Here is a 72,089-nt window from a genome sequence, read left to right on the forward strand (position 1 = left end):
ATAAACTTATTTTCAAATTCTGATATGATAGTGTTGACTCCAACTCACAGATTAGCGCGAGAAATAAAACAACGCGGCGTTAGTTCTTGTACTTATCACAGCTATTTCAAGTACAGCGGTGGATTGTGGAATCCAGCTCGAATGGGAAACAAATATATCAACAAGATTATAATATTTGATGAAATTTGCACAGTAAATTTAGTTGTGTTAAAATCGTTCCTGAGTTGGCTAGAAGAAAAAAATACCGCAGTAATAATGTGCGGCGATCATGGACAACCTGATCCTATTGATGGTGAATCTCCACATAGATGGCTTAGAAACTTTGTAGATTATTATGAAGAAATTGATGCTGATTATAGATCTAATGATAATTTATTGACTGAGTTTAAAAAACTGATTCGATTGCAACCTAATAAATTTCAATGTGATGTGATGAGAAAAATAATCGACGAAACTTCGATGGATAATTTTCTAAATTTGTGGCGTCCAGATCATTTGATCGTTGCTAGCAGAAAAATTATTCGCGATGCTATTCAGGAAATGCTATTCAAGCTTCACTGTGAGAAATTTCCAACGCTGCAGGTGCCGTTGTGTTATAGGCCAACTGATACTAGGAAACAAAATATCAATGTTATTTTGCCATGTGGAGAAGAAAAAATATTAGTTTTGAATGATATTATTTTCGTTGATATTAATCTTGTCAATGATGCAATAAACGCAGAAAGATCGCCATGGAAACTCGGATACGCAGCAACGATTCACTCGTCACAGGGATTAACAGTAGATGGTCAAGTCTGGATCGTCGATGATAGAATTTCTTGGTCAAATTTAGTTTATCTAGCCGTGTCTCGAGTAAGAAAATTATCTCAGTTAGGTAGAATTAGATTTCACATTAACGAAGATGGCGGTAATTGAGTATCCTTTGGAATTACTTGTAATTCTTCTTTGGTAAATCCGCGTTGTGGTGCTAATGAATCTAGAAAATAAATTGCTGGCCTTCCTGATGATCTTGTTACGGCTGATATTTTATGTGTCGTAACGCTCCAAGTTGGATCAGTTGCTCTTTTTCTGCCACCCTCGGATTCTCCTTCCTTGTATAAATACCTTACAATAACGCTACCTAGCACAGGTGGAATTGTGGAACTTCGCTTTAGTGGTATATTTGGTTTTGTAATTGCAGTTGCGGGCTTCATTGATATTGTTCGTGTTACTTCGTTATTTAGTGCGTTAATCACGTGAGGTAATCTTGTTACCCAATCGTGAGATCGTTTATCTTGGATAAATTCTCTCGCGTACTGATATCCGAATAATCGTTCTGCAAGAGTTTTATTGAATCTCTCAACGATAGCTTGATTGTGATGAACACCTACAATACCGCGACGGATTTTAACATTATTCTTTTTCATCAGTGAAGTAACCGCGCCAAGAAATTCTCGACCTGGATCAACCTGGAGAAGCTTCGGCCATGTTAATGGAGATCGTGAATAAATTTCGCTAAACGCCTTAGCAATATCTGTTGCTGTTTTATTCGATAACGGTTCCGCTTCCTTGTATCTGCTAGCAATATCAACAACCGTCAACACGTATTTGTATGTAACTCCGTCAACGGTATCGTAAGGAAGAAACATAAGATCAGCCTGATGGACTTCATTAGGGACGCTGACAGAGAAACTCGCATATGATATTTTCTTAGGCGGAGGAAGATAAATTTGCCAGACTGCTTGCCTCGATAGCCACGATTCAGCGACAGATTGCTTTACTTTTGCTGCCTTAGCAAGTTTGGCTATTGCTGATTTTCCTCGCCAAAATCCTCGCGGAGAATAATATATTTGCTCCATTATAAATTACCAGCACCTAGTACTAATTTACCTTTCATTGCTCCTTTTATTAACCAAGTTGCCAATTTCTCTTTGAAATTTTTATCAGGAATAGCATCTATTGCGTGAATTAATTTAATATCAGCGAGATGTCTTTGTTGTAAATCTCCGCTGCGATATGCAAGATCGTGATAGTAGCATGCGTTATCGATAGCGTTTACTGGATCCTCGCCAGGATTTGGTTGATTATTATCGTTAAGTCTTATATCTAGCCTTGTACCAGGTCCGCAGTAATTATATCCTGGTAAATGTTTCTCTCCGGGATATTTCGCCCAAGGAGTTCCAGGCAGATTTGTTAAGGAGGTTGCGATGTCTCCTCCGGTTCTACTTTTTTTTTTACAAATCTAAACTTAATTGTCTTGCAAACTTCACATTCTCCCTTGATTGCATTCCTGTTGTTGCGTGTAACGACTTCGATTGGATTTATCGTAGCAGTTCGAGTGCGACACTTAACACAATATGAATCCATAATATTCTAATAACATGAATGTAATTGATTTTTCAGCCACAAAGAAACGCGAGCAAGTAAAGCACACCGAGGCATTACCAAATTCGATTAGAATGATAATCATTGGACCATCTGGTTCTGGAAAAACACAGTTGTTACTAAATTTGATTATGCGATGGTTAAAATGGGACAAATTGTATTTAGTTGCGCCATCCGTTGATGATCAGCGATGTTATAAAGTACTAAAGGAATTTAGCGATAAAACTGAGGATGGCACAATAGAATTTATAACGGATATTAATGAAACTCCATCAGTGGAAAATTTAGACGGTGATGCTAATAATCTTGTTGTTTTTGATGATGTGATGCTGGATAAGCAAACTAACCCAGCTAGGATATTCTCGCGTGGCCGACACAAGAACACCGATGTGATTTACGTGACGCAACGATATACGCAAATTCCGAAGGTAATTAGAGATAATTGTAATATTTTATCAGTTTTCAATGGCGTTGATACTCACACGCTGAGGAATATTCATCAAACTTGGTGCAATGGCGACATGGATATAAATAAGTTTAAAAATTTTTTCAGTCACGCTCAAGCAACACCGCACGGTTTTGTCACGATTAATCTTCACGATCCGCGTAGTAGATATCGAGTCGGTCTTGATCAGATTTACTCATAAAATTGCAACCGGAATTTGCAATAACAAACAAATTTTACAATACCCCCCCCCAAAAAAATGCTGTTTTTTTTTATGCCTGAAAATGCACTTTGGGTTGAAATTTTGCGGATTAATTTTCGTAGGAGGGTTTATTTTTGAAATCTGAGGGTTGTACGGAGAAATGTTTGGTGGGAGGGTTAAAATTATCTGAGCCACCTGGTCTGTACGACTTCCCTGCTGCTATAGATCCATTCGTAACTTCAGGCCACAAGCGAAACACTGTACTTCATATCCCAATCCTGACTCAGGTCCCAAGTAGACAAATCCTGTTCTAGCTAAAATATGCGGAGAAGGTAATCCTTTCCTATCCGTAGTCCATGCTTGAAACGAGTCGGGTTTCTCACTCGATTCTTGCTGTGGCGAAGTCATCCTTCTCGTGTGTGGGTATCCGCTTACAGCCAAAGTTTTATACCAACATGTCCATACGGCAAAGTGAAATGATTGGGAAGTCGCACTCGCTTCTGGTACACGATTTGACAGACTTTTTCCAAGGGTCGACTGACGATGTGATGAGTGAGTAAACGTACAATCTTGTTCGGTTGATAGGTGGTCACTTTAAAGTGCCCATCCTCTCCGGATTGCAAGGCTTCTTTCAATACCCCAAAGTTGACCACATGACTAGTACGATAATTCAGAGTCAATCCTTTCACTTTGCACTGCGTGTGCACTTCTCATTGTGGGTCTCGGTATTCGTAGCCGTAATTTTTAGGACCGCCACTGACGAAACTTAGAATCTTGTCGTCGGGATGCTCGTCTATCCAGGCTCCTAAACGGTATCCTTCGATGTCAGGGTGCTGTTGACTCGGGTGATGGATGTAAATGCAACTGTCCGTGTCAAAGTACAGGACGCGTTCCCCTAACAGTTCTAAAGCTTCGTACAATTTTAAGCGAGCATGAGCTGTCACGTAAGCCGCAATGATGACATTTCCAAAAGGATCGTCTTGTACAATGTCCAGATCTTCTTCGTAATTGATCAAGATCAAATCCTCGCGAACGACGTCCACGTGTTTCATGTATTTGGTTTTGTCGTGAATCATCTGGAAGTAGCGTGAAGGTTCTGTCAAATATTTCGTCTTGGGTAAACACGGACGTTGTGCCATTTTACCCCACAAGCAATTTAACATCACTTTGGCAAACGATCGCCTGCCTTCGTTTTTCTCGATGTGGTCTAAAGAGATGCCTTCTTGTTCATAGTATTTCTCTTTGAATGTCTTTTCGACTTCGGAAGTGTGACACCAGGAAGGATAGCCGCTGGCTTCTTGCTTCAGTTTCAAAAAGGCATCCACGTAGTCGGCGAAAATGCCTTTCTGAGTGGGGTCACCCTTGTGGTATTATTGTGTCTTGGGAAAGTGACAAATTTCGTACACTTCTAACAGTTGGTATCCCATGTCCAGATTATTGGACAATTCTACGCTGACCCAGGTTCCCGTCAAGGCCCGTTCTTCCTGGGTGTGCTGACAAGGTTGATCTTGGTTGCACATTGCGGCACAAGTACGGCACAAAGGAAACATCAGTTTGCCTTGGCAATGGTGAGGTAACACGGGATGGTACAAGTCCGTGGGAGGCAAAACTTTGCACTTGATCAGACCTTCGTATTGTCGAATGTTTTTCAGGTCGATGTGTTCTGTCAACAATTGTGGGTGCCCTAGAGGAAAGCGACAATATTTGCACACGTAGGGATACAGCGAACACACGTCCAAGTATTTGATTTCTTCTCCTTTCTTTTCGTCGGCTTGGTACAGCAAACAGGTGGCATTGGTCCTTCCTCCGTACAAACTATCCCTCGGGTTCAGCGGGTCCACCCACTGGTAACTTTCTACGAGGCGTTTAAATTCGGGATCGGTTTTCAAACGGTGATCGTACTCGTGTTCCCATATTTCCACCACTTGGTATCCTTGCTGTTCTAACTTTAGGTGTCGCTGACAAGTGTCCTGGTACAAGTCTTCCATGGTTTGCTGTAAAAACTGATTTTTAGTGCCACGGTCAGGGTAACAGACGGGACATCCGTGAAATAAGCAACCGTTAAACTCGTACACGATCTTGGGGTTTTCTAAGTCCCAGCCATCGACCGAATGCGTTCCGATGGTCTTTTCGCCCCCTCCGTTGCGGGCATGCTGAATCCATTTGTCTTCCTTGTCGCACAAGTAATGTAACCAACGTAGGGCTTTGACCGAGTATTGACGTTTGACATAGTGGGTCGTTTGAGGACTGATGACAGCCACGGTGTTTTCAGGCATGAATCGTTGTCGATACACTAAGGAACACGTTTTGGCAATGGTGCAAGCTTCTTTCAAAGGATCGACCCCTCCGTGTTCCATGAACAGTTCTCGAAATTTTCCACAGCAACGCCGTAAAATGTCCACGTCGGAACGACAATATTTTAACATTTCTTCCTGAAAGTCGAAGGGGTCGGAGGCATGAACCTGGTACCAAGCGTAGAAAGCTTCTCGTTGTTCGGTACGCATATTGTCAGGGTCGTAATAGTGAGCCTCAGGTAAATGGGGTAGAACGGCGTATTGATTGGCTTCCATATTGAAAAAGTGTGGAAAGTACCCTTTAGCCATTTCTGTCATTCCAAACGTTTTAGGCATTCGGCTTAAAGGCATGGCCAAGTAACGAGTCGAATCTTTAAACTGCACTTGTCCCACTTGCATGAAAATGATTTTGGCTCCGTTCAAAGTCACTTTAGGACGTTCGATGCCATGTTCCGTATAGTATCTGAGAAGAAACTGTCCATCGTATTCCGGAGAAAATGTGAGCCATCACCGTGGCATGACGATGACAATCTCCGTAACGTTCGATGTCCTCTTGGCTCCACGTCTTGTCGATGGGGTCTAAGACCCATTGGGCAAAATCGGCTAACGTGTTCGGTCCTCGAAAGATTTTTTCACGCCCTCCGGGAATCTTGCTGCAATGAGGGCAATGACTGAAGATAGGTTCTTGAATGCACTTCTCGCACGCTCGATGAGCCACGCAAAAATTAGGAATGTGAATACCGGTCTCTTGCATGCATTCGAAATCAAAAAAGATGAAATTGCCTTTCTTCTTGTGACCGTCCTCTTTCTCTGTTGGGGGCTGGTATTTTTGCACGTAGCATTCGTGTTCCAAGTCCACGATGTGGTGACAAATGTGACATTTTTTCTTTCCCGAACATACGTGTGTCTTGGCATTATTGGTACGTAGGCCTTGTCCACATGTAGGGCACAATATCAGCAGTTGACAAGCACATTTCTGCTGTGAACCTTGTGTTTTCAAATGTTGTTGGTAACAAGCAGGGCTGACAAACGTGCGCAGACAAGCAGGACAATGTACTCTTTCTTGTTCTTCGCTCAGACAGGGTGGAGAGGCCAAACATCCTGAGCATTATCATCCGCAATGTTTGTGTTGCTCTCGATTATTATAACCATAGTCACATTTCTCACAGTAATATTTGTATCCCAGGAATCCAGTGATAGTGGTAATGGTATCGAAATGGTCATCGTGATGATAAAGGTGAATGTATTTTCCATCCTTAAAGTCTTGGCCTCGAAACAACAGAGGCCCTCGCACTTCCTGAGGGTGCACTTTCAAGGTGTAGAATGGAGCTAGGACATCTTGCAATGTTTGCATTTCAGGAATACCGCAGGGTGTGTCTTTGGACAGGCCAGCTTGTTGTAACAGGAGTTCTGCTTCACTTCGTTGTTTGGCTCGGTTCGATTTTCGAATGTTCTCCCAGGCTCTTTTCCATTCTACCGTGTCGTTCTTGTTGGCATAGGTTCGTCCCACCACGATAGCCCTGGCTAAACACATCTGGTCTTGAGGGTTGTGAATTCGGACGAGGCTCGTTTTGGTGATGCGAAGGTCGTTCACCAATAACACCTTATTGCGTTGTCCGGTCCCTTGAGGAGGAGAGACGTGGGTCATGTCCAGTGTGGCTTTTCCATCGGTGATGTCAAACTGGTCATTAGATTGTTGCACGTGTTGAATCTTGTCCATGACTTTGGAAGCAGTCAATTCTGCAGGGGTGCTAAACTCGATCCAAACAGGAGTTTTCAAACCGTCGTGTTGTATGGAAAGTCTCAAGCGACCGTCTTCTTTGGGTTGACATTGTCGCTTGAGTGCAGTGAGCAAAGAATCCCACACCCCAGTGATGAACCCTTCTGCTTTCTCTAACGGTACTTCAGCCTTGAAATCTTTAAACTTCACTGAGTATTTGTAAGCCGTGGTTCTAAATTTTCTAGAGGAGCCCTTTTCCGTCTCTCGAATGGAATAGTACTTTTCAGGGTTGACTAAGAGTGGTGAACTTTGTTTAGAGGGTTCGGATTCTGGTTCACTCATGTCCTCTTCAAAATCACTGGCATGAATTTGTGCCAAGACTTCAGCCCTGGTACGAGGCGATAGATCACGTTTCTGCCTCTTACTTTCTTCTTCTTTCTTCTCGAATGAATAGGATCGTTTCATCTTGAGCGGAAAACGTCAAATGACTCAAGTTTAAACACCATAGACTAATTTATAGTCCTGGCAGACCAGCGTATATAAAAAGGTGTGTGTCTTGTCCTTTCACTATTCATTTCACTCTCAAACCGAGCACAACGATGGAAGAGACTAGCCAAATCGGACGTTTCATCAGAGCTTTGCGAGGGGTCATTAGAAAATTCTCTTCAGACCAGCCAACGGACTACTCTCCTTCCTTTCGAGATAAAAGTCAAGATACTGGCTATATCTGTCAGAAGAAAGGGCATTGGTCTTCAGAGTGTCCAGACCGTCAAAAAAGAAAAAATGGGGCTAGAAAAGACAAAAGTCAAGATACCTGTTATTATTGTCAAGAAAAAGGACATTGGTCTCCAGATTGCCCAAAAAAGAAACAAGAGGAGTCAGAAGAAAAGAGGGATTCTTCAGAAGAAGAGAGGGATTCTTCAGAGGAAGAGAGGGATTCTTCAGAGGAAGAAAGCAGACAGGTGAAGAAAAAGAAACAGGAGAAGAAAAGAAGAAGGGAAGAAAGTGAGGAGGAAAAGACTGTGACGGTGAAGAAATTGAAAAAACAGAGAGACTAAAAAATGAGACAGAAGGAGTGTAAGAACTTTTTAAAGTTTTATGTTGTGAATTGTGAATTGGATTGTAACTATTGATAAAAGAATACATTAATTATATAAGGTAAGTGTCTTTGAGTTTTGATTTTAAATAAGAAGCTACACTCACGCACTCATATACACGTACTATAGGGGTAAAATGGGTTTTTTTGTTGATTTTTGAGTTATTGGCAATTGAAAGTGTATCTCTTTTCGAGAGACGTGAGTGGCCCTGTAAAGGGCCTTTGGTTTTTGGTGTAGGGGTGAGTTTAAGCAATCAACTTTAACTGCCTTAAGCCTTTGCCACGGCCAAGGCCTACTTCTGGACTGCGTACTGTTGATGATGATTGGGTTGAAATCACAAAGGGTGGTACGGTAGGCTTAGTCACAGGGTTGATGTGTTTAGCTCGGGAAGGTCGTATTCTCTTCGGTCGTAATAAAGAAATCTGATACATTTGTTTCAGACTTCTTAACTCCGCTAAAATGTCCAACAGTACCGTGACCGTTTGATTTTCACCCTCTTGTTTCTTTGCTGCTACTTCTTCTTCTTCTTGTTTTTTTCTTACCTCTTCTTCTTGCTGCTGTTGCTGTAGGAGAAAAGCTTGTTCCGCTTCCTTTTGTCGTTGTATAAATTTCTCCAATTCTTCTTTCTGTCTCTGTCTAAAATTCTCCACTTGCGGTAATGAAGGTGACGAAGGTTCCGGAACAAATTCTTGCGAGGTAAGAAAATCCACAAAATCCCAGTTTACCTCTTCTGAAAGTAAGTCCGGGTTCCCTTGGGCGGTCTCCACTGCTGGTGCACCCCAATGGATCGTTTTCTGAGTTTCCGTCATGTTGAATCACTGTCGCATAGATTGACTGCACACAGGCGCTAGCGAATCTATATAGACCACGTGACGTCACAGACTGTTCTCTTGGGATTGGATGCGGACTGACTGAATTTTGTAACGCGTGTTTGGATTGGTCAATGAACTCAATCCGTTTCAATCCTCCCTCTACCTATAAATAAGCGCAGTTCACTGCATTGATTCACCTGTTCTCGTCGCCTCAAGATGTGGACAGCAGTGGAATCATCCACCCTTGTGTCTTCAATGATGTTTAGGACGGACATGCTAATGTATGTCCGATCCAAGTGGACAGTTGTCCACAAGTCAGACACCAGTCTGTGGATACGAAGAGTCTATGTGGAAAGACAAGGTTGCCTCAAGAGGACTCTGATTTATGGCCCTACACTAAGACGCAGCTTGAGGACAAGAAGATGCCGCAGATGCCATTTATGTTAAGGGCATATTAACATAAATCCAAAGGCCCTTTTCAGGGCCACTCATAGGTCTCGAAAAGAGATTGACTTTCCATTGCCAACCCTCTTTTTTTATTTTATTTTTTTAATTTAAAAAAAAATCCCATGTTTCAATTGCCTTTGCCCCTAGAATGGATATTTTTTCTCCCATTGTTCAATTGCCTTTGTCCATAGAATGGATATTTCCTTTCTCCCATGTTAAATTCCCTTGTCCCCAGAGTGGATGCCTTTTTTTCCCATGTTAAATTTATATAGTCCCCAGAGTGGATATTGCTTCCCATGTTAAATTTACGTAGTCCCCAGAGTGGATATTGCCTTTTTAACATGGAACTCCCCTAGTCCCTAGACCGTCCCACCTTACTACTAATAATGTTTTGTCACTTCCAACAACGATCAAGGCCTAACGTCATTAGTTTTATTTTGCTTCAGGTAAACCTGGGATTGCTCCACCTAAAGTCAGACTTAGATTTATCGGATGGCTAGGTTGTATCCTTACGTTCAAATCTAGACTTTACTTCTGTTAGTAATGTCCTTTTCTGAAGTCTTTCTGATGTCTCTTACTGATTGATATACCTAATCAGCTTCATCTTGTTGTGATATGTCTGCAGCTGGGCACTTTTGATGTTGGCGTTAATATTGGCTTTGTCCTCTTATATTTAGAAAGGAAACGTATGTTTTGCCCTCGACTCACCACGGCTTAGTTGGCTTGTCATCCATGGCATATTTGTACACAAACACCTATCCAATGATGTGTATGCCGTAAATCTGGCCAATCCAGCACTAATAGATCTTAATTACTGAAAATGAAGTAAACAGTTTGCGGTGGAGAACTGAGTCAAGTAGCTGACAGAGAGAGCATGTTATTGTATCAATTATATGATCTCTTTATATCTACAATCGCAACACTTAAAGCTCGCAATTTCGAACGAAATCACTACATTTTACGGTCGCTAGGAAAGAAACCGCTGAACGATATATTTATGTTTCAAAAGCTTTTGCTGTTTGTAAAAGCAATTTATTCCTCATTTTGTTTTCCCCTGTTTATTCGAGATAATTTTCCACCCCAAATAATCCTGATAATTGAGCTGCAAATTTTGTGTTTTTGTTCTAGTATATTTATGCTACATGCAGCTTTCTAATAATAATCCTCCAAGAAAAAGCTCGGTACGCAGTTGACGGGAAAATATTTTCTCACTAGTTCCTATTAATCTAACAGACCGCTCCGGTGGCCTAGTGGTTAGAGCGTCCGCCTCGGATGCGGGAGGTCGTGGGTTCGATCCCCGGTTGAGTCATACCAGAGACTTAAAAAAAATGGTACTAACAGCTGCCTCGCTTGGCGTTCAGCATTAAAAGGTTAGTGTTAGGACTGGTCGGCCTGGTGTCAGGATAATGTGACTGGGTGGGACATCATGCTACATGTCCGCGGCATGATGCCCCAGTGCTAGACATCACTATAAACTGCCACACTGCAGACATCGTAGCGATATGACTGAAAAATTCTTAAAGCTACGTTAAAAATCCAAATAACATCACATTAATCTAACACAATTATAACAACAATAAATACACAGTTTGTTGTGTGGTAATCTTCAATGTTCTGAAGGTTTACCTGTACCTTGACTACCTAGGTCAAAATGGTATGGGAGCATTACACCTGGAAACTAACAAGGAAGTATATTTTGAATGAGGTTATTGTAAACCTGCATGTCAAATAGATGCATACAAATGGTGCACATGTTGGTTTCTTAGACTGCACGTTACGGTACAACAGTATTAAAGGTAATCTATTTGTCTGTCTTGATCTCGCTTTCTTTTTCTCTCTCCCTTACACACATAAACAAATACACTTGTATACTCATGTAGTCATGATTATTGTCGCAATCACAGAAAAGAATACACTTTAAGCACCGTGTAAATATCTTGCAATCTGCTGATACCTCCTCGAGTAATATAAATTTTGACAGCTCAATACGGTGTTATCCGTTGTACCAGTGTAGTGTACCCTGACAATTCTAGAGTGTGCTAACTTACCCTGATCACTAAACCAATAATTCTGTTTGAAAACTATCGCTTACGTAGATTAGCCACAAAAATATCCATACATCCGCCCTGCACACACAGACACACATACACACAGACATGTTAGAATCTTACCCAGTGAATTGGCACATGTACTAATTCTATTTTGTAAGTCTTTACATCATAATAGATTAGATTCGGCTCTCGAAGCAATCTCTCTCTCTCTCTCTCTCTCTCTCTCTCTCTCTCTCTCTCACACACACACACACACACACACACACACATCATATATAGTTAAATACACCTAGTATCTGTTATTCGGCCGAGAAATCGCACCCCAGCTGTATCTCAACCCACACCCTTTACTATAGATGTGCAGGAAACATACAGTAGACACGCTTAATAAAAGAAAAGCTATTGATCTCCCAAGGAAACAAGGTGAAATGTACCTATATTTGCTTGGTTGTGTACACACGTTATCGACTTATCGACCATTAGCCTCGATTTGAACAGTATTGCGGGATATTTTAATGCATACAGAAAAGGTTGTATCTAAGACTCTCTCTCTCTCTCTCTCTCTCTCTCTCTCTCTATATATATATATATATATATACATCGATCTGGTTTAAACAAATTTTATTTCCATATTTACATAACATGGAATCGGGCTACAAATTCACACGACTTAGCAACAACTCTTCTCTAAATACAATAGTAGATACATGAAAAGTGGTAAGGACTGACAATACGTATATATACTTACGAGTGGATCAGAAACACGGTGAATTAATACAAACGGAAAATGAAAAATTCATTATACTACTGTGAGGAAAGAATGGAATCAAATTAAACAAACTTAATGCATACTAAGTGTACAACATGTAATTTAAAGAAAAGAAGGGGGGAGAAGAAGGGATAATAAAGTGATTCCTTAGTACGTGCAAAATGGGGATCATGCTAAAAGGAAGTGTTTTCTTGGACGGGAAATGTTGGTCTACGAGATTTCAAAGATGTGGGTATGTAGGTCATTTGATAACTAAGATTATCCAAACAGCAGGACGTTAGTACTAACAATTATCAATAATTGGTTAAGCAAGGCATTAATCTTGGTCTCGGTACTGAATATTTTTTACAATTAGGAATATAATGGCAGGTTGTCGTATAGTGCTCTCCACATGTGCACGATATGCTATAAGTATGAAAAATATTGTTTAAATCACAGGAGCCTTTTTATCTTATTTAACCCTGGTATGAATAAATGAAGATTTCATGTTACCAATGTAATAATATAGCGGAACATAACTGGGTAAAAGTGAAATTTACGTTAAAATGTTAAATAATCTGGATTGATATATGAAAGTTAGGAATGAAGTATGTATGGATGGAAGAATGACTATGTGAATGGATGGATAGATTGCTAATGGATAGACAGATTAATGAGAAGGAATGAGAAGAGTTCTACCTGGTAACGTGTTCGAGAAGCAAGGGCGGTGTATAATTTCAAAGACTGAAAAGTCCCGTTCGTTCTATATCTGGGAAGAAGCGTTCAAATCCTAATTTCATGCCATAAATATGTTGTATGTATGTATATGTATGTATGTAGGTAGGTAGGTAGGTGTGTGTGTGTGTGTGTACGTACACACGACCGTACATACGCACGTACGCTCGTACGTACGTACGTATGTATATATGTATGTATATGTATGCACGTACATATGTATTAACGTGTATATTTTTATGCATGTATCTATGTACGAACGTATGTATGATTCAGAAATCTATAATTCAACTGGAGAATTTATTTGCTCGTTACGAATTTCCTTCAACGTAAGATATGTTATTACTCTCGAAGTTATTAAAGATGTTCAAGCTGTTATGTGTCATTTGTTGAGAAAAACAAAATGTATGAGAATGAGTTCGAAGGTAAATTATGCATAGTGAATGTCTATCATTTCTTTCCTTGACTGATAAATGAATAGGTATAATGATTCTTTGTGATGGTTGCAACATGCTGAAGAAAAGCGAACTAAGTGTCGTTGCCCAAAGAAAAAATACACTCCGAGGCTTACGACCGAAGATGTCCTTGGTGGGAATCGAACTCCGGGTTCTTTGATTTCGAATCTGTCGCTACAACAAATGAGCTACCGTAGCACCTGTACATATATGTGAACAATAAACAATTATTAAAATACCTCAAAACAAAACAATATACGACACAAACATTGGACAATAATATCTACTTTAGATTAAGACATATATCGAATGATACTGATTATCAAAGCTATTTAGATTTAATCTGGATCGTTCTCTACTTTTGACCACACTAAACATATTTGTCTATATTATGTTCAAGCCGTTACTTGATCCAGTAGAGAAGCATTCGTCATTTTCTGCGAATCATTTTAGGATAGGTATTTATATAGGTATTTATATACAGTATCTCGTAATATTACTTACCAAAGACGAATGGTGGGTAGATTAAGGTTGGAAGAACATGAGAAAATTCTAAAGTACAAATTATAATACATTCAAATCAATATACCCATGTCAGAGTATCAATTGTACAGAAAAAAAGAGTCATCTAAAATTAAACTAACAGAAAAAATCAATAATCTGATTGTGTCAGATGAGAACATAATGGAAGGATATGAAGGTAATGTGCATTAGTAAATACTCGACTTTGCATCTGTCTGTCTATTTAGATTATACATTAATATTTTCAAACAGTTTTGTTTCGCCTACAGGCTTTAATAATGATTGAATTCTTATCCATTCGTTCTTTGTTTTCTTGTCATTTGCATTTTGATGCATGATATATCCAACCATAAGTATGATTGAATTCTTATCCATTCGTTCTTTGTTTTCTTGTCATTTGCATTTTGATGCATGATATATCCAACCATAAGTAGGTCGAATTACCTTAAAATTGTTTAGTGAAATTATAAACCAACATGTAAGTTTTTGGAGGTTTCGTTTATGTTTTTCTTTTTGTTTCTGAGAAATGGAAATTTTGGGTTATAGGCTGGCAAATAGTAGTGTCTTCTCTTTTGAATACAAATTGTACTTACGTTTAACAGCCTTTTATATGTCACGTTTTTGCACACAATTATGCCTAATACGGGTGGTTGGGGTGAGTCAATTATTTTAATTTAACACATCTATTTACAAGAAATTTTAACAGGACGAGATACATGCACATATAAATCCATAGCTGAAGTAAAGCAGCTATTAGTTGTTTCAAAGTTTAATTATTTTGGAGCGAAATCTTACCAATGGCACCTTAGAATACAACTAGAGCAGGTTGTGTGTAAAATGAATCTTTCACACGGTGTATCAAAAATGATTTTGTATCGACTCCCTGGCGAAGCTCGTGACATATATTGTTACGGGGTATCGTTGGCCATTAAACTTCCGGTGACCATTCAACGACTCACTATGCTCTCAGTGGCTGATAAACTCTCGTTAGACCTTAACTCCAAGAGGTACCTGATTCTCTGATGAAGTGGGGAATCCTTACAATAAGAATGGGACTAGTGATAAAATGCAGACTTATATTTAAGTTTCATCTGGTTTATTAACTGTCACAAAATTGTAGGGCACTAAAATTTCAAGATTCAATATCAGGTGCATCACTCCCAAATAATACCTCATTGCTTTTATATCAAAATGGTAGTGTGCAGTTGGAAAAATTGATATTAACATTTATCAATGTCAAAGTTTAATGTTTAGATGTTATAGTAAAATTATTGTTTACTTATAGACTTTGAAACATTTGCTAACTTTTCATTAAATTCATATAAACAAAACCTTGAGAAAATGTCAATGGCTCTAACAATAATAACTACCGGTAGGTGCATATGTACGAAGTCTTGAGAAACACTCAGCAGCTTTACAATATAACAAATAACTATAGGAAAGAGCCTTGAGAAACACCCACTTGCTCTATATTCAAACCTGCACTTCTTCTTCTTCTTCTTCTTCTTCTTCTTCTTCTTATTATTATTATTATATTTCCTATTTCTATTAAATTGTATCAAACATTATCTGAAAGGTTATGCAAGAAACACTTGACTTGACCTCATAGAATCATTAACATACTGTCTGAATGCTATTGAACTGATAAGCAGATATTTAAGCTGAAGTTGCTGATTAAAAACTTAACAATAAATATTCAGATTCAGATATTAAATTAAACGAAACAGAAATTATTAAGTTTAAACAGAGTGTAGAAGAGAAACGAGAAAAAGGTTTTCAAAACTTAGCTATAAGAGCTATCCAAAATTTACTTTAAACATTATTTACTCTGCATTTACTTATGTAGATATCGTGCAATAACTAGGAATTCGGATGTGCTGAAAATAATACACAAAAGAGTTACCTTTCTTGGCACACTTCCTTATATGTATTCGTAGTAATAAAAAACAAAAAAAATAGTAAATGATTTTCCCACGCACTGTCTAAACGTAAGGAGGTCTTCATGTGACCCTCGCAAATCCTGAACAGGTTCTTCTACAAAGTAAAGTCATAATGTTTTAGTCAAACTTTACATCCTCGGATGTCTTTTCTCTAATAAATTCAAATTCTCACAAAAGAAATGGACCCATTTTCAAGTTTCGTTGGCCTACATTTCAGTTGGCTGGAATGGGATGAAAGCCGGGAATGCCGAAATCGGATTAAATTGAAATATTATTCTTTAACAAAACGAATAATAATATATTATGCCTACTGGAACTGTAAGCAACGGTCCGTTTCGTTCAAGAAATTTAATCTCAACATGTACCTACTTGAACTTACTTCGGCATACTTCGACTAATGTTGCATTGCAACAAATTCAAATCACAGGTGCTCGACGCCACCTTGATGTTGAGAAGAAAAAAAAATAATCTGAATGAAAAAAAAATCATACAGAATGTCAAAATTACCTTAGATTACCCCATGACCCGTTCTGACATAGGACCCTCTCTCTAGTAATATATTATATATTATATTATGATAGAAAGGATCCTACGTCAGAACGGGTCATGGGGGTATTCTAAGGTAGTTTTGTCACTCTCTATAATTATTTTCCGTCAGATTTTTTTTTCTTTCTTCTCAACATCAAGCTCGCGTCGAGCAGCTGTGGGTCAAAATTTGCAATACAAATAAATGTTTAACTTTAAGAAAAGTGATGTCGTAAGCGACCCATAACCGTTATGCCAGATAACGACGGGAGTGTTCCAAATGTGACAAATTTGGAAACGAGGCCTGGAAAAGTTGTACATGTATTCCCAGCATAATAACACTGTGATATTAAAGAGTTCAAAGGATAATTTATGATCAGTTTATATGAGAATATTAAATATACCTGAGAATAATACTAAACATCATCTGGTATTGAATAACAGTATGTATTAATGAATAAATTAATATTGACTGTCAATGTTGACAACACCCACCCACCTAGTTACGATATTACATGTATTAGTACTCACGCTGTTTTACTATCGAAAGCTTTACGATTATAATAATGAACTTAATTTGATACTGTTTTATGCAAAATTAGAGGCTAGATTTAATTCCCATTACAATATGTTAGCAAACAAAAAGACACAAACTCGTCATCACAAACCGCTAGAATTTAATTTTAAAGACCTATATGAAATAAAGAGGAAAAAGAAAACCTCAGCTATTTTCTTTGGTTTATTACATTTTTAATAAACAATTACTTACGTAAAAAATGATACGCAGTTGTACCAAAGATAATTTTAGTAAATGTATACAATGCATATATGGATAAGCCAATGAAAAGTCAGAGTTGAAGAGAGAGAGAAAACAAAAAAGCAAAATTAGCAGAATAGAGCATTTCGTAAATGCAAACCCCGAGCTCATTTTGGTTTGTCTCATGCATATGCAGAATCTACGTCACCTTGGGTCAAATCCACTGTAGTTCAGTTAGACTTAGATGATCAATTTTAGTTGCATATGAAAAATGCCTCTTAATGAAAAGTAAGTGTATTTCAAGTTATAGGGTTATGAACTACATAGTACTAGGTTGTGACCCAAGGTTTAAACCTCTTTAGCCTGGTTCCTGAGCCAGGGGTCTCAACTCAGCCCTCTTCTTACACGTACTTACATTTAGGTCAGATATCACACATGGCATCAACTTTCAGATGGGTTAGTCTCGAGGTTAATTTATTTATCTTTTTCTAGAGAGCTTTCACCCTTTTTACAAGGCCCAAAACCCGAGGGCTCCATCAGCTTCAGACCACCCTCAAATAAATTTCAAGATTCAAATTTTTAGGAGGAGTTGCACGACATTGGTCAAGAACAGATGCAGGATAACATAATTCCTGATTTCTAAATTTAATCTGTATTAACATATCAGAGCTGAGGAAACTAAATCTATCAGAAATATCGAACAGAACAAAAGTGAAGATATATGTATGTATGTATGTCTATCTTGTGTGTTTCTCTCTTGGCACGTATATTCATTTTAGGCAGTTATATATAGATTGGGTTCTAGCTTTAATATTAATTAATCAGTTTATGAGTTTGAAGTAAATTTTTAGATGGATGGTTAATTCAGGCAAGTGACTACTGTGATATAACTCACATGATAATGCATTTTAAAATGTTGGGATAGTCAGGGATGGTGCTGGCTTTAAAAAAGATGTTGCCAAAAAATCGCCAACCTCAATATTTTGTTGCCAATTTTTAAAAAATATTGCTATTTTCATAATTCATTACTGTACTTTCCGTTTATCTCAACATCCTCAGGACCATGGTAATATTGTCAACATAAGTGGGTGTTTAGATAAGTGGTGGGGGGCTGAAATTAAATTAAAATTTCGCATACAAGTGAAAGTTTTAAGAGATAACTTGTTGTCAGTGACTAGGATCGACACAGAGAAAAAGAAATGGAAATTTTGATTAAATAAAAACAACTAGTCTGAAATACACTTGTATATTGACAACTTACATTTGTGTAGTACACTCAACAACATGTTAAATAATATACATGCTTTAGAAAATTCAGTGGTAAATGAAATCTCATTAGAAAAGACAACTAAAGCACATATACAAAAAACAGTAGTCCTCGTTTGATCAATATCCCATTGTAAAAAACATGGTTCTCAAAATAATTAACAATATTTATTATCATATTAGCCAGGGTCATAGAGAGCGATCATGGGCCCTGGGGTAAGAAACACCTGGGCCTCTCCTAGTTCTTGTTCAAGCAACATTTTTCTTTTATAAAGTTAAACAGCATTGTTCGGGATTGGCCCCCATAAGGGCCCTGGCCCTGGGGATTTATCCCCAGTTGCCCCCTCTTGTTAGCCCTGCTAGTAGCAGGTGGCTGTATAGTTGTTTATATGCTACGTGTACTTAAATTGGCCTAGATTTGGTCAGCCAGAGACAACTATTATGAAGCCAACGCTACCAAGGGGATCAGGCTATTTATAGGGGTATGAAAACATGAACAAATTAAAAAGTTGTAACATTCTTGCAGATATCTATTGTTTGAAAATATTGGAACTTTGATTGTGGTTTTAAACTGTCATTGGTAGAGGTCGTAAGCAGGAACTTTTTTGTTGCAAATAGGAATCTTTGTGGCACAATAAAGATACTTTCCAATCACCACGAAAAATGAAACAATGTTTTTATTTAAGTTTGTTGCCGACTTTCTGTGATCAAAGGTCTTCAGCTTGCTTTGATGGTGGTTCATGTGTTATTGATGGTGCCACTAAAGGCACTCTTTAAATGCCTGTTTGTTATTGCATCAGCAAAATAAAAAAATTGTAGAACATTGACGGAGACAGACTATTTTTTTAATTTGCTTAGTATATTTTTAGAATGATCAATGCTTCAATGCTAATTAGTTTTCTTTGAAGTATCAGCAAAACTATTTTGTCTGGTACATTTTTCTGGTAGATTGTAGTCAATCCTGTTCCTGATTTCATAGGTGGTCGATTGTAGCTAGTCTGGTAGCATGACTATCTGAGTTATATTACAACACAGAGCACTAAGGCAAGACATCAGCATAAGTGTATTATGATATAACAATGCCGTGTTAGGCTGGCTTATCAATATTAGCAAAAGATTTGTTTATGTAACGGTGCAATTTTATATCTAAGTTTGTGGCTTCCTGTCATGGTGCTTTTGAATTTCCCAATTCGAAACCCAAGGCTTTATATACAGTATTTAACAGTCAGAAATGTCGCCAAAAAGATCACCAGATGGTATATTTTGTCACCAATAAGGAGGAAAAAATCACAATTTATGACATTGGCAAAACCCAGTGCAATCTCTGGATAGGTAGTGAAGCCTGTCATGTGTGGGGGGAATTGCATCTTTATACATAGTGAGAAAGAAATATATTAGGGATTCATTCCTAATCCATGATTCATATTTACTGTTGTTTTTTTATGAGTCTGCAAATGTATTTGATGCTGTGCTTGAAATTTATTAGAGATAAACTGTTTCTTTATTCTATTAGAGTTACAGTGTGTTCATACGCTTAAAGCAACATCTTCAAATTATTGTGAATTTAATTAAAGACATTCTGGACAATTAAATTGTGATATAACTTTACTGTTGGTACTTCATCAAGTTAAAGATTGATGACACTTCTTTTGGACTTGTGTTAGAATTTAAACATATTCAAAAATATGGACATTCGGTACATGCAACTTGTTCAGAATACTCAATGATTTTGGAATTGTGATAGAACTTGTATGTTTCTTTTTGATTTAGTTCACAACACTATAAGTTCAGTTTGTAAACTCTAATCATAGATTTTGAAAGACTGATTTGAAACAAAAATGTCTAATTGTTTACCAAATACCTTTTTTATACATATATCCACCTGACCTAAGCACAAGAAATTGCTCTAACTCTTGAACTCAACATCTTGTTTACTAAATAAAACATGACAACATCAGGTAGACAAAAATCAATCCCGCAGTATAAATTATATATATATTCAGGGTTTTCAATAGACACATACCCTCAGATTCTTACACGTGGAATATAAATATGATTCATTTTTGACACATGTAAGTTACGACTTGTGTGTCATTTTGACGCAGATAGATTTGGTCTGGAGCATCACTTAAGTACCCATGATTTGCCTCTATCTTAGTTTCTTACTAAGAGTGCATTGTCCATAATAAATTTACTGTACGAAGCACTGATTAACATCTGCTTGAGAACAGTTTACACCTTGGTGGCCAGTAATATAACAAAAATGAAAGATGAACTGGGTGGAACTAACAGTTAGGTACAACTGAATTTGGCTGAATTGTTTTGAGATTATGTTTGAAGTTTATGGTAAAGGAAGAGGAAACAATTACGACACAAATGGACTGCCTCTTGATCATATCTCAGAATTGCTATGTGTGGACATCAAATTATAATCAACTGGTCAGAAATGGAACATATGGTGGCTCATGAACCCAGTTGTCAAGGAATGGACCAACTTGAATAATTTAATTGGCAATTAATTTGCTTCATTTGGCAGAATATTTAAACCTTCAAAATTGTTTATGACTTCACTTGATTCATTTCTGAAAAAATATCAGCGTTTGTTTGATTGTGCTATAAATTATAATCAGTTAGAAAAACCGGAATGTATGGCTTCTCATGAAGCCAGTTTTGAGCATGGGATTATGTTTTATTGGCAGTTAATTTGCTTCAGTTTGCAAAATGACTAAAACCTTGACCATTTTAATTATTGGATCATTTAGAAAATTATTGAACAGACATAACACTCAGTGCATACATCTGAACTTTGAACAATGTTTCTTACAAAATACTTAAAAAATATCTCATTATTTAGCATGAGACAAGAAATCTTGAACATCATTTGTTACTACCAATAACAAGTAATCACAGCTATGGGATCATGACTGTTCAAAAGAATTGACTCTTGAGATTTTGGAGTCAAGAGTCAACTGACTCTTCAGTTTTGAAATCTGTTGAGAACCATATATATATATATACATATGTGTGTATATATATATATGTATATATATATATATATATATATATATATATATATATATATATATTGGTGCTTATAGGTGTGTTTGCATGCCAGTGCACAATGATGCACATGCAAGTGTTAGAGGTTTATACTAATGAGGGGAACTGCTGCAATTGATTGTAAACATGGATTAAGGATGAACACACTCTTCATGCAGGCTCACACTAAATAAACTTACACACCAGCATATAGCAAATCACACACTCACTCACTTACACATTGAACAGACACACTCGGATAGACATACTGATTATATGTAAGATGGTTACAAGTAATATATGTTTGCATGCTTAAGAAAACTGTTTCAAAGAATGGTCGAGGCTGCTTGTTTTAAAGACATGGTGTCATTTATATTTCAGTGAGTAATGGAAATGAAAGATGAAGACAGTTATCAAAGGAAAGGAATCCCTACCAGCTCACCTAGAAATGTACACCTTGTGAAACTTTTCCAGGCTGTTGGAACTGTAATGTACACATTTCAATATGTAACTTCTTTATTTCTGTAATAATTATACCTTACTGAACTTAAAAATATAAGCCATGATTAATGAATGATGGAAGAAATACACTTGCTTCTGCAACATTATGCTTCAGAGGTCTCGCTAGGATTTTAAAACTAGGAGTCCAGGACTCCCGTTTTGGTAAAAATAGTCCCACCAGCAAAAGTTGCAGTCCCCTACAGGGGTCAAGCTAGACTTGAATTTTAGGAAGAAGTGACTTCTCCTTTTGGACAGAACAAGGAGAAGTGAGAGCTCAACAGTGAGAAGTGGACACGAAGCAAGAAACAATATATATGCACACACACACACACACACTTATATGTTCTATTATTTGAATTAAGCCTTCTATTTCCCAGTATTCATATTTGCATTTAACTTTGGATTTAAGCAATACTTTATTTTCAAGTAGACAATTTTCAGAGTTATTTTTGGCCATGTGACTCAAAAACAGAATAACAGAAACTACACTGTAACAAATTTTAACTGATTAACCATATTATATTACTGTAATTTCAAGTTAGGAAAACTGCTTAATCAACTACCCTTAATAAATATTTTAAAATTCTTTTATTTATTTATACTTTCTAAAAGTTCACAATAATGTCACTTCAGAGATTTCTAAACGTGTTTAAAACATCCCCTGTACCATGTACATGAGGGCAAGTGCACACGTGTCTTCAGATCATATTGTTCGTCCTAATTTCTTCGTTGCAGATAATACGTTACCATAACTATTCATACATAACACACTAAAAGGCATAAAATTACAGACATGTCTCATTTATAGTCGGTATGTGAACAAAACCCTTCTTTCCTTCAGAATTAACACAGACTTGAGTGCATCTATGTTTAGAAGGAGAGGTTTTTATAATGTAATTATTTTAATATAGCAACAGTCCATTGACAGGATTGCAAATTTATGGTTTATTTATTTGTCTATGTACTCATAGTAATTTTAGGCAATGGTTAGACAGTATCTGCTTTGCTGCTTTTCTCTATATTTTCACAAATACGTTTCAAGTCAGAAAACAACTTAAACCTTACAACACATCTCACGAATTCCAAAACACAGCATTGTCCCATACATTTCTGACCTATATAATTTCCATTTTAAAGTTAAGTCTTTAATAAAATAATACCTAGGCTTTGCTTTCAATGGATTGTATGTTTTTCTGGATATATTTGGCCGATGATTTACGAAAACAGACAATCTTAAATTGAATCTAATAAACTGTTACATCCAAGACTTAGCGATGTCTGCCATTATTTCCCATTAGGCTGTTGGGTCACTTACAGTTTCAAACTAATTTTATGAGGAAATAGTGTACAAGACGCTGTTAATATATATATATATATATATATATATATATATATATCCAGATCACTGATTCTGATCTTAAAATACAAACTGCTATTTACTCACTATTGTTAAAGTTTTGAAACACAAGTTTACATGTTTTGATCATCAAAGGAAACATGCGGAAATAGGGCAATGATAGTTGCTTCATTACTCAGGAAAGAGTTAATGGTCAGTCAGCTATCAAAGCACATGCTGGTGAATGGGCAAGAGTTTGTCAATGTACTTGATATCAAAACTGGGCCTAGCTACTGATGTCATGATAAATCCGTTTTGCTACAACACTAGAACTAACTGGGCTAAGGCGAGGGGTCATCTCAGAATGTATGGTCAGTCAATATAACCTCTTAAAAAATCACAGGGCAAAGTCATTTTCGCTTTTCCTAACAGATGAAGGAGAAGTTTACATTTTTCAGGCGACATAGTCACCCACTGCCTGGTAGCATGACCCCTGGCCCTCCCCCAAAACTATGAAAATTAGAAAAACTATTGGTTGCCATTGAGTTTAATTTCTATTTCTTTATAACACAGACACAGCTCTTGTTTGTCCGTCAGAGTGAGACTGAATTTTGTCAATCCATGTAAGGACTTATTCCAAACACTAAGCTAGGCATCACACATTTTCTTACACTTAGCTATTGTCCCATCCGAGCTATCAAGTCTAGCAGCTTTAGCACTGTTCTGAATCTTGTTAAAATCTTTGTAAGTTTGCTGTTTAATCCCAAAGTACTTATTCAAATTTGCAAATGGCAATTTGTCTAGGTCTCAACATGTCTTGATTCTGAGGTCATGTGCACTGCTTATTCCGCTACATTCGGAAATGAACACAATAATGAAAGCTAAAGTTTATTTTGATGTACTGTTATAAATGACCACATGTACATTTCTGGGTCTTTCTACCTCTGAATTAAATCACTGTAAATATCAGTACATTTTCCCACCCGACCGCCAGTCAGAGCCTTTGAACTTGCCTCCCAGCTATTGCATTATGTTCTTTTGATGTACTCTTATAATGGCAACATGTACATCAAGGGGTCTTTCAGCCACTGAAATCTGACATTGCAAATATCAGCACAGTTAATTGATCAACACATTTTCCCACAGCGCAGGTGGCTGAAGCAGGACTGGCATGTGTTTGAATTTTGCTGCACACCTATTACATGCATACGGAGGACTCCCGCCTCAGTGATTTTCAGCATCCTAGATAAAAAATTGGTGTCTAAATATACATGATTAAGCGTTTCCGAGACGTCTGATGCTTACTATCACATAAACTCAAGGCCAAAATCAGACAGTAGACTTAAGAAGGCTTTTGACACTCTGTCGTCAGGAAGCTTGGAAGCTTTATGTATTTTTTTTAAATGATCAAAATAGCAATGGATGGTAAACATGTTTTGTTTATTCACGTAGGTGTATCCTGCTGCAAACTATGTGCAACATATGTTCAGTGGTCCATATATTGAACAATTGTGAATCAGCATATCTGAACATGTGCTTTGTCAGTTATGCTCAACAGCATATATTTAAAACATATATGTCAAGAGTATGAGTCATATGCTATATCTATACATGCATTTTTCATATAAACTTATGAAAGTGGAACATATATATATATATATATGGCATACATAGTATCATGTATGTTCAATGCCTAAAGTAATGCAAACCTAAGTTTGACAAGTGAAATGTACTGTGCTTCTTTCTAAATGCATGAATGTATAGATTCCCAGTTAAATAAAACATAGCCAAATAGTCAAACCTTTTAATAAAATGCTAGCGATGCCTCTTCTTTTAGTATAAAACAAAATTCAGATAAGCAGTAAATGCAGTGTCACTGTCAGACAAAAACAACAATGTTGTAAACATCCCAGTATTGTTAGATTTATAACGAGTACATAGCATTAAAAATATAATACTATTTTTCTTTCTCGTAGGATGAAGATAACAAGAAAACAGTTTCAAGTCGATGTGATACTCGGTAATTTAAGATAAGCTGCATCTGATATTCTCAATTTTATTTGAGTGTCGTTAGTGTATTTGAAAACTTCCATTTGATCTCTATGAACATTTGTATTTTTCTTAGCTCCATCCCAAATCCATCATCAAGACATGGTTGATCAGCAAATTATCGGAAAAGATAAATTGCTATTTGCCCAATGTGCCATTCATTTGTAAAAGCAAAATTAAGAAAATGTATAAAAAAGAAAACAAATATTATTCCATCATATATTTAGATAATGTAACTCGTCAATAGCAATCTGTGAATAAATACAAAATATGTGTCATGCCAAAGTTTTGGCACACACTCCTAGCCATTAAATTTCATGTGCATAATACAATTTGTGCACATATTTAATATTTGTTTAATTTGTAAGAAAAGAGTAAATTTTAATAATATTCTGGACCAGTTTAACCCTTTATTTCATAGAGTGTATGGCTTTTTAGCCCTCCGATACACATGTAGCTAAGTTGCCCTGTGCAGTGCGCTATAAATAGAACACCTGTTACCTATTCAACTCCATACACATAGGCCTGCCTGTTAACTATTAAGCAGTGTAGTGTATGTTACGTTTAACAGCAATTTTAACCATTTTACATTTTTGGTACACATCTATTATGCATCGAAAAATGTAAGAGTAAAGTCTGATCATTATAGCTGTGTAATTATTTTTCACGTAAGAATTTTTTATGTGCTTTAAAATCTTGAGAGAACATGTTCACCATCAAGTCAGTGAAGCCATGTGACCAACCGTAGCTGCCATTTCTCATACTTGAAATTTACAAGTTCTTTGTTTGAGTCTACATCACTAAGTCATCTGAATTTGATAGTTTATAAAAACTATTTGCTACCTACATCAATATCAGAGCCTTTACCTAAGTTGTTGAACCCTTCATAGTTGTGATTCTAATCGTGAAAAGTACTGAACAAAATCCGTGACCTCCATGTTGGAGAGTGGAGAATACGACCCAGTTACTTTAAATAGCAGATTTTGACCAGAGCATAAATAGCGACCACGTGATCTGACGTAATGGTCATGTACAGCAATGAATGAGGTATCCAGTAGGGGTTTTTTCCCGGAAGGTGGCACTATGAAAACCCGCTAAAAATGGCCATTGTTTACAGCAGGCACAGGCATCAAAAGGCGCTTCCATGTGAATGGACTAAAGGCGTCCAAAGACGTTAAGCAGGTAAAGGGTTAATCAGTATCAGACTTCTCAACCAGAACATTTTTGAACTATTTTGTTACTTTATATACTATTATGTGTGACAAAGTCAGTGCGCTTGAGTATTAGTAATTTAATAAATCAATGGCAGCTATAATAAATGATTAGTACATTTCCCAAAATAGTGGCTGAAGAGGTAAGCAGAATATCTTTTAATTTTAATATATATTGCATCCTTATACAGAATGTGACTTTGCAGATGTGCTTATAATATACTATATATATATAGATATATATATATATATATTTGATCACATTTATTGTTCCTACCTCATAGAATTCATGAGTAGTTAGTCTTCAGGGAATTAATGCATTTTTTGGGGGGAGACAGTAATGAAGATTGCAAAGTCCAGGATAGACCACTGAGATCATCGACAATTCTGATATTCTGTGACTATAAATGATGCCATATATATTAATGCTATCATTATCATTTGATAATCATATCAAGTCAAATGTTTGGAAGAAGTGCAGTTGTATGGACTGAGAAAGATCCAGAAGAGAATGATTGAGAGACATTAATGTACTGCAGTTAACAGGACTTAAACAACATGGCACTAGGCAAGCACAAGACAGTAGAGACTGTGTACATGGTATAGTTGAACAATTTTCCCTTTTTCTAATCTCTGCTAGGAATATGAATGGAGCATGCGGCCTTATTATTTGCTAACCAATCTTCATGTTCATCACACATTGTTTAAGTTATGTGTTTACCTTAGTTTCTCATGGACACCTGGATGTTGGGTCATACAGAGGTTCCTGTTAGTGCTTCCAGGTTAGTACAGCATTATTGTACAATAGTAGGGACGTATATTTCATGCTTCATTTCTATGTTTTATGCTTAAATCAGTTTGTGCTGGCATTTCTGAGCCACTGAAAGAACATTAAAAAAAAAAAAACTAGCAAAATGCTTACATTGAATCATATTTGCATGCTTGAAAAAGCTCTGGTCCCTACACAAATGTGTTCTTGCTATTAAAATTTTTTGAATCTGAATATACATTTTTCTTTCTTGAAAGCACTATTTTCGAATTCAGAAACGAAATCATAGCAGCTTTTTTACTCTATTGTTACCATGAACATGGAACCTCTTCTGTATTTCTGTGAAATGATTGTTATGACTGTTGTACAAAGCACATAGAGCCTTGCATTCTATCAGAGAATTTGTAAAATGACAAAGCCACATTGTCATAATTTCATACCATAATGGCCCACAAGTAGATTCTTTCTTGACAGTGAGGCTATAAACTTCAAACCTTTTGGCAGTGTGGATGAGGCAAAGAAATTGTCCTGTTGTGAGATTCTTAAAATAATCCAAAGTTCTGGACAACACAGGTGGATCAAGTGTGAGCAAACTTTCCAAAGACTGAAATGGACAGGTTGGAATCGGATGACTCAAGTCTTCAAACCAAATACCACCTTCTAGAAACACTAGTTGTACATACACATTTGAAAGCCAATTTAACTCAAAAATTAATTCAGCTGTATGGAATTCATAAACATAAAGTTTTATCAAACATGTTTAAAGTATCCTTTAAGTTTTGTTGATAAACGAATGTATGACTGTATGAAATTTGTGTCCATATTCATATGTTTCTTTAACATTATTTTAGCCATTTAAGGAAAAATTAGGGACTGGCTTTGGAGAAATGCCAAGTCCTTATAATTATTATAATTGTAAATGCTCTAAATACAAGGACATTTTCAATTTCTTTATATCATACTAACTGAAAATTCATTGATAAACCAGTAATGCTTACTAACACATACTGTCGCCATGAATTTAGATAAAAGCAGAGTTGTTGGGGTTAGTCCTACATGTAAGACATAGCACATGTTGGCTTTGTTTTAGTGCTATGTCTTACAATCCAAATAAAGGCCTTGTATAGCATGTTCTGATGTCATTGACATCAGAACAAGTAGTCAAAGTTTCAGGAATATCTCACACATTTGGCAGCATATATTGACACTCTTCCACTAATTTGTGCAATTAATATACTTACTGTGCTGTCTTTATCCTGGCAGAATGAAAATATGACACTAGCAAATGGACACATTTTCATGTTCCATTGACATACATTTGAATTTGTTGCAATGTGACAGTAGTCAAGGTATGCCAAAGTATGTTTAAGTAGGTTCATGTAGTAGATATGTTTCTTGAATGAAACAAAATGTTGCTCTACAGTTCCATTAGGCATAATATATTTTCATTCGTTTCGTTCAAGAATAATATTTCAATTTAACCTGATATTGGCATTTCCAGCTTTCATCACTTTCCAGTCAAATAAAACATAGGCCAACGTAACTTGAAAACAGGTCCATTTCTTTTGTGAGAATTTGAATTTATTAGAGAAAAGACATCAGAGTAAGTAAAGTCTGACTAAAATATTATGACTTTACTTTGTGGAAAAGCACCATTATTTTATTATTTTATTAGCCAGTTGTAACAAGATAACTGGGTGGAATTTTGGATTCACAACAGAACACTTTTGATGATGATATAAATGCAATGTTTAATAATGGATGGCTTGAATGAGCAATAATTATGAATATGTGCATGTATATATAGTCAAAATTTTGGATTTAATTAACATAAGAACGCACAAACTTAATGATGAAAAATACAAATAATTTAGCAAATACAAAAACAAGGGGTGAATGGTTCACAACGATTTGACAATGAAACGATGGATATAGTTTACTCAGGTAGTAAACAATATAGAATTTTACTCATGTAGTAAAATGAATTCACTCAGGTAGTGAAATTATGGTAAAAAGAAAGGGACAGATATACAACTTACCTTTACAGTCCCAAAAGATACAGTGGGTTTTACGAACCCCAGAATTAGCCCATGGCTAAAGAATTATATGTAAGGAGATACACTCCGTCATCAGTACACTTTATTTCAGCTCCACAGGTGCTACACTTCAGCTTCACAGCTGCTACGGTTAATTCCTATGGTTAGCTTTACTTTGAATGTTCTGGTCACTCTAGACACCCTAGATACTCTGGACACTCCAGACAGTTCTACACAGCTCAGCATACTCCGGACATTAGACACACTGGACACTCCAGACATTAGACCGTTCGGACATTAGACACCCCGGACATTAGACACTCCAGACACCCCGGACATTAGACACTTGAAAATATATACAATACCATGTACTATACATAACACGGGAGGGGCCCCGAGTGGCCGAGTGGTCTAGAGTGCTCACTGTTCCGGATCACTGCCATCTCACCTCTGTCTGCGTGGGTTTGAGTCCAAGGCTCGGCTAGCGTGGGTATGTGGGAAAGCCTGCCAGTAGCTTCTCATGGGTCGGTGGTTCTTCCCTGGGTTTTCCAGGGTTTTTCCTCCACCAGTTATACTGGCCGCCATGTATAGCCTATCTTGTGCTGAAAAATGGCGTTAAACCCTAGATCAACAACAACAACAATACATAACACGGGCATATAAGGTAAAATGTAATGACGTTATACACGGTAAGTTATATAGATTCCATTATCAGCACAATAAGTACAAAATGACAGGTTCAAAAATAAACCTAACCCTGCTCGATAAGAATCCTACTATATTAAACAGTTCTTAGAAATGTAACTTTATATTACTAATATAAATCCCTTGCTAAGTTGCAAACAAGAATAGAAATATGTGCATTATACTACATAAACGAAAGCTACATAGCAAACATACAAAAATAAACGTGGTAATACGGTTGTTATAACTTATAGACTAAAAATTAATAAACGTACATACCTCAACAGCTGAAGATGTGCAGGTCCTTGAAGCAGACTGCTGGCTGACAAGACCATCCGTATTGTAAAGAAATGTACATACGCCGAGGTATTTATGCAGAAATAGTCTGTGCATTTTAGGCATTGGGTTCGTCCCATCGAGAGCACTTTGCACGTGCAGCATGGGATGAACCGAACTCACTATTTCGAAATACGTCACAATATACATAAATCACCCTCGGGTATCGTTGTACACAAATATGAAACCCGAGTACATGTATGCAATAAATTAAAGAATTTAATTCTGTGACACCAGTTGTGTGAGATATTCCTGAAAATTTGACTTTCGTTACGATGTTAGTAGACATCAAAACACACTATACAGCGCCGTTAGTTATGCAGTAAGACCCTGACGCCCAAAACATAAATATCAGCATCAAGGTCTTACATGTAGTACTAGGGTTGGGGTCTGCAAAACTCCATCAAATCTTCAAATACTAAAATTGGTATATATACTGGATTTTAAAATTATAAAATAATGAATAACTGATTTTATTAATTAAATTGACAGTACATATCATATTATAAGAATACAAAAGAGAAAAGCCTTAATTCAGATTGATTATTTATAGTTATTTCAGTTTATTGTGCAATGTGTATTGCATTTTCCTGGTAAAGTCACATCCCCAATTAAAGTTCAGAAACAACAACATTATTATTAACATACTTTTTTGCAAATTGTTTCCATTGAATGCATGCTGAATTACATACTCTGTGAAAATGTGTAACGTAACAACCTATTATCACTGACATACCATAAACATGTGATGAGCCATAGCGGACATTTTACTCCGGGTACCTGATTATCTTGGAATCTTTAATTTGAAGTGCGGCATATTAATGCTTGCAAAAGACATGATTTGGGGCTCATTCAATGCAGAAAAAGAAGTTCTATCTATTTGACAGAAATACTGGAGTAAAACGGAAAAACTTAGCCATTTCTTTGTTCTTGCTTGCTCTTCGTAGTGCGAATACTGTGGGAAAGATCACAGCATCAACTTGACATTAAACCCAGTGTCATTATTTAAAAATAACACACCTCCATGCACACAGCAAATCAAATTCTCCATTTTTTAAGAAATGCGAAGCATCAATACCATTCATTAGTGGGTCACAGACCCAGACGCAGTGGATAGTCGCAGTGACTGAAAACAAAACAGCTGAGTACCTATTTGAAACTCATCCTAATTTCTATATTTTTTAACTGAAAGTGATACAATTTACAAGAGATAAAGAATGGAAAGAAAGCAAGATGTTGGTGTAGTATTTATTATTCTGTTTCATGGGAAATCCATCAAAATTAAAGGTTAATTATATATAAATGCAGATTCAAAGAAAGAAAGGAAGAGAAAAAATGCAGATGCACAGGGAAGAGAGGAAATGTAAAAATACAGACAAACATACACACAGACAGATATATAACATACAACAGTTGGAAAGAAAAGCCACCAAATAATACAAATTCATAATAATATATATATATATATATATATATATTGTTATGAATTTGTATTATGCGGTGGCTTTTCTTTATACTTGCAGTGAAAAGTGTTACATAGCAAATTTTATAACACCAATTAAGATTACGGTGCCCCGCATTAGCCTGAGGTTGTTATTTTGTCTCTTGTAAAGAATTATATATTAATATATGCAAGTGTTTGGCATTCTGTACCTCCAGCTGAAAATAATTATATAGAATACTTTTTTGCCTATAGATGCACATTAATTTGATTGGCATATTCAACAACATGAAATGATTTGAAAAAATAGTCAAAACTTTTAACATAACCCTTATATAATTAAGGCCAGGATGCCACGGCCTTAACACACTCAATTTGCACAACTGCGGCCATGTTTTTTATACCCGGCTGCGACTGGTGTTGACAGGATTGAACACCTTTCCTTGAGATAACCGACAGTTAGATTAACAAGTTGCAAGTAACTGATATGAAAATGGAAAACTTCCAATCAGATACCGCTCATATGATATCCCAATGGACTGCTGCCAATTAGATTGTCTACAAATTTACAGTTGTTACACAATTACCTCACTATGGCTGGATTTTCCAAGTGATCCTTGACAGAGCTTTGCTACCTTGATATTACTGCTTATATAATAATGTACAAATTCATCTTCATATAATTTTGCTTCTGTTTCTTCTGTTTTTTGCAGACTTTATATCACATTCTCACATCAGTATCATTAATTTGAGAAATGTTAATGATGTGACAGATTATAAAATAGTGTATAGGACAGTTGCTTTTAATTACACTCTGGTTCAAGCATATGCAAGTACAAACATGTCACACATTTAAGGTCAGTGATTTCATCCATATTCTCCTTGAACTTCACACCACTCCAGTCAGTCATCAATGCAAAATAGTTTAAACTATAATTGATATACTACATATATATATGATACTTACTTTATTAAATCTAATCCTGTGATATTTCATCAGTAATGTTGTTTTCAGAACATCTCAACTTAGAATCGAACAGATAGGCGATGAAGAAGATAGCAAACGCATTGTAGGAGCAGAAACCCTCAAGAATGAACATGTAAGCAAAAAACAGCAGCAACAACAAAAAATAAAACAACTGAAAGAGCATATAAAAGAATTGACCGAGGGAAATGAGCAGTTACAAAACAGGTAATAATAAGATAATTTCTTCAGGAAACACAACCTTAAAGAGTGATGCTGATTTTTAAAAAGATATATTCTTTCTTATTTTCTTCTTTTGACCTGAAGATATTATACTCAATGCCAAATACTCTTATTTTATTTTTATCAGTCATTGTACCAAAACATTTTGCCATTGCTTTCCATCTTTAATTGTTGTTTCTTTACTTTCGTCAAGAGGCAACATTTTGTCCTGTCACTTTCTTAATATTCCCTTAGTACATTGTGATAACTTCTGCTAATCTGTTAACTGTGCTCAGTTCAGGTGCAGGAATCAATAGCTTCAGGCATTTTTCTACGATAAATTCTCACAATGATATTTTACAGAAGAGCCTTCGCATCTCTGAAAAAGAATAAACCCTTTGTTGCATTGCTTTAAACCTGAGTTCTCAACTGTTCTAAAATTTGCAGCATAATCATGTAAAACAAAATAAACATGCATCATAAACATCATGTAAATTATGAGTATTTTTAGATCTAACAATACTCCTGATCATATAGTGTGAAGTAAAACTTGTTTTTCAAAATAATGTGCATTTCATTGAATATATTCCAGAATCTAAATTCTGTTATGGCATCAAAGAAGGGTCTTCAATTGTCTTGCTAAGTTTTGTTTTGCTTCTGGTCTAAGTATGTTGAGTTTTTTTAAATGAAAATAACAAGCTGTAAATTAATCAGTAGCACAAATAAACCTTTGGTAGGCTAGAAGTACCTTATAGGCTGTTTCTTCTGTCCCCTAACCCATCCCCACCCAAATCAATTGAATAAATGTGTGAGAGAGAGCAAGCAAGTCTACCCCTTTCTTTCATACAAAAGAATGTCAAATGCATTTCTGGAGACTTAGTTTAAGTAAATTTAAAGTTTTCTGGTTAATGTTGATCAGAACTATCAAGCAGGGCATTTCTTTTTCCAATCAGCCCATCCTTATTTACCTCTGGTTTCAAAACTAATAGCACCAGCCATGATTAAAATGTTTTATGTGGTTGAAATTAACTAATTTTACAGATATTTAATTGTCATTTCAAAATGTAAAGATTCTTTTTTGCATGAAAGGCTTTGATTTAACCTTTTAAAGAAAATAGTAATAAATACTAAAAATGTCTGTTAATGTTCATTTGTCCTTAAAAAATCAATAACAAAGGACCTATCTTAGGAATTTTCCTGTCATCGTCCCATTTTCCAGGATTGTGAAATTTTGACATACCACTATAATATCTTGGAAGCCAATACAAATTTGTTTCAGAAGTAAACAATGATAGTACTGATTTATTAGCAGGCTAAATGTGTGATATTGTTATGAATTTTGAACGCTGTAGCTGTTTAATCCATTTATTGCCAAATATGGCGATTTAACATACTTTTGCTGTGCATAAGGTGTTTGCTGGAGAACAAGCAGAAAGCTAGTTTGAGTAGAATGACTTGAATATGTTTCCAGAAAATTCAAGTTAACTTGTTGACAAAGCAAACTGTTCAGTTACTATGTGTATACATTAAACACTTAAAGGGTTAGGAACATCAGTGAGCTGTCCAACAAAGGTATATATTAGTGAACAGTAAGTACATCACTGCATCAGTGTATTACCCATCCATGTAGGCACACTTTCTCAGTCTGATTATCCAGTTATTAAACACCATCTTGTATTCCTTGCTTGTTATGTTGTTAAAGTAATATTATAAATGGGGGAATTGGTTTTTGTTTTGTTTTTTTCATATCTAGGTCAATGACTTCAAACTCCACCCCCTTAAATTTGTCTTCACATCACATGCGTGTTCATGTGAATTCATGAGTGTCCTCTGCAAAACATTAACAAATGAGTCTGTACAAGTGTAGCTTGATCAGTTAATTGACTCATAAATTATCTTTGAACAGCATCATCCCAGACATGGCAATGAGTTCCACAAGAAGTATGAAAAGCCATATTCGATTTTTCGCAAGTAAACTTTAAGTTGTTTACACCTAGTGAGAAAGACAGTAAATACGTCACCAGTGATAGTGAATGCAGTAGTGAGCAAATCAATTAAAAGGATACCTTGAGTTTTACTATACATCTACACTAAACAATATGAGAAATTTTGTGAACCCCTTTCCAAGTCAAGTGAAGCAAAACAACAACGCTGAGATATACAACAACAATCCAAGATGTTTAGAAGTCTTGAATTTGAGGCTGTGAACAGAAGCAGGAGTGTTGGTGGAGCATACTATGACGAGTTTGATGATTTAAATGTCACTGATTATTTTTATTGGGTGTCTGATTTTTACAAGACCATTGTATGGTTGTTTAGATTACCATAAATGAAGAGATTACTCTACATGGTACTGTATTCTTACCCAATTAGAGAGAGGATTGATTTAGTATTACAAAGCGCTCGCCTTACTGATCACTGCAATCTCACCTCATTCAATGTGGTTTCAAGTCTCGTATTCAGTCCATGTGGAAAGCTTGCCAATAGCGCCCATAGCTTTTACGTGCACTGAAAAATGGTGTTAAACTCACAACAACCCATTTAGATAAACATGTATTATATATTTCAATGGCATTAAATTAAGACACAAAGGTGTATGCCTGTGTATATACGAACTCTAACAAGCTCTGTAGCAGAGCATGTAATTAGGAATATTGTAAATCACATGTACTAGCATTACGTGTTGGCTTACTAATGACGTAACACAAACGATTTTCATGGCCAATCACTGGATCTGCAACAGTCCCTTTGATACTGATTCCATAGTATGCAATAACTGTCACATTACTGGCATGTATAGATTAACCTCACACAGCTCATGAAATCTACAGTTGCCAATTTCGGTTGATAACCAGGGCTTGTCTTTTGAGTAGCATGATTGCTCTTTCACCTGTCACACTCCTAATATAGCTTCCAGCAGAGTAATCCTCCAATCTTATTATTCAAAACAAATATTTCCAGATGTTTTCTGAGCGAATGTCTCAATTTTGTCCCAGATTTATACTGTTATATTTACAGGTTTTGCCATTTTGATATTATGGTATCATATAATGTCGTAAATATTTGAGGAGATTGAATAACTCCCCTCACACCACAAGGAGAGCTGTTTGCTGCTGTTGTGCCCTTTACAAAACACAAGCTGTGCATAACCTGCGTGGGTATGATCTTTACCTGATTATACAAGAAGTCTAGGGATCATCAGTGGCGCCAATAATCATAATCCTGAACAATATGAACAAAATATGAGGTTTAGGCTGTGTCAGCATCATTTCTTTGACACACTGCAGTTTCTGAATTTCAGCCTGTACAGGTTAGTCAGTAACCTTACAATGGGATCCAGTGATCGATTTAAAATCACCAGTCTATATGGTGTCACAAACCCTGACAAATTGAAGTTGATAAATTAGAAGTTGAGTATATGAGCGGATGGGACCAACTGAAACACCATTACCACAGATCAAGGCAGTTCATTCATTATTGCCTAGTGATGGTATTTCTGCCGATGACTATGAATACGCAAAAAAACATCTCGTCAGCATTCAAATACAAAGCATGAGTGATTATCATGGTCAGTATATCTATGCTGTTGTGTGCTTCTGCTTGAATACATATTTGAGATCTTTTATATACAAAACTTCATGTGTACAAGTGTAATCCCATGCACTACTTTTAATCACTGGAACTGGAGCTTTTCACATAAATTGAGTGTGGAATCCGTTTCAGTATCTCCGTGTCGAGTTGCAGCTAAGCTCACTAATAGTCCAGGTGTGGATGGATATGATCCTGCATTCCCAAAAGTTACACCATGTGTTCTTATACATGAACCTTTATGAATGTGCAAAGATGCAGCCTATACCTGTTGGTGGTTTTCAGTGGAACGAGTGTAAAAATAACGATTATATAAGCATCAGTTATATCATGTACTTTTATGAATTTGACCTGAAGAATCCACATGAGTGTCACAGCAGCCATAATGATATCTGATGGCTCGAGAAGCACTGTTGTTGCCACATGACTTTTGTTCCTGAATCAGTGCTAAATTATCAAATATATCCCCTCCCCCCCCCCCCATATATATTTCCGGTTGACTGGCAGTCCTGTTTTTTGTGTCTGATCCCAGCACACTTTTCCCCCAGGGTTTAAAAAAATCCAGATTTTGATGTGCGTCTAACTGAGCTGGTTTTGCCCAGTACTTTAAGCACTTAGTACAATATATATATATATATATATAAAGTTTAAAAAAATAATTAAAAAAAAGAATCAAATGCTGAGCACAGGTAAACAGAATGTACAAGGATATTACCAAACAGGAGGACTAAAAACATCTTTGTATTTCAAATGCAGATCCTAAAACTGTGGCTTGTGATACACAGAAGCAAAGTCCACCAAGGTTTTGTTACAGTTTCGCAAGAGCACTTGGGTGGTCAATACATTGAAATGAATAAAACCTGCATGAAGCAGTAACAATCTAGTTTCAGAAAGCCTTTTTCAGACTTAAAAAGGCTGTACCAGGCAAGATATAGGAGAATCGTTGGAAACATATTTGTGTGATAGTGAAGAGGACAAGGTTCAAAGGCTTATTGCTGACTTGGCATTCTAATCACAAAAGATCTTTGATAGTGGATTCATTTCTTTACATAGTAAGAAATTATCAAAACTGAAGCAAGCGAATCCTATCTACGCTGGCATATAAATGATAAGCACATTTCATGGTTGACCTAACAGTAATAATGAAATTTCATGGAATGAACAAATCTTAAGTACAGGACCCAGAGGGTCTGTATGCTATATCTCACTGGACATCGTTAGGTTTACCTCATCGATCCGGGCACATATGACCCATGACATTATCATTGTTAGTTACAAAAGCAGTGCTTCGGCAAGAATAGCCACCCAAGGCTTCATATTGTTTGGGGTCTTCCTTGAGGTTTCCATGAATAATTTGCTCTCAATCATACCAATGCCAGCTCTGGATAGTAAAATCATCAGTGAAGCCGCTTGTCAAAATCTAATTTATTGATTGTAAATAAAGCAATGAGAAGTGGATAATAGTTGTCTTGAGAAATGTATTAGATAAAACAAATAATGTATAAACGATGGCAAAATTCAAAGCTTCATGCTTGAGTGCTTAGATCCAGTATTGCCTTCACTAACTGTCTATGTTCAGTGGGCAATTCATTCCTTGTTGCTGGGCCCTGGTATGCAAAAGAACGCTGTCCATATGACTTTGTTTTCATAGTGGGAATAATGAGTAAACGATTGTCAGAAGAGCAGCGTAAGTATCTTGCTGGTGTGTACACACAGGTGAGGTCGGATAGGTATGTTGGACTAGAGTTCGACAGTGAAACATAGCACAGAGAACAAATTTTGTGTTTGATTTTGGATCGAATGGATAGCCGGTGTAGGGTACAGAGCAGCGGGGAGGTGTGCTCTGATCGTGGTACTCTAAGTATGATCCAAGCAGCTGTGTTTTGAACTTTGTGAAGTTTCTGGAGCAGATATTGAGATAAACCAGACATAATTGAGTTACAATAGTCCAGTCTTGAAAGTACTAATGAACACACAAGTGTTTTAGTAGCATTAACTGAAAGATATTTGCGAATTGAGCTGATGCGTCTCAGCTCAAGATATGCAGGCTTGCACATGTTCATGACATGTTGGTGCATTGTGAGAGTACTGTCCAGAGTAACATCTAGGTTTCGTACTGATTGTGTGAATTTAATGTTGGTGTTGCTGATATTTATTGTTTGAGGTAAAGGATATGAATGAGAAAGTATTTGTATTGTTATCAGAATGGCCTCAGTTTTATCATCATTCATCTGCAGCTTGTTACAAGTCATCCATGATTTCACATCAGAAATGCACATCTCTACACCTTGGATGGTAGCATCAACTTCAGTTGGGTGGCTAGATTTGTATATTTGGGTGTCATCATAGTACAATTGGTGAGACACTGGATGATGATTGATGACACTTGAGAGCGACTGAGTGTACAGAATGAAGAGAACAGGTCCAAGAACAGACCCCTGTGGAACACCAAAACATAGATCAACTGGGCTGGAGTGTATTCGATTTGCAGATACAATTTGTGTCCTGTTGACCAAGTAGGACTTTAACTACAGTAAGGCTGTATACATGCTGGAGACGGTGAAGTAATATATCATGGTCTATAATGTCAAATGCTGCAGACAAATCAAGGAGGATGAGGAATGTAATTTTTCCGCTATCCAACGCAGAGAGAATGTCGTTAGGGCTGTTCCAGTAAAACATATATCTTCCCTGGGGACAGCACTTCAAAATAACTTCTGTAGGAGGTTGTGTTTCGAACTAGTTTGATTCTGACAGTGGAAGGTTGGTTAGGAAAATCACTTCTGTTGTGGGTTGTGTTAACAAAATGAGAAATCGCTGGTGGGGTTGTCAGAAAGAAAGAAAAAAACAACGAATATATATTTAAAATCGCATCTAACACCCCTCATAGCGGTCTAACGTGAATAAAACATTGGGTCAGAAAATGATGCCAGTACACGTAATTTGTACGAATTCGTGTACTTTTAAAGCAGTGATACGCGTTCAGCAAATTACATCAACATTGCGGAAATAAAAAATGTGCTTTGCACAGGATGCAATTTTTATTAAACTTTTAACTTAAAAGTGCATTTCATGATGTAATTCACGCTGCCGCAGCTGTCTCAAATCACTTGATGTGACATCCAGATATCTGGATACTTCAGTTCGACAAGAATGGCTGTCAAACTAAATTTGATTGGCTCAATGGCCCTGGAACAAGCATTTTATGGAGTTTTAGCCTTAATTTCATCGTGGAAGTTTTACATATGCGTGTTTCCAATAAAGGCCACACAGGAAACCAAAATGGTTGAATCACAACACGGTTTGTCATCAGACGACGTTTTCAGTCGGCAAATACTGGCTGGTGATAGCTATGATGACAATGAATTTCATGTATATCGGTGTGTTGGACATTGGGAAAATGTCACTGGAAATGCCAGTGTGTGATTTTGAGCCCAAAATTGACGTTGAGTGCGAGTCCGATGTACGTGTTGGATGGACAATATGCCGGTTATATTTATTTAAGGTACCCATGTCTAAACAAGCAGACTATGGGAATGTTGGACTTAAAACCCTAATACAGCATTATGGAAGAGAATAATCTAGCATAAGAGGCAGCAAAACACTGATTCAAGGAAGTGAATCTTTGGCAGAGTTCATGTTATTGAAAACTGACAGAAGTCTCGGAAGCGCTTATAATCACGCATATTTGGACGCCATTTTTTTTTTATTTAGGTGGGCGGTAAAATTCAGAGACTTGCCAGTCCTGCTTCAGTCACCTGCATAGTAGGAAAATGTGTTGATCAGTTAGCTGTGCTGATATTTACAATGACAGAATTTAGTGGTTGAAAGCCCCCCTCAGTCGTCACTATTATAAGAGTACATCAAAAGAACATGCTGCAATAGCTAAGCGGCAAGATCAAAGGCTTTGACTGGCAACTGAGTGGGAAAATATACTGATATTTACAGTGCTTGAATTCAGAGAAGAAATACCCAGAGATGTACATGTGGTTATTTGTAACAGTACATCAAATAAACAACTTTAGCTTTCATTATTGTGTTCATTTCCGAGTGTAACGGAATAAGCAGTGCACATGACCTCGGAATCATGATATGAGACTTAGACTTGAATGAGAATTTTGGGGTTCAACGGCAAACTGACGAAGATTGTAATGAGATTCAGGAGAGTGCTAAAGTTGCTAGAACTGATAGTTTGGAAGGGACAATAGCCAAGTGTGTGATGCCTAGCTTAGTGCTTTGAATAAAACCATCTTTGGATCGAAAAAAATTCAGACTCGCTCTGATGGATAAGCAAGAGCTATGTCAGTGTTATAAAGAATGTAGAAATTAAACTCTATGGCAACCAATAGTTATTATAATTCGCATAGTTTTCTGAGAGGGGTCTGCAACTTTTAATGGTGGGATATTTTTACCAAAATGGGAGCCATGGACTCTTAGTCTTAAAATCCTAACGAGACCTCTGGTTCAGAACTTTTCTTTGTGGAACAGAGATATCCAAAAGAGAATACCCGTGGGGCCATACATGTGAGATGTTGAAAATTGCACAACCATAAAGAACAGTAACGTGTTCAAGCTACTTATGCATATGTGTTTCAGACAGCAGGTAATGAAAGGAGTTCACAGCACAGAATAATATTCATACACAGAGGAGGAGGATCATATTAAATTCAGAAACAATTAACAGATTAATGCTCATAGGGAACATCAGAGAATCCCCATACAACATAATTAAGTGTGTGTAGATCTCTAGTTGGCAAAACCACTTTGGCAACAAAAGAATAAAAAGACAAACTTTTATATCATGCAGATGTATGACCAACTGATGTACATGCTCTCTATGTGCAAAAATTAAATGACATTAAACATAAGAGACTGACTGATCTGTGTAAACTCAAAGCAAGATGGATAAAATTTGCCCTGTTTGTGTTCGGTTCTTCCTATGTATCTTTGGATCATGGTGGTATTTTCTGCAGACCTTTTGGCACTTAGTTCCAAGCCATCATTTGGTATTTTTATTGCAAAATGGATAACTAAAAAAGTCTATTATCTAGTACAATACATTTTTAAGCGGTATCATTAACTGATGATGAAAAAATACTTGATGTCATTCTGATATATGGATTCTTTACTACACTACTAATCTGTTCATCCTGATTCTTTTTTTTTTACCATCTCCTTTAGTCTTACTGGTATCAGTGCTTTTAATAAAATTGTAACTTCTATTTTCTTGCAATCTAAATATTTGTAATGATGTGTTATTGTCAAAAGGTAAAATGAGCTTAGTGTTGTAAAATCTAAAACTATTAATTAGCAAGGGACTAAAGTAAAAAGTGGACAGAAATTATTGCCATATTACAGTGTTGTTGGAAACAACAGAATAGTTGTACAAGATGTATTTTGCACAAAGTTGTAGAACTAGCGCTCGTATTGTCACCACATATTCTACTTAAATAATTATATCATTATTTCTGTATATTCCTATTAGTATTTTCCCAGTGGTAGTAATTTTATGATCTGACATTCATTTTTTGTGCAATTTTTACACATTAAGAATTCTCACTGTATCATTAAAAAAACAATGTAATTTGCACCAAATTGAGTTTGAGAAAAAAATAATTTTTTTAACCCAAAAATCACTGAAGCTACGAATTCTTGCATTAAAGTCTCATATTAAATAATATTTGAAGTAGCTTCGGTAGTAGTGTCGGATGCAACTGTACCAATTTCACCTTTGGCATATCCAAATCTTGAATGTGATGGAGGAACATAGCTCCAAAATAAACATCAATTTTAGAACCTGTTCATTGACTATGAATCAAGTATCCGAGTCCAACTGAATTGTTAGAAATTTTTTAATTCTTTTGATAACATCATAATTAGCTGTCAAATATGGAGTAAGCCTATGGTCTTTATGCCCTCCCAACCAAGACCCCACCACAACCACGTGATCATGCCCAATGACATCACAGTAATAATCACTATACAACTAGAGATGATATCTCTTAGAGAATTTTGATTTCAGTAGAGCCTTAACAGAGTGGAACAGTAAGAAAGATATTTAAGTGTTAGGGAGATATTTAACAATGGCTATTCATCCTGCCACCACTTCCTCATTGGAGATCACTCACACACAAAACTTGGAGTAAATCCTGAAATCCTGGCAGCATCCCTGCAGGGGAGATAACTTGACTATTCAATTTTATGGTTCCCTGGTTATCCCATGGTATTTCTGTTACTTGAACATTATCTTACAGTGTGTTCAGTCAGCATGGTCGAAAAAGGCTTACAACTATTGAGAGTTGTTAAAGGACTCACATTACTACAGATGTGAAAGAACGATAAACCATACTATAAATCAGTGAAGATAAAATAGAGTATATATGGGTTTGACTGTCCCTGATTGGTTGATAATGAAAGTAAGATTATAGTTAAAACAATCTTTTGAGAGCTTGTCCTACTTGTAACTGAAAAGGTGAGGGACATTACTGAAATCAGCAGCTGACTATTTGGTACAGTATTGAAAGCACACATTTCAAATTTGTATAGATCCAGAAAATAGTGCAGCTGTTATGGTTTTCTTTTCACAAAAGCTGTAATCATAGATGTGTCTATGCTGATATAAATTTGATCATGAGCACTCAAAATTTTTAGTTACTGAATTTTAATATCATGGTGTTTGCACAAATTTACAGTGGGAACTGAATTAGTACAGAGAGTCCTGAGTTTTGTGCAGAAATATGGAATCCAAGCAGAATGCATCCAGAAATGTAGAGGTTTTCAATCTTGGATTTAGTCTCCCCATTTGTGTTTCACACTGATATGCATATTCACAGAACATTTGTATAGTAGTAGGAAAAGTAAGTGAGAAATTTACATACACATCATAAACAAGACAAACAGTATGTGGGGGACAAGATCATAAGAACAGGCTGGAATGGAGAAGTATAATAAAAACATTAATGAGTAGAAGTGTGCCTCTTTTTTTGTGTGCAACATTATTTTCTTAACTTCAGTAAGAAATTTCATCAAAAGGAAGACAATAAAGAGGGTGTACAGTTAACTAAAACAATATGAATTTAGCTACTTAAAAGCTGTATCAAATCGATTTTAACCTTCTGGTCTGTTTCTGCCCATTCTGGTGATATGTCCACTGAATCAGTATGGTTGGAAAAAATATTTGGCAAATTTAAAAGTCTTTTGGCAGATTATGATTATACCCTACTTCTGCCTGAGAGATGTGAATAATTTTATTTCTTGGTTTGTTGATTGTGGTTGTTGCTCAATTCAAATGCATCATTGAAAAACACTGATGCATTCTCATACTTTGTTACAAATATTTATTATAGATGCATATCTCCAGATATTGGTGAATATAGCTTGAATAAGTTATAACAGTTCTAGTTGGAACAATGAACATTGTTAAGAGAAAATTTAAATGAGCTAAAATGTAAACTTGTCAGCAGTGTGTGATGCAGAATTGCTCAAGGCTTTTCCATCTCGTATGCTTACCATGAAAAATCCATTTGCACCAACTGATGATGACTTTTAGGTAACTGTCAGAAAGGCATAATTGATGATATTCTAACGTCTACAAAAATTACTTGAGTCAAATTTTTAAACTCGTACAGCTGTGGCAAAAATGATTGACTAGTACCTTTGCTGCTGTTGCCACATTTGATTAGTTGGTTGATTTAGTGTAGTTTGATTTGGGTTTTTTTTTGTGATTTCTTAACAATATATTAGGTGGAGGAAGAACCCCGAAAAACCACCAACCTAAATTGGTTGATCTGTGACACAAACTCACTCTGTGAGATGTGCAAGTGATGTAAAAGCAAGCACCTTAGTACACTTGGGGACATGGAGCCTCTGTTGATTTGACGTTTATCTCCAACAGCTAAAGTCATTTAGCCGTGAGATCTCAGGGTTTCAGTAGATCATTATGGCCTGTACACCATTTTCAGATGAAGAAAATCTATATATGGCAGCCAGTTTTACTGCTGAAGAAAATCCAAGTACTTTAGAGACACCAAACACCACTTATGTAGAACCACGGACCTTCCGCAAGTAACTGGCAACATTCTCATTTACACATTAGAGGCAAGTAATCACATGACAAGCATCTTTTAACACTGCCATGGAAGCCCCTAAGATCTGTATCACAAGACAAGCATCTTATACCACTCTGCTATGAAAGCCCCTCAGGCCATAGGTATAAGTCTCATATGAAAGACTAGAAGTGGGAGATAGAACCTGTGACAGCTGGATTGAAAGTGCAGAATGTTACTGCTAGGCCATCAGTGATGATGATGATGCTGTTGACAATACAGTTAACTGCAATGACATTGATTTTATGAGTGCTCTGGGAAAAATGATTCCTTGACTTTCATCCATTTTTAAAAATCTAACTTATGATATAAAAAAGTTTGACTTGCTATATTTTTTTTTTATAACTTTATATTAGTCTTGCAACAAGGCATAAAAATAAGACATCCGTAACTGAAAAAGATGTTCTTACAAGAAATGATATAGTGTAAAAGTAGACAAATGATGCAACATCACTTCCACAGGCATTATTGTTTTTTTTTTTTCTGACAAATCATATAAGTTTACCAAAACATTTATTGGGAAAAATAATAACAATGAATCATAGAATCTGACCACACATTTAAAGCAATACAAGATTTAACTATTATTCTAATCAAAAGCAGCATGCCTGAGAACAAAGAAAAATAGCAAGACATAGTGACCACTTTAGTAAACATAGAGTTTAGTAAGGATACAAATTCATGATTTCTGTATTAGAATAGAAATATCTATTATAAAATCTGTATTCATGGATTTTAAATTAGTAGGTATTAAGGGACTGATCAATGACATCTACAAATAATAAGCCACCATGAAAATTTGTGATTTTACAGTATCAGAGACATACTTGGCTGACAGACAAACAAACAAAAGGACAAAAGACTGATTATAATGAATGAATAAAAATAAAAATATGCAGTAGATTATATGATCTATAAGAATTCAGTAGATTACCTGCAGCTAGCTGTCATTTAAATCACGTCAGTCCCCAACCCAATATTAAAATCGCTTCTACCGCCCACTAACCCATATCCAGAAATTATATTAAAAAATATACTTCTGTAGGGGGCAGTGTTTCTCGATTAAAACACATCTGACGGTGGATCATAATTTTTTTAAATTGCTTCTGTTGTGAGTTGGTTGAATGTGAAAGTGCCTTCCCCCCGGGGGGTATATGTTTTACTGGAACAGCCCTTAACTACTTTTAGAAGAATAGTTTCAGTACTGTGGCAAGGGCGATATGCATATTGTACATTGCTAAAAAGACTGTTTGAATTTAGATGAGATGCAAGCTGGGATAGAACAACCTTTTCTAAGATTTTTTATATGAATGGGAGATTAGAAACTGGGCGGTAGTTCTTTAAATTGTTATGGTCTAGTGTTGGTTTCTTCAGCAGAGGCTTTACAAAGGCAGTTTTGAAAAATGATTGTAATTCCCCGGATGAGAGAGAGGTATTAATAACATCAGTTAGTGAAGGCAATACTGGATTTAAGCACTCAAGCAGCAGTGATGGTGGAATTGGATCAAGTTCACAAAATCAGTAGAGACAGGTTCAAATGCTGCTAATGGTTGCCGCTCAAATTCTGTATCCCAACTGTATGGTGACGACGAGTCAATTGAAATTGTGGTGTGTGTCAAGCTTATCTCTAATGGTTTGTACTTTGTCATGGAAGAAATTTGCAAACATGTCCGGAATGTCGACTGGAGAGAAGGTAGTTGAAGTGGTGTTGATTTGTTCCTTGACATTTATTTTTGATGCTGTGAAAGGTACCAGTCACAGTGCTAGTTGGAATCAACTATACCATCATGGGGATGGAAGACAACTAAAAGTAGAAGTCAGAAGAATGAAAACCTATGTTACATACATATATAAATCAAACATACATACATGCATGCATAATTAGATAGATATATGCATATATTCATAGACTTCTAAATTAACATTTTAAAAATTTTGATGTAGGTTAAGGGCCGCAGGAGCGATAAATGTCACCAACAACAATCCAGATGTCACAGATCTGAGTGATGTTGACAGTCCCGAAAACCTATTGGAGAAATTTACTGAGCTCTACAAGAATGAGTGGACACTCGCTTTTCATAAATTAATAAAATTTCAGGGCAAACAGGTGGACCAGGCTGTAAATCTACTTCTACATATTCTAAAGGTTAGAATGGAGTAGAGCTAGCTTTGTTCTTGCTGCTCATTAAATTTCAGTGCTCAGCAATGAAATATTATCTGAGCTGTACAATGAGACTGTTTAATGCCTTTTTTAAAAGAATGAATGTCGCTTATTGGCTGACTTTGAAACAAAAGTAAGCTCGAAACAAAATTCATTTTTATTGTATTGTTGCAACTGCACAAGACGTCCCCAATGAATATTAGAATGATATATATATATATATATATATATATATATATATATATATATATATATATATATTAGTTATCGTAGATATGATTATCATAAACAGCTATGTTTGGAACTAGTAGTGAGACCTATTTTGTGTACATGAAGTATAAATTGCATTTGTTATGGCTGTTATCTCATTCACTGCTACACCACCCCGCCCCGATAAGTTACCGTTAAGTTTGTATCATCACGCACCTTGTGTGAGTTTCATTTGTCATCGTCGACCTTGTCTTTCGATATATTTCTCTCACCCATATGGCATTTTTTGTTGAGTTAAAATGCTTCTCATATTTGTCTGTGAATATCATAGGTCTGCATTTTCTGGCCAAACATCTTCCTACACTAGTTATGCAATCCTGCCAAGCCAGTTGCAAGATGTAATCCAATGATTACCATCCTAAACAATTTGTCTGCAGTATTTATGAATTGATTTGAGATATACACAAGAGCTTAAAGAATAAGTTAACAATCAGATCAGATACCAACATTGGTATTCGAAACCTTGTATGTTTACATGGCAAGTGTGGTAGCATTCTATACAAAAGACAAAAGCAAAATACTGATGAAACTACGGAAATACCAGTATGCTTAAAATCTAACAATATTAATTTCTTTATATTCTTAAAAGTCATCGATTGGGATGCCAGCTTCATTGCACTAATATTAGTGAGATATCATTCTTTTCACAGGAAGCGTATGACATATGTATCTCATCAAGGAAAGAAAGTGCAGAAACTCTACGACAAGCCATGCTCTTTTATGTTGGATTATCTGGCGAGGTATGAAACCACTAAAATAATTTCTGTACTCAAAACTGACACATGACCTCAATAAATGTCATAATAACCACTGGTGTTTTATCTATTCCATATCATTGTAGCCATAGTGACTGGAACTACTTTTTACGGCATTATATGCACCTGAATTATTGTTAGTGGAGACAAGAAAACATTAACATATGAATGAAACAAGTGTATGTTTCCAACATGTATGTTGTTGATAAGGGATTTAGCACAACATAGGCTACACATGGCATCCAGTATAACTGGTGGAGGAAAACCCCCTGAAAACCCACCGACTCACTGGTAGCTACAGACAAGCTTTCTCACATACCCACATAAACGAAACCAGAGACTTTAACCCATGCAGACAGCGGTGAGATGGCTGTTATCCGTAACCATGAGCACTTGAGACCACTTGGCCACTTGGAGCACCCTCCAACAAGTATGTAGTTTCTTATGACAATCTACAGCAATAAAGCTTACCAAAGCACTTATCATTCGTCACTTGCTGGATGCAGTTCCATCATTAAGGTCTCCAGCAAATGTTTTCAGACACAAAGCTCAAAAACTATAGTACTACTGTCAACCACATGTTAGAATATAAATGTATAATGCAGAAAATACATGTGGGATGTAGATCCAAACATTTGACAAGAAATTTGGTCACTCAACATTTTACTGTAACTAACAATTTAATGCTGTTTATGTTAGTTCCTGTATTCGATTTGTATGTGATAAGGCAATTACAATTCCATCCCTTCATTTAAGGTGCTAGTATTAGAAATACAATAGGCCAAAAAGGCTAATCAGATTCAAATTGTGTCATCTTCCTTTATCTCGGTAGTATGGCTGATGAGCATACCAACCCTCATCAGCCATACTAGCGAGATGAAGGAAGATGACACAATTTGAATCCGATCAGCCTTTTTTGTTTCTTGTATACTGTGCCAAATAGGCATTTCCTTTTAATCGCAATCAGCAATAAGTTGTTTTAAATCTCCAAGAGCGATTTTCTGATCTCAATAAACATGCCTTACTATCTACTTTTTATCTAGTACTTCAGCTCTAATTAATCCTGTCCATTGTCCTGATACAGCAAAGTAGAAGGCATATTTAATGATATATGTTTAGTACAACTGTGTGGTTTTAATAAGGCTATAGATCTTAAACGTGTTAAATTAAAAAAATTAAATCATTTCTGTGTATATACCTATATTTGTTTGTTTTGATTTTACAGACAAAAAATGATCCCTATTGACTATAAAATTATCGTGATAGGCCTTAATGTCAGCTTTTGAGAATGTAATGGCTTCCTGGCAAACATAAATGTATTATGATGATTTTATCAAGTATTATATACACATATCGATGAAGTCTATATTAACTTTGACTCACATTCTGTATTTGATTTTAGATTCGAATGTGTTCATGTGTGTAATATATTTTAATCTTTGCTCTATGTATATGATATATTGCATAAAGACTATACTTTAGTTCAAAGTAATTAATTTCTACATCTTTAACAGTCTATGATCACCAAAATGAATATATCACTAGAGATCAATCTCAAACATTAGGGTGAACCTTTTACACGTTACAAACACCACGAAGGTGAGATGGAAATGGAGTTTAATTTACTTTATCTGTTTTCTAGACAGTTATAATTTTAAGAAACTGTTCTAAGCATTTCACGAAGTTAAAGTCAAACAAACAATCAATTTTACCATTCCCTGATGAATATTTGCTTGTATAAGTATTGTCTTTGAAATGTGGTTTGAAGCAATATAACCTTTCATAAGACACACAAGTCTGTCTAAATATGTGCAAGACAATTTATAAACAAAACAAAAAACTCGGAGATTAAATGATATTGGAAGGAGGAAATACAAAACAACACTGAGCTGATTTTACCAATCGCATGCACACACCCAAAAATTTGAAATGACAGTATATACTTGCTCAGGCAGATATTGTTACTTTCTGCAATATTTTATTGATTTATAGTACTTTTGTTTATGTATGATTCCTTGTTTCGGCAAAGGAGCTTATATAAACCATTCCTATTGAAAGGTTTGATTTGTATGTTAAAGTGCTTTGTTACATGTCTGACATACCTTTGCATATTCTGTAGGTCTCCTGCGAGCTAGAACTTACCGAAATTGAGAAGGAAATCTGGGAATATCGAAAGAAAAAGTCAAAGAGCAATCTCTCTCGCATTCAGGAGGTAAAGTTTATACTGTGGATGTACAAACCAAATGTAATACTTTGCAATACAAACACAAATTAGACATTTACAAAATAAACCTAATGTAATTATTTTCAAATGTCTTTCATAAAACAATCGGAAAGATAACATATCATTCCATAAGAACTGTTTGCCAAGACTCTTCAATGAAAATATTTATTTGTCTGCTTTCTGTATTTTTCATGTCAGCATTCCTCACAGACTAGTTCACAATTTTATTAATATGTGACATTGTTTCCACATTCACGGACATTATTTAAAACAAAATCCTTGCAGATAATTTCAGTATTCAAGATTGGACACACTGAAAATAGACATTCCTTTCAAACTAAGATTACAATGTCCTAAATATAGGGAGGAGATCCTGCCATTATGGAGTCTAGAACATACTCTCCTATTCTCTGTCTCTATTTCTATCTCTCTGTCGGTCTGTATCTGTATGTCTGTCTGTCTGTGTGTGTGTATATATATATATATATATATATATATATATATATATATATATATATATATATATATATATATATCTGTGTGTGTGTATGGCATTGGTCATGAAGAGACTTTCTCCAACAATAAGTTCAACTACTTAAGAATTTTACTTTGTAAACAATCCTAATATTTATGCAGATCCAATTAGTCTTGCATGAATGTCACTGGTTTTGATCCCATTTGTAAATGTATTTTCTTTAATTTCTGACAGTCTGGTTCATGCACTTGTTAGTCTACACATTGGGCTTAGAATTTTGGCTACAGAGATTATTCTCTTATCATTTAGGAGGTCAAGCACAAGTTTCGAGATCAGCTTGAAAGAGACTTGTCCAGTACATTGAATTTATACATTGATGAATGTGTCTGTATCTGCTGGTACATGTGCAACAAGAATCCTCCGATGCATTTGGACTTTGGCGAAGGGAACAAGAGCATTACCATTGATACTAAGAAACCAGTAATGAATCAGTTTGACGTTTCAAAGTTTACATGCTACAACAATTCCGGTTTATACATAAATTATGTAGTATGGCCTGCAGTGTACCTACAAGAGGGCGGGAAAATTATGAAAAAGGGGGTGGCAGAAGCATTTTAGCATACTAGAAACATGCTGTAGATGGAGGACAAATAAGTGTGGCAAACACTTAAAAAATCAGTCAAGATTTTTTACGAGTACAGGATATTCTCGATACATCATTATTATTATATGTGCTTTCTTTACCCACCTCTGCAGTCCACTTTTAGACTCCACAAGGACCTAAACAAGGACAAAGGCAATAATAAGTTGTAAGTAGTAAGAGGATAACTGTGCATTTAAAAAAAAACTCACATTACAAACATCTAGCATACAACCGCTTAAAATGATGATGACTAGGAAATATGTTAGATACACAAATATTTCCTTTGCAAATTGAATCCTGGATATAAAACAGTATTTATTATGAACAAGACAACACTTGCCTATCACCAGTTCCCTTTTATTGGAAATAAATTTTAAAAATAGGCCTTGCTGTCTAATACTGATGTTCTCATTGTTTTGCCCCATATGATTTTGGCCTCCATTTAATAAACCTTTTTTAATTCAATGTTACCATGATAGCTGTTATTTAACATTAAATATAACTCTACAATGAAAAGTGGTATTATGGTGTAAATAGCACTCTTACTTATTGAACCCAGTAATAATACTTAACCTTTTAAACGTACCTTGTGCTACCATGCTCTGTTGTCGTGTTGATGTCCTGCTAAAATATATTTGTCTAATTAGTTATTAGCTGCTAGTAATATCATTGGTGTTATGTTTTATTAATTTCATGTCATGTTCATATTATTTTTCTTTGTTTTAATGTCAAAAAGATTAAATTTGTAATGTGGATTTCAGTTTAATCGTATATGATGACATGTTTTACTTCACTCTTGTCTCGTTTGCAATTGGACCATGTCTGATTTGCAAAATAAAACAAGATATGTACATTAACTTTCATTGGGATCTAAATATAGTATATTCTTTCATATTATGGCTGTATGGTTGCTAGTGGCTTAAGCCATTTTTCAGCGCATGATGGACCATACATGGTGGTCAGTATAAGGAAGGAGCAAGAACCTGGGGAAACCCTGGGAAGAATCACCAAAGCACCGACAAGCTTTCTCAGATACCCATGTTGGCCAATCCAGATACTCAAACCCATGCAAACAGAGGTAAGATATCACTGATCAGTAAAGGCAAGCGCCTAACACCACTTGGACACCCTGGAACCCTTTTGCCTATTAACTCATATGACATGTACAATAATAAATATATACGCAGGTTACACCTTAATTATGACCCAGTAACTGATAATTGATATGTACTTGGTTGCACTTTGGTCCCTCTGCATTTGATAGAGAATTTAAAATAAACTGATTGATTCCTGACAGTACAGGACAGACATTTTTGTTGTTGAAGACGTGGGGTAAGCATATCTTGCCCAGTGACATAGGATCTACCATCCAGCAGTAGCATATCATTGTGTTTCCAAATGAAATCATTCCTTCAGTCAATATAATTATAGCTGTCGTGTGCAATATATAGAATGACACACATACACTCTGTATATATATATCTTGGAATAAAACAAAATATTATTTAAACATTTAATTAAACATTTAACACATTATGAACCATGATTATGCCCTGCACACTACAAAACATGATTATACTCCTTTTGGATCACATGTACATTGGTGATTCTCATTCATCAGTGAATGAAACTGAATAATGTTTAAAAAAGATGAAATGTCTTGTAGCCTGACAAACACAATGAAATATCAGTATCAAGAACAAATGTATTTAATTAGGGTGAACTACATTTTCTAGATCTGTTTTATATAAAGAGCAATACCAACTATTATCAATCCCATTCAGTCAATAAATATGCTTGATAACTTTTGATAACCAGTCAAACTGACATTTGAAAGCTTCTTCTGCCTGGTATTTTACACACTGCAATTTTTTCCATAAATTTGCTACACACTCAAGATCAATCATTGTTCATATATTTGTTTCATTCTACAAAATAAGATGCAGAGTCATGCATAATCTTCAAGTCCAGATCATATATTTAGAAATATAAAATCCTATGTGAAAGTAAGGGCTTATTGGAATCCTAAATACTTCTAGATGATAAATATCATACATTTAGGCAAGTAAACAATAAACATGACATACTCTCTGTTCACCTTAAAACAGTTGTTCCGAACCTTTTTTGGCTGCAACCCTAAAATAGGTTTTCTGAGCCTGGGGACCACGTTTCCACATTTTGATAAGTTTTTTCCCCATTAAAACTTATCCTGGTGACCCTCCAGAATGTCCCCAAGATACTGATTTGCTGCTTTACCTCGGAATAGGTAACCACTTCCTTAGAACATAATGTATGTTATCATCTTGCAAATATATTTATATCATAACCTTTCTTTACATTGTCGTCTCTTGCTGAACTCTTTCCATGTACATTATTAAATCTTTGCTGGATTGTATTAGTTTGCCCTTGAATTATTCAGCATGATACTGAAGGATGAATTTATACAGGTCATTAATATATTGGAAAACAGTCCTTAAGAGATTTGTCCATTTTATGCCTTCGTGGCTGCAATCGTTTTGCACTGCACATTTATTTTTTCTTAAGAAGGGCTTATATTCGTGATCTTTTGACAAGATGAATTCTGCTAAGTTCATGTTGGTCACATGGATTGTGTGTATATATATATATATATATATATATATATATATATATATATATTAGATTTGTGATATGTGATTGACCTTTTCCATAATTGAGGATAAGAAGTTAAGAGTTTGGGTCTACCTGATGTCTGTCTCTTTTTGTGAACAACATATTAAATAGCTAATTTTGTCTATGATTCTTGATTATATTTTAACATAATTATTTTTGTAGGTAAACACGTTTACTTTGATTTGACTTCAGGGCATTTATTTTTCCTTCACAAATTCCCAGTCTACCTGATATTTGCCAGGTTCTTATATAAAGTTTTAGTAATAGACCTGATCCAGATTAAAACTTAAAATATTCTGGAAACAAACTTTTGACCCTCATGATAGTCCTCTTATTGTGGTTTAGACTTTATATTAAATGTGTTTAAATCAGAAACATCTGAAATTGGATCATTGTATTAGTTGTGTATAGTTCTAATTTCAGAGAATTTATTATTGTGATTATTGTGAATTCATTTAGATATATGTTTTGATACATGATCACTGTTAGCACAGACTATCGGTACATCAGATCATTTAGGATTGGAATTGAATCAGAACACTGCTGGAAGTCAACCGGAATACCCTACTATGTTGGACTTGTGATAGAACAATTTGAACTACCTGTGATGTAATTCACAATTCTGTCAGCTGTTGATAAATTGCCACTTTGTATTGTAGTGAAATATATTATTTGTTGACCTTGATTTTCTTTGCTTTCTGTCAGCTAGTTTAAGACCATAGATTTGGAACAAGAAAGATATATATATTTGTGTGTGTAAGAAAGATATTATATTTGTGTGTGTAATGGAAAATGGCACAGTCGTTTTCATTATTTCAAAATAATAGCAAATAACATTACTTCATCTTAAAGAATTATTTTGATAATTAAGCAAACATTGACAACTCTCCTCATCAACCTTTACATTTACTTTAAAAATATTTAAAAATGTTGTATGTCATTAATAAAGTTTAGAGTTTCAAACATGTCACAGAGTGCCTTCAAAGTAATTAGTATCTGTATTTAAGATGTTTTGTTTCCAGTAGTAATTAATATTAATTTGGATTAGAAAGGAAGATATTGAAAAGGACATCAGTGATTTTTTCTTCATTCTGTCTGCGTGTTTGCATTTTGGTTATTGATCTGTTTGTGTACAACAGCCATTTACAAATGGGACATTATGTTCCACTTACGCTTCTCAGAGACCTAGCAGAGACTCGACGTTCAAATGAAAAAAAGCAAAAACTTTTCAAATACAATTTAGTTTACAAGACTTGTTATTCATTAGCAAGATACAGTTTATCCTCCAGTTTATTACTAAGGCGCCTGCTGTATTAGCAATACCATTGACCCCGAGCGTCAAGCACAGTTTCTCTAAAAGTGAGTTTAGGAAAGAAAATCAGATCCATCAGTGTCCTAACTGTTTGTTTATGGCGCCTCTCTTGAGTTAATGTAATACGGTAGATTCATATTTTGTTTGCCACCAACCACATTTGGAACTTTAACTTATATTATCTACATAGAGTTAAATGCTGAACCAGTTAAACCCAAAACTTCATAAGAACTTGCTGAAACTGATACTGATGTTGATGACATACTACATGGGTTGATTTTTAAAACAAACAAATGAGCGTGCACATGGAAAGATAGCTACATGATTCTTGACTTGTGCTGTGTCAGCTGTGTCAGTTCAATCAGTACTAACACAGTAGCATTACAGTCTGTCCTAACTTGATGGCTTCTGGAACAATTAAATAATACACAGGCGGATGTTGTACCTCATTGGGCCTTATCTCAAATACCAATGAAGAAGCAAATATCCATGCCATATACAAGGCTAAACTGGGGGGAATCACTCGTGTCGTCTCTGCACTTACTGTAAGTGTCGGTTGTAAGAAAACTTATGTCATTATATAAGTGTGAATGTCTTGCGCTTGATTTGGAGAAAGATCCATCCATCCTACCCTCTTCATCGAAGATCAACAGACACTTTACTTTAGGTACAGTGCGGTAGTAGCATCGATATCAGTTGGTATAATTATCAATCAACTTGCTGATTTTGAGAAGAAACAAGACGAAATTACAATTACAATCGATGGAGGATGAACCAACGCAAAAACCAATGGATATGCCAGCACAAACTACTGTGCAGTCTGCTCAGGAAGCAGAAAAGGTCACCAATGTTAATCACCAGGAAGAGTTTCTGATGGAAACAAATACCCTTCACAGATGAAGAAACAACACCTGAGAAAAACGTCAAGACTGAAGATGCGTATACCACTCTCGCTGCCTGCTCAAGAGCAGCATTAGGAAGTGATACCATTTTATGTATGCTGAATCTGCATGTCTCTGTCCTCTGGCCTTTTGCACTTCATCATCATCAGGAGACACCGCGGAATCTCAGTTTCGTAAAACACGGGTGCCAGAGCATCTTCCCTAAACAAAAACTTCTGAGAAAGGTCCAAGCAGAATCTATTAGAGTACTACGTTTGCCCGATCCCTATAATATCGAATAGCAGTGTGTTTGTAAACACAAACAATATTATCTTGTTGAAAACAATGTAAGATAGGTACACCACAGAATGACAAGGACCTCAGAAACCTCAATTATCACAAACTGGTATTCGATGGGCTCAATGCGAAATATTCGATGGGCTCAATGCGAGGTATTCGATGATTCCTAAAACAACAAAGTAGCCAAAATGAAACCAGAGCCGACTCAAATTTGACGATGGCACACATGTCATAGACTGAGTAGTGATGGGCCTCTGCGCGATGGACTAATATTATTATGTCTGCCTCAATTTTCATTTGCAGGTGTAAATAATAGCCACATGTATTTTCGTGATCAGCGGGACAATGTTTAATGATTGTAAAACTAACAAACATCACTATAATTGCCAGAATGAATAGCTACGTGACCAACATCTTCCTTTAAAAGTCATGATGACCCAATTTCTCATTGCTCAACTAGGTCAAATCGTTGCTTGTATATAACGTGCTAGAGATTTCTGATTTTAACGCACCATCAGCAGAACAGTAAAATTTATATTTGTCAATGTTGGACTCGTAGAGCCTTCAGCCTGGTTGCTGATGAATGTTAATAGAATCTAGCCATATATGCTGCTCTTAGAAACAAAAACAAAATCAAGAAACAAAACAAATAATAATTGTTGAGTGTTGCAGATATTGCATCATGAGTGTCGCGAGCCATGTGCTTTTATTATGTAAACGTGCATTAATACCAGTATGTTAATGACGGCAATGGTGTGCACAGTCAACTCTAAATACCTACATTCTACGCATGAAAGAAATACACGCATTTGTTATTATTACCTTATTTCCACATTTAGTCGATGGATGACGTACGTGAAAATATCAATAAGAAATTGCCGAGTGGTCTAAAGCGCTCTCCGTTACGGATCACTGCCATCTCACCTCTGTCTGCATGGGTTCGAGTCTCGGATTCAGCCAATGTAGGTATGTGAGAAAGCATGCCAGTAGCTTCTCGTGGGTCGGTGGTTCTTTCCGGGGTTTTCCCGGATTCTTCCTCCACCATTAAGATAAAATAAGATAAGAATTCTTTATTTCAGACTACAAAGTCCATACCTCTAAATTAAAATATAATTATAAAGTAAAAACATTGTAAACATAAAAGAACATATATATCATACATACAAGTATACAGATACATTTAAAACAAATAATTGTGCCATGCAGTGTTAAGAAGGAAATTGAACTGCACATTTAAATATTAATTTGTTCCATCTACTAATAATGTGAGAATTTAAATGAATGTCATAGTTCCAAAGAGATTTCAATATACAGTTCTTACTATTAGATATTCTTGTCATCATTGAGAAAACATACTTTCTCATTACTTCATCAAAACTGAATACATTATGATTTACAAACATGCTGGAGGCACTGTTCCACCTAGGAAGACCTATTAGAAAACGAAGACTATTATTATAACCAATAAGTAATTTTCTTTTCATAGATTCACTAAAGTTTGTCCACAGAGGAGCACAATACATAGTGCAGCAAAAAGATTTGAATAATCTAATTTTGATATTCAATGAACAATTCTTAAATTTACGTAGAAGCATGTTTGTTAGAGTACACAAAGATCGATGATTTCTCATCATATTTTCATTATCAGACCGATTGGATTTCAAAATATGACCCAGATAGGTATAACTGTTGACATACGTAAGAACATTGCCGTTAAGATGTACTGGGGGAGGAGATGGTAATTTGAAAGAAGTTGGCTGAAAGACCATGCATACTGATTTTTTTGTATTATAGATGATATCATTCTCAAATGCGTATTGTTAACATATCTTTAATAATTTCCTTAAACCTGTGATAGAAGGACTTATCAATGACATATCATCAGCAAAACTAAAATTGTTAAGAAACAACGCATTTGGTGACAGACGTAACCCCACCCAACACTGACCGAGCTTACGATTTAACTCGTCTATATATATATATATATATATATATATATATATATATATATATATATATATATATATATATATATATATTAAATAACAAAGGGGAAAGAATACCCCCCTGCCTCACCGCATTGGTTACATGGAAAACGCTGGATATTACACTTCCCCATCGTACGCAATACAACTGTTTGCCATACCAGTTAGCTAAAATATGAACTATGTAGACAGGTATTTTAATATCAATCAGCTTTCTAAAGAGTGTCCAGTGACTGACCCTATCAAATGCCTTGCTAGCGTTTAAAAAGCATGCAAATACTGGGCTGCCATGATCTACATAATAGCTAACAGTTTCCTTAAAGGCATATATGCATAAATCTGTTGACTGCTGCTTTTTAAAACCAAACTGATTACCGGAGGTTATGACTTCACATCTTTGAAGTATGGTGCCTTCAAATATTTTTGAAATAATAGTCGTAAGAGCTATGGGTCTGTAGTTATTTATGTTCGCCAGGTTACTAATTTTGCTCTTTAGTAGCGGTATAATTGTAACTTTTTTGAAATCATCTGGTACAAAGTGATGCACAAACATACAATAAAATAAAATCATCAAAAGCACACGAAGTCTAGTATCTGAAAATTTAAAATTTTCCACATATAAAAAATCTGGTCCTGGACATATACCGCCTTTTTGTCTTGTAATTGAACTTTGGATCTCAGGTAATGTGATTTCCTCAATAGGAGCAGAAGGGGTATTCAATGCTGAAAGCACATGCTTCTTATTCGATTCATTTTTAACACTATTAAGTAAGTCTTCAAAATGATTTTTCCACATGTTGCATATATTATTCTGACCATGGTTCCCATCAATGCAGATTGATAGTTTATTGGAAGTTGTCGTAGCATTTTGTTTAACTTACTTCCAGAATTCACGTTGCTCGACATTTTCAAATTTTTGTGCTAACGAGTCTGCTCGATGTTTTACTTCCTCCATCTTACATAATCTAAGAGCATACTTAAATTGTGCTCTTGTTTGACGCATTTGATTACTGAGACTGCCATGACGAGGTTTACCGTTATCACGCCACATAAGGTAAGCATTTCGTGCAAATTCATGTAGTTCTTTGACACAGTCATTCCAGCCTGGAATAACCCGGTGACCGCGTTTGGATTTACTAGTCAAGTTATTACCAGAGCTCGACAAAGCTATTACTATATCAGTGTATAATCCATTTATCTGTTTCATATGCACCTGGTTAGTGCAGCCGTGGTCATTACAGATCGTAACACAATGTGGGATCTCAATCTTGCTTAATAAGAATGCAAATGTCTGAGTATAATTCAATTTTTCATCAGAAGTATCATCTACCATTATTCTTGGCCACCATGTATAGCCTATCGTGTGCTGAAAAATGTCGTTAAACCCCACAACAACAACAATAAGAAATTAGTATCTTTTATACAAACAACTTTTAACTTTCATCAGTTCTAATTTGGAAAAAGAGCTATGTTAGGCAATGGTACGCTAAAGTACACAGCTCAGTCTAACGAAGTGTGTAATGACTGAGGAAATTTCAAATGCATGATATTCTTTATTATCATCTGCCCTTGAAATATATCAAGTGTTGTTATTACTGGTACATGGACATCTTGTGGAATAGATAGTGGACTATTGAATAAACCACACTGATAGTTAAGTGCGGGAACGTTTATTTGCTTACAATTTTTGATTCAACTGGGGCTGGTTGGGAGTACTTGATAAAGTTTGAAGAATTAGGTACTTTTCGCTACATTTAATTATGCTAACCTGAAAAATTACTAAGCAACAGATAGGATAAAATTCGCCATGCTGTGTTTAGTTTCTAGCATAATACAGAATAACTCGGCTTCATGTGCATGTGTGTCTGTCTCTCTCAAAATATGTTGCATGGTGTGTTATAAACGTTGCAGAGACTTTAAGTTCCTTTGCGTGAATTTCTTTTTGTTATAAGTAGTGAATGGGGCCACTATAGTGCCTATGGGAATTAGCATTAAAAACACCCCTGGGCCACTATAGGGTCTATGCAAATTTAACATGGACAAAACCTCTGGGCCACTGTAGGGTCTATGGGAATTAACATGGACAAAAATCTTGGGCTGGTATAGGGTCTATGTAAATTTAACATTAATCACCCTGGGCCTGTATAGGGTCTATGTAAATTTAACATGGACAAAAACCCCTTGGCCTGTATAGGGTCTATGTAAAATTAACATGGGAAAAAAATCTTGGGCAAGTTGAGCCTCAAGGGAAATGGAACAGGGTCGGGACCCTATTTTAATACGGTCCCGACCTGATGGGTCTATGGAAATGGAACAGGCGAAAATTGAAACAGGGAGGGGTCTCTATTCATTTTTAAACAAACAAACAAACAAACAAACAAAAAAAAAAAAATCGGGTAGGCAATTGAAAGTCTATCTCTTTTCGAGAAATGTGGGTGGCCCTGAAAAGGGCCTTTGGGTTTCTTCTTCTTCTTCTTCTTCTTCTAACTCGTCCACTTCTTCCACCAAGTCCTCACTTTTTCCATTATTCCTTTCTTCTTCCTCTTTTCAGTTTCTGTTATCCAGTCAGGATGACCCATATCTCTGAATTTCTGTTGAATCTTCATCCAGTTGTTATTCAATCTTTCAAACTCTAATTTCTTCTTATTATTCTCTTCTTCCTTTCTCTCTTTGCTCCATTTTTCTTTTATCTTCATCACTTCTACTTTCATTACCTCTCTAATTACTTCTTCTGCTTTTATCAACTGGTAAAAACCCACTTTACGTACCACCAGTCAGTCCAATAAAAGCTATTTTCTGGGAAGCTCCTGACTTCTATGACATGATCCAAGGATTCCTTTAAAGTACCTACTCTCACGTAAGGTGGGTCAATGAATCCTCTGATTCTTTCTACTTCTTCCTCAATCATTCCCCCTATTAGATCTTTTGCTACTCCAAGACTCTTCACATTGTTCAGGCTACCTTGAAATCTTCCTTCCTTATTCAATCTTTCTACTACGTAAGTCCCATCCATGATCCAAAAATAGCTATGTCTCAAATCGTTAAATAATTTTGTCACCTCCATCTTCTTTGTTTATTCCTTAGAATGGTACGAACGACTAACACTGTGGATTCTTATACGAAAAGCGCGGACGTGAAGGTAAACATCCCCTAAAACAAAATTTATATTACCTAGATCATGACCAAACAACGCGCGGACGTGAAGGAAAACATCCCCTACTTTTCTCATCTCATATTATCTACTATCCACATACGCGAAGCAGCAATAAACAAACCCCAAATCTACTATCCACACACGCAAAGCATTAAAATGAAACCCAATAATCTACTATCCACACAAACGTACTTGAGCGCTTACGAACACACACACACACACACACACACACACACACGGAAAAAAGAGTCATTGTTTATATTCACACTACTCAAGATACACACATTGGCAAATCGATTGTTATTTCTTTTCTAAAGGTTTGGGTAGCCCTGAAAAGGGCTGTTTGTTTTTGAACTCCAGTGACACCTGGTTAATGATGGCACCTTCCAGGTCTGGCACCACACACGCATCTTCTTCCCCAGTCTCCTTTTACTTTTTTACTTGAGAGCGCAGAGGGAGGATGATTGGCTTCAACACCCCAATCCTCTGTCTCTGGTATCTTGTAAGCCATCCTCTCTCCTATTTTCTTTTCCTCCTCTTCCCTCTGTCTTCTCTCCTCCTCTTCATTCTTTATTCTTCCCTCTTCTACTATGGCCTCCGCTGCCAGTTCATTTAACAGGCGCCTGACATATTCCAGATGTATCTGGAGTTCAAGAAGTTTGCTTATTCTGGTATTCATTGTCTTGTTAACGAATGAACAGGGTAGCTATACTGCCAAGCGATTTTCAATTTATAGTTAAAGCACGGACGTGAAGGAAAACATCCCCTAAAACAAAAGTTATATTGCCTAGATCATTACCAAACAACGCGCAGACCTAAAAGAAACACTCACTGACTTTTTTATTCTACCTATAACTATTCTAAAAAAATTTTATTAAACAAATAATATGCTAACCACATACGCAAAGCAGTCAAATCAAACCCCAAATCTACTCTCTACGCACGTCAAACAGCAAAAAAACAAGATCATTATCTACTATCCACAAAAACACATACACTCACATCACAAAAGAGTCAGTGTTTATATTCACACTACTCTACATACACACATTGGCAAATCGATTGTTATTTCTTTTCTAGAGTATTGGGTAGCCCTGAAAAGGGCTGTCTTTTTGTTTGCTATGGCAATCTTTTAGTTTCTAAGAATGCGATGTCCTCTGACGATAGACTTTCTGACGATAGGTCTGCTTCTTCGGAAAGAGAAGAAGAACTCTTTGGTGTCGATACGACAATCGACAAAGCCTCTGTCAGGTTCAGGTTGCTGCTGCTGCTGTTGTTGCTGTTGCTGCTGTCTCTGCTGTTTCTGAAGTCTGTACTTCTCTGTCCATTCTTCTTTCTCCCTGTTCACTTCTTCTCTGAAGAGCTCTTCTATCAGGTCTTCAGTGACTTTTAACATTCTCACATTCTCTATCTCTTCTGGCTTCGGTATCAGACTGTGTCTGACCCTATGCAAATTCACGTAGGCTTCGTTTAGCTTAGCTAGTTTGGAGCACATCTTCGTAGGAGGATGAGTCGACAATGGATGGTTAGACTGAAGGCTAGCCCCGGCTTTAAAGTCAAAGCGCGGACGTGAAGGAAAACATCCCCACACGGTTTTCGAGCCGCAACGTTCAATGAGTGTCATGAGAGGGATAGTAAGAAGTCAAAGAGCATGAATCAAAATTCCTATAGCCAAACAAAAGACAAAGGCATTTTTTTTCAAAACACTACATTTTTTATTCAAAATCACTTAACACTAACAAACAACTATAACATTTTTATTAATAATTTAACAATATAACATCAAACATTTTTTCAAATCACAAACATTTTTTTCAACTCACACATTATTTTGGACAGGGTTGACAACGTTGTGAATGAAATTGTGAGTTCCACTGTTTTCTAGCTTGAGACAAAAGATAAGCATAATGGTCACAAAACCATCGATCTACTTTCACATCGTTTCCAGAAGAAGAACGAGGATCAAAATGAGTCACTAAATGTTCTAAATAATAGCCCAGGCTGCGATGATGCAGAAAATACACACAATATTGTCCACACACCAAGGAATCTGTGCCTTGTAATTTCACCTTATTGAATCGGGTGGTCTGAGCATTTCTTCTCATAAAGTCAATGATATCGTCTTCCAAAGGAGGCAATCCATAGGAATCGAAATATTCCACTCATCCTTCTTGAGGAAAGTAAACGGCTACCCAGTGGGTTCCTGGGAGATGACTGTCGTCCGTGTTGATCACATAAGCTTGATGGTCTTGAGGTTTGCGATGAGGGAGTTCATCTTAGCACAGACGACAGGATTCCAAGAAGCCGTGTACGAACTGTGGTTCAAAAGGTAATAAAGTTCCCAGGTATCCATGTTTTGTGTGGGATTTTTTCTTCACAGGTAATGATAAGTGATCAATTCGATCCTGACTTTTTACTTGAAAATGTCTGACAAGTAAAAGGCGTTTAGATCCGATTCTTACTCTGGTCCAAGAGAGATTTGATGCGACGGGACTCCAGAGACGTTAATGGAGGAGAAGAATGTTTATCCAAGCCTTTATACCACTCGTTCAACACGAATTCTATCTCGATGTGATCCCAAGCTTTGTCCAGATATTCGTCCAATTTTTCTTCTTGACTCAGCATCAGACATTTGTCGTGTTGAATTTGACTGGGATGATCGTTGTGACATCCATAGCACTCTTCCTTAATCAATTCTTTCATTATATCTGCCAGGAATGTAGCAAAACAGGAAACTAAATAGGCTTCTTGTTCTGGCCATCTTGACTTCATCATGATAACTTCTTCGTCTTGGGATTCTTCTTCTTCTTCTTCTTCTTCTTCTTCTTCTTCTCCTTCTTCCCCGGTCTCCTCACATTCCATCTCCAAAGTTTCTCCACTAGGTAAAGAGGGATAACATTCTTCCATGGCTTCTAATAGTCTAGAATGACTTCTCTCAAACTGTTGATTTCTATGGTATTGTCAAATTCTGCATACAGGAGGACGTTCACTGTGTGATCTGGAGGTGAATTTGCCAACTGAAGTTCCACACGAATCAGACCCGATTTTATAGGGTGGAAATGTCCCTCGTCGCTGCCTTGGTCTGGAGTGAAATCAAAACCCCACAAAGCATAGCCTCCTGCATAATCGTCGTACGAAATACCGTGACTGGTGTTGGTTCCTAACTGTCCCGTGGTTTCGTACAGGGACAAGTACGATCTCAAATAATTCTTCGCGACACCAAAGTTGGGCTCAAAGGGTCGGGTACACAAGTTCTTGCCGTCGCGACTGACTTCGATCTTGGACACATTGTAATGTTGAAACTCAAAAGGATTTTGATCGTGGGTTCCGTTGAAGGCTGAATTCGTGACGATACCAACAATCAAACGCTTGGGTAACTGTCCTTGGAACAGATAATCTTCGATCATAGATCGCTGTCCAGCGGGAATGGTGAACGTTTTCACTTCTACGCGTCGTATCGGATACTTGGCGGTCGTTCTGCTCAACGTCTGACTGACGTCATTTCCCACTTTAGGTAACACTTCCACACGACGCACGTAAAGTCGGGTTTCTTGAATGATAGTTTTGTATTAATTTGCATGGGCCATCAAATGGAAAGCGGCACTGCTACGATTCAGTCTCAGACGGATATCCACCCCGTTCAGCAAATACTTTTCTTGTAACCACATGTCCAAATGCAAACGATCCATCAGTTCTAAACTTCGCCCTTGCAGAATTTTCTTACGACGGTCGTTAAACCCCACATTGTGAGGACTGTCATCTTCTGTCAGGGCTGTGTCGCTAAACGTGGCTACACCTGCCGTGTCAGGTTTCCATACCAAGCAAGCATCCAGGTGAGTATTCTTGGCTTCTTTTCCGTACGTCAAGAGATTTTCCAGGTAGGCACGATATGGGTAAGTATCCATGCTGCTGATGACCAGTTTGTTATTCAAGTACAAGTCCACTTCACTGAACAAGGAATGCATGAAATTATTGACAGGAACTACTCTAGCATCGCCTCCTGGATTGGTGTTGTCCGTTTTGATCACTTTCACTTTCAAATACAGGTAACTGCTGTTCAGATCGCTGTAATCTTCGGGCTGACCTTTGATTTCAAACTCGATGGGAGCGGAATCCGTCAAAGAGGAGACGGGGTGAAATTCCACCCACCGGGATTCTTGCATCGTGATCATGGTGGGGGGCATGGCAAACAGATCCAGTTCCGACTTGGAACAAGCACAAGACTCTCGGTGCATCATTTTTCTCTGTGTCTCAATAATCGAAAACGTCTAAGTCTCGGACGGTTCTTCTTTTCTTTACCTTTCTAGCTTTAGACGTGTGAAGTCTGGTGAAAGGGTGTTTTCTTCGTCGTCTCTTTCTGCCTTGTCCTTGCTGAATGCCTGACTTGGTAGCGTGCAGGGCATTTATAGGTGTTTCTCGTCGGCCCAAAAGGTCTTTGCCCGTTTGCAGCAAGACATTTTTGCCTGCCCTCACGAAGGCTTCTTTAGGATTTTGTTTGTCGATGATGACATTTTGGAGAAATTCTTTGCCTTGTGTCAGTGCTGCATCTTTCAAGGCGTGCAATCCGCGTGTCACCATTGGTTTCAACCGAACGAAAGGCCGATTTCAGCATATCTCCTAAACCGTGTCCTCGCTGTCGAGCAACCCCTCGGTACACTGGATACATGAATTACAACTGGTGAGAGAACCGTTTTCGAAAATGGAGTTTCACCGTGACTTTTCCTTTGGTGAATGGAATATTTTGTCCCAGATCTCCTTTTATAGCAATGTTGATCGTGTCCAAATACGACTTGCTGACCGGCAAATAGTGAGGATGTACAAATTCGCGGTGAACGTGGTGTTTCCACCTTCCTCGTCAGCGGTCGTGGCAGAATCCACTTTGAAAGGAATGACATGCAGTAACGGCACAGAGGTGTGTCCCACCACGTTGTACTCCACCACATCGGAGTACACAAACATCAAATTCAGTCCTTGGTTCAGTTCTACCGGGACACGAAATAACTTGATAAAAGACTCGTTGTCGTAAATGATTGGTAATTCGTTTTTCTTGAGTATGGCCATTCTCATGTCCATGTCTCCGCCCAACATGTCAAACAATTCAGAACAAAATAAAATGGACACGATCTTACTCCCGTCAAATTTCATCAAGAAGCGACGCGCTGCTTTGTGGTATTCCATGGTGACACTTTTTTTGACACTTTCCAAAGCTTTCAGAAGCACGACATTAAACCTGGAGGCTATGGTGCTCACCAAATGTTGACCACTAAAATAATAGCCTGGGGGAACGAACAAGTGATAGGTGGTGTACTTGTGATTTTTTGTGCCAGGAATTTTCTTGTCATTTTTGCCATAGGTATCCAAATACTGTTGCAATGGTTCGTCATGAACTTCCACATCAAAAAAATTTTGATTCGGAAGGACACTGAGGATTTGGGTCGGGTGAATGATTTCTACTAAAGCCACTTCCCAATGGGCTTCGTGATCTAATGGGGATGGTCTGAGGTAATTTGGCTGTGTAACAGCACAACGTGTTCTTAGGAAACACCTCCATGGAACTGTCACTGGGTAAGGTTAAGTAAAATTGGTTTTGGTGACTCATAATTCCAGAGTTATGTGGCTGTCCGAGGAGTTACTGGACGTCAGAGGCGTGTCTCCGCCTAAAATGAGGTTCTTGTTGTTGTTATTGGAGTGGTGACTGGCACTGGCACTGGACACAAGGTTGCCGTTGTTCCCGTTCGAGGAGAATGTCAGGGAGGGATTGGGAAGCAGGTAACCAATGCAACTGCTCAATAAAATGGTCCACAATTGTTTGTCTCCTTGTTGCAAACTCAAATTGGCAATGTCTGCACCGATGACACAATACACCACGAAGATTTGACAGAAAAAGACGATTTGCGTTTTAGGCACACGTTCTCCGCACCACACCCACAAGAGTTATTTCTTTAAATCTTGCAGAGAAGAACTGGGTGAAGGAGTTGTCGACGTAGCTGGGTCTCTGTGAAAGGGCATGATGGTCACTTCTTTTTATAGTCGATGACTTGCGAAGCGCCGATCCAAGAATCAAAACTGGGTGGATATCCTTTCCAACGTACTTTGATTTCTTTGACACGTCGTTTACCCACTTTACGGTTCTGCGTTCGAGAATGCTTTCGATGTCGTACACGTCGTCTTCTTTTTTGGTGACACGTTGTAACTCGGGCAAATAAAACGTTCCTTTGAGCACTTCTCCGTTGATTCTTCCAATTTATAGACGGCAGGATGACGGCCATGCACTCGTCCAGTGACACGAAACAATTCGGTCGTCCAGTTAGGTAAGTAACCTTTGTCGAAAGTGCGTTTGGTTTTGCCAATGCGCACCCAATCTCCTACGGTCAACTCTCCACTTTTCTTGGGGACAGCACTCGTCGGAGACGTACCAAACAGACGCTCAAACACCAACACTTCGTTCTCGGGAGTCACTTCTTGCGGGGCATGCCCGATGCTTCGATGGTAAGATTGGTTGTACGCTTGAACCAGGTGCGGTAAAATGTCGATGTACTTCAGAGTGTGGTGATGCGTAAAATATTTCCACATGCGTTCTTTCAAAGTGCATTGAAACGTTCCATGATGCTGGCTTTGGTTTCAGGATTCTCGGTGGTAAAAAAATGAATATCACGTTTCTTTAATTCCTTTTGGAAAGTTTGGTTCAGAAATTCGGTACCTTTGTCCGTTTGCCATCGAAGAGGGTGACGACCGCTTTGTTTCAACACCCGTTGCAGGGCTCGCACTAACTCGCTGCTCGATTTGGAAGTCAAGGGTACGACCCAGGGAAATTTGGAAAAGACGTCGATGACACAAAACAAATATTTGTAGCCGCGATTGTAGCTGGCCAAATGAGAGACATCGACTAAATCGGCTTGCCATTGATGATCGATGCCTTCCACTCGGGTGCGACTTCTGGAAAACTTGCGTCGAATGGGTGTGTGTAAAGTGTAGGTAGCTTGTTCTTGTAACCATCGTTGCACTTGAGGTAAACGGAGACTTTTCAGTCACGTTTTGGCAGCACGATACAATTCTTGAACTCCTGCGTAACCTGCAGGATGGGAGGGATCGTAGTAAATGCTGGATAACGCTTTTTCCATATTTTGTTTGTTTGTTAATAAGGCACCCACTCTTGGAGGATGCTACTCTTTTTCTCTTTGGGTAATTTCTTGGATTGCAATACTTTGCGTGTGCGACCGGCAATAGGTGTTGAGGAGGAGGATGTCAGAACAGGGGATATCGGTTCTTATTTCACTTCTGTCTTCACCTTCTTTTTCTCTTGTGATGAAGAAGGGGTGGTCATCATCTTTTTAATCCATCCAATCCTGGAGGTAGGTGGTGTTGTTAACTTGCGTACTTTTTCTGGTGGAGTTTGAAACACTTCTTCTTCTTCTTCTTCTTCTCCTTTCTCTGTCTTGGTCACTGGTAGTGGTGGTGGTGGTACTGGCGAGGGTCCTGGACTTTTCATCAAGGTCTTAAAATCTTTCAGTGTGGGAAGAGCTGTTTCGTCTGAGGCTTTCTGGTGAAAGAGTTGCAGTCGTTGCAAGAGTTGACCGTACTTTTGCGATTTTTCTGTTTTGGACAAATCTTGGCGATCCATCAAGGACTGCAGTTCGTGTTGTAACTGGGACATTTCGCTCAAATTGGGATTGGGAGGTAAATGCGGGGTGCGTTGTTCTTGCCAACGATGGTATTCCATCCATCGTTTGTAAGGCACTAAAGCTAGTTTTCGTCCTTCCATGGGGTTGTTAGGGGTCGATTCTGAGATCTTGGGACTTCAGAGGGCCTTTTTATCTTGCTCCCACCAGTCCTTCCAACATGGTTCCCAAGACTCCTTTCAGCAAGGGGCCTAACAAGAGGGGTAAAATACCTCCACGTTGGACCAACATCTTCTTCTTTTGACGAATGGGAATTTTCTTTTGAACCATTTGGCGAAGAACGTGACGATGTTTGCCTAAGCATTGTTTCTGGTGTTTGGACAAAGGGATCGTGCCTTTCAAGACGTTCAAATAGCATTCGCACACGGTATCGATGACCTCTTTGGAGGCTGATTGAATGAATTTTTTTCGTAGAGGTGGAGAAGCTCTGGACAGGACAGATAACATGTCCCCATGTTTGACTAAACGAGGAGGCAGTCCTATTCTTTTCTTTGCTTGGGACTGTTTAGAAGAGGGATGTTTTCTGGAGGGTGACATCTTTGAGTCTTCAGCACCAAAAACACTGATACCCCGACTTGGTCACAGGCCTTTCTTATACTGGAACGCGTCGCCACTGATTGTCTTTACGTCGTATCAACTTTAGGACAGGCATGACACGTCGTGCAGGGGTACGCAACGGACTAAATCGAGCCAGTTCTTGCTTGGACAAATCCAGTAAACTTAGTAACATGCCCGATCTTTCTTGAACTTTGATTTTGGGAGCAGGTACTTTGTGAGCAGCAGCCACTGCCACTAAATTGGAAGGTCCTGCCACTGGGGAAGTTCTTTTTGGGGTCATCAACGGAGAAGTTCTTCGTGTGATCAACGTCTCCAAGTAATCTTCAGTTCTTGGTGTCATCAACGTAGAAGTGGATGAACGTGAGGCTGCCGGAGACGCAGTTACCGCCGTGGCAGGTCGTGGTTTACGAGTGTAAGGTTGCGTCCTGGCCTAAGTGCCTCTCTTGCGACTAGTTTTCTTTTGTGGGCTTTTCTTTTTCTGGGGACTTTTTCTCTGTTTCTTTTTCTGGGGACTTTTTTCTTTTTCCGGGGTGGTGTCTGGTAAGAGGAGGGTCCCGCCACTGGAGAAGTTCTCCTTGGGGACCTGGTCTTTTTCTTCTTCTTGGAGCTTCGTTTGACTTTTTTCTTGGGGAGAAGTTTGGGGGCATTAGGATCCCATCTTAAGAGAGAGCGAATGATGACCCCTCCTAGAGTACCGCTCCCTCCAGGTTTCAAAATGATTTGTTTTTTGGTTTGAGTGTCGATGCTGGCATCGGCCAGTTGGGTCAAAGCGACTTTGTTTCGATCAAAAAAGCGTTTGGCTTGATGAGGAATCTGAATGATTCCTTGGAGTAATTGACGTGCCGTCACCGTGAACCATCGTAAGACTTCTTTGAGACTAGCTTCTAAGACACGAGCTCGTATTTGTGGATTTTTTTCTCGACTGATGCCATACAAGGCACGAATCAATTTGACGGGAAGATGCGACTGAATGGACGTCATGTTCAAAATGTGTGTGAGACAGACGAAAAGGGTCTGAGGTTTTTAAAGATTTTTTTGTGGAGTGAAATTAAGTCGAGGACGGAGACGTGTACAGGACAGGCCCTCCGTCTTGGCACCAGTGGTGAAACAAGTGGGTACGAAATCGCAAATCATCGGGGGTCGTAGGTTTCAAATCGACGAGTAAATAAGCGTGTGGAGTTTGAGTGGCACCGTCGTACGCCTGAGTCAGCCAAGGCGTTCCTAACTGTTTGGCTAAGACTTGCACTTGCGATTTATCTCGAGGGCTTTTAAACAAGACCACGTAATGCGCATTGTGACTGATGGTGCGATGGGCTTTACTTTGTTGAAACAAATTTTGGGTGATGTAAACGACACTGGCATTACGGTGATGCCCTTTGCGCGTGAACCACAGTTTAATTTCTTCTTCGTCTTCTCCTAACATGTCGTCGAAAATGACCAAATGGGTTTGACGGGAGTCAGGGACGATGCCGTCGTCTTCTTTAGGAGTGCCTTCCACAAACACGATGGAATCGCTTTGACTTTCTCGCAAGAGGCTGTACGCCGATTGCCACTCTTTGTAACACCACACGATCCGCTGAGGTGGTCGATCGATCAAATGATGTTTATGTTCGATCAAACGTTTGACGAATTCGGTTTTGCCTAAACGCTAGGTCCAGCAATGAGCATGTTAAAGGGATGGCGAAGATACAAAGCCTCCCAACTGGCACGATCTAAGTGTTCGTCGATGACTTTGACCTTAGAGGAAGAGGGAGCAGAGACAGCAGAGGTAGCCATAGTGCTAGGAATGTCACTTGTGACACGAAAACAAACAAGACAAGAGTTTATATACTTTTTTTCAGAACACGTTTATTGAATGTTTTAAACATGAATACGAAAGACAAAAATACATAAAAGCCAAAGGCTTAAGTACAAGGATAAAAGGCACATGATAACCATCAACGTGGAATAAATACAAGTGTCTGTACAACATGTTTTGGGTAATGTTCTGACCAGTTCTATAGAGGGTAAGGTCACACAAGTGTCCTCCCGAAAAGGTCTTTCAGGCCTGTCCACGACAGTCCTGTCCTGGGTGACGGGTTCTTCTGGCACCGTCACTAACACAGGTTGAAAAGTAACTTTTTTCCTTGAACAACTCTCGTGCATACTGGGCCACTTCTTGGGTCCAAGCCTCAAAATCCCATTCTTTCCAGGCACGGACATCTGTCCAATGGGGATGTAAGTCACAAGCTACACACACATCGTCATACACGTCTTGGGTAGCTAAAAGTTGACGAATCTTTTTTTCCCGTAGAGGTCGAGAAGTATCCAGATGAAAACGTATGGCTTTGAGCAAAAGGAGTCTCTCGTGAACATTTAAAGGCACCACTTTCATGTTGA

The 72,089-nt window shown here is 37.1% G+C and overlaps 1 protein-coding gene across 5 annotated transcripts; it reads left to right on the forward strand.

Moving 5' to 3' along the window:
• The first annotated feature begins 11,052 nt into the window (after positions 1 to 11,052).
• On the forward strand, positions 11,053 to 54,526 carry LOC149800351 (uncharacterized). 5 transcript variants are annotated; one of them, XM_089959968.1, is made up of 8 exons: positions 11,053 to 11,177; positions 21,801 to 21,905; positions 25,233 to 25,276; positions 32,783 to 32,974; positions 46,606 to 46,807; positions 47,743 to 47,832; positions 49,967 to 50,059; positions 50,856 to 54,526. In XM_089959968.1, exons 2-8 carry the CDS (start codon positions 21,807 to 21,809, stop codon positions 51,162 to 51,164), a joined length of 1,029 nt encoding a protein of 342 aa, XP_089816094.1. In that variant the 5' UTR covers positions 11,053 to 11,177; positions 21,801 to 21,806; the 3' UTR covers positions 51,165 to 54,526. The 5 variants fall into 5 exon arrangements, with proteins under 5 accessions (XP_089816094.1, XP_089816095.1, XP_089816093.1 ...); XM_089959969.1 differs by lacking the exon at positions 11,053 to 11,177 and adding an exon at positions 11,944 to 11,962; XM_089959967.1 differs by lacking the exon at positions 11,053 to 11,177 and adding an exon at positions 16,641 to 16,800.
• The last annotated feature ends 17,563 nt before the right edge of the window (positions 54,527 to 72,089 follow it).

This window comes from Sinohyriopsis cumingii, chromosome 5 (assembly GCF_028554795.1).
Source record: "Sinohyriopsis cumingii isolate HCF-2022 chromosome 5, ASM2855479v2, whole genome shotgun sequence".
NCBI classification, from domain to species: domain Eukaryota; kingdom Metazoa; phylum Mollusca; class Bivalvia; order Unionida; family Unionidae; genus Sinohyriopsis; species Sinohyriopsis cumingii.

Bases quoted from the DNA above. Each gene is read 5' to 3' on its own strand.
- LOC149800351 (XM_089959968.1), top strand. From the start codon at position 21,807: ATGGAAATGAAAGATGAAGACAGTTATCAAAGGAAAGGAATCCCTACC. The intron at 21,906-25,232 runs GTAATGTACACA...TCTTTCTCGTAG, and splicing joins TTTTCCAGGCTGTTGGAACT to GATGAAGATAACAAGAAAAC. The intron at 25,277-32,782 runs GTAATTTAAGAT...ATATTTCATCAG, and splicing joins TCAAGTCGATGTGATACTCG to TAATGTTGTTTTCAGAACAT.